Source organism: Saccostrea cucullata, unplaced genomic scaffold (genome assembly GCF_032062105.1).
Source record: "Saccostrea cucullata isolate Sc308-1 unplaced genomic scaffold, CSIRO_AGI_Scuc_v1 ctg257, whole genome shotgun sequence".
In the NCBI taxonomy this organism is placed as follows: domain Eukaryota; kingdom Metazoa; phylum Mollusca; class Bivalvia; order Ostreida; family Ostreidae; genus Saccostrea; species Saccostrea cuccullata.
Window position 1 is genome coordinate 213,410 of NW_026933663.1, and position 72,089 is coordinate 285,498.

The 72,089-nt window shown below is 32.8% G+C and overlaps 3 protein-coding genes and 1 pseudogene across 6 annotated transcripts; 2 read left to right on the forward strand and 2 right to left on the reverse strand.

The window, feature by feature from the left end:
- Positions 1-4,906: 4,906 nt before the first annotated feature.
- Positions 4,907-6,788, reverse strand: LOC134238817 (uncharacterized; annotated as a pseudogene).
- A 15,612-nt stretch (positions 6,789-22,400) lies between these two features.
- On the forward strand, positions 22,401-47,046 carry LOC134238839 (aplysianin-A-like). 2 transcript variants are annotated; one of them, XM_062720951.1, is made up of 6 exons: positions 22,401-22,532; positions 27,448-27,508; positions 28,960-29,353; positions 29,542-29,643; positions 31,753-31,995; positions 46,056-47,046. In XM_062720951.1, the coding sequence occupies exons 2-6, from the start codon at positions 27,454-27,456 to the stop codon at positions 46,852-46,854; spliced, it is 1,593 nt and encodes a 530-aa protein (XP_062576935.1). In that variant the 5' UTR covers positions 22,401-22,532; positions 27,448-27,453; the 3' UTR covers positions 46,855-47,046. The 2 variants fall into 2 exon arrangements, with proteins under 2 accessions (XP_062576935.1, XP_062576936.1); XM_062720952.1 differs by having other exon boundaries at positions 22,416-22,532; positions 27,452-27,508.
- LOC134238827 (uncharacterized) lies at positions 38,445-39,870 on the reverse strand. The gene is made up of 2 exons (XM_062720935.1): positions 39,743-39,870; positions 38,445-38,877 (listed from the first exon to the last, which is right to left on the reverse strand). Exons 1-2 carry the CDS (start codon positions 39,856-39,858, stop codon positions 38,487-38,489), a joined length of 507 nt encoding a protein of 168 aa, XP_062576919.1. The 5' UTR covers positions 39,859-39,870; the 3' UTR covers positions 38,445-38,486.
- Positions 47,047-54,742: 7,696 nt separating the features above from the next.
- Positions 54,743-59,899, forward strand: LOC134238828 (uncharacterized). 3 transcript variants are annotated; one of them, XM_062720937.1, is made up of 4 exons: positions 54,743-55,181; positions 55,524-55,816; positions 56,574-56,763; positions 57,110-59,899. In XM_062720937.1, exons 1-4 carry the CDS (start codon positions 55,081-55,083, stop codon positions 59,121-59,123), a joined length of 2,598 nt encoding a protein of 865 aa, XP_062576921.1. In that variant the 5' UTR covers positions 54,743-55,080; the 3' UTR covers positions 59,124-59,899. The 3 variants fall into 3 exon arrangements, with proteins under 3 accessions (XP_062576921.1, XP_062576920.1, XP_062576922.1); XM_062720936.1 differs by having other exon boundaries at positions 54,743-55,816; XM_062720938.1 differs by lacking the exon at positions 54,743-55,181 and having other exon boundaries at positions 55,685-55,816; positions 56,062-56,763.
- The last annotated feature ends 12,190 nt before the right edge of the window (positions 59,900-72,089 follow it).

Sequence of the window (72,089 nt, forward strand, 5' to 3'; positions counted from 1 at the left end):
AACCATGAGACTATAGGACTTTGAAACTGATAAATTGAAAACACATGAAAATAACCATTTCCTATAATTTCAAAAGACTGTACGAAAAAGGAAACATGGGTTGAACAATGTCGAATAAGCGTTTCACAACAAAAAACACAGAGCATTTTAAACTAGATAAAGCAGGTGTATATAATATCCTTTAAAATTAATCTAACAGAAGCCACAGTTCAATCAAAATTTTGATTTTTTGATAAAAATACGTATTTGTGCCGAAGGTTATGAAACAAAACACCATAGAGTCTTTGATGCTCTATACTTTAAAATCGCTTTTGTGACAGTTTAATTTTTATGGTTTTCAAGTTATGAAGAGTTCCAACAATCTATTTCCACCATTTAATGCATTTTTTTCAATTATTATTGTATTACTATTCAAGAATGCTTTGTTCAAGAAATTAAATCCCAAAGAACCCAAGAAAATTTGACCGCACGAACATTTCTGATTATTTTTTGTATGAAATATAGGAAATAAAAAAAAACAGTATTCGACCACAAGATTTCATAAAACAATACTAAATAGGAATAGAGCAAACATGGGCCTCTATTCTTCACTTGTCAATGAAAAGAATACTTGGACGAGCGAGTTGTCTTCCGATTTTTACAGAACTTAAGCAACAGTTGATTGATTGCGGTGTAGAGAAAGAAAACACTTTTGTGGTCCTTCAGAATGTATGTCCAATGTACCGTTTACACTGTAGGAAGATTGACAATTTTGGTGCAATGCATGCTGTAAGTGCCAAGCGTCCATTGCTCGTAATGTTCAGTCTAACTGAATTGGAATGGGAAGCCTTTTCGACATTCTACAAAAATAACGCTAAGGGCATCCTTACACGAAATGAAATAGACATTCACAAACCCCGGATTGGAAAAAAATACGGCCACGCAGTCGTCCTCACGAGCACCGACTGTTGAAGCTCGTATGATGATCATTAGTGCGCTGTTCATTAATCCATACTTTCAATATATCTAACGCCTCTTGAACACTAAATATTGACGAATGAATGCTAACGACACGCAGTAAATAAGGTATTGCCTGCGTAAAAACCTTTTTTTATTCTATCTCCATTTGCGGGACTAAGTACGTCTTTCACTGATGTAGTTCTCTCAGAAATTTGTTTATTTCTTGTAGAGGATAAAAGTTCTGAAACTAAACCGTGTGGTTTAAAATCCCTACATGCTGGAGGTAGATAATCATTCACAAATGCCATGCTAAAATCACTGTCAGATTTAAGTTCATCTAAAAGTGTTGAAACCAAGTTTCTAGGGACTGATTCTTTCACGATTTCTTTTCTAGCCCAATTCCTAACCGATGTCGCCCCGTTATCCTTCAAATATCCAAGCATACGATCAATAATGTTATCAAAGGAAAAATGAGATTCGTTACTGGAATCCATGTGTTGATTGAGATTTAATGTATTTAATATGTCAAAAATTTCTTTTCTTTGTTTCTGCCCACCAATGCCGACAGTAAAGATGGCAATGTTCTTGGTGACATTGATATTTGCAAGGTCGTAAATAACACGAAGAATAGAATGAAACCACTCTCCTTCTTTTTCGTTCACACCGTCGTCAAAGTTTGATTTCATGGAAGAAGAAACATCAACAAGAACACATATCAAAGAAGAAGTGCCCACAGCCATTCTGTAAAAATATGAAAGTTATATTTGAGAAAAAAAGATTGATTATTTTGTTTGTTATTTTATGTCCCTCTGGACAATATTTTAATTAAATGGAGACACCACCACTTCCCAGTGAAGAATTACAACTTTTGACATATATTCGACACCCAGGGCCTCTTATCAGTTAATGAATGATTTGTGTAGAAGCACCTGGGTTTAAACTATCTTATCAGAAAACCGTTCTCAGTCTGCTGTGAGATTCGAATCGACATAAATTCCTCTTTGCTTCGCTACCCTAGAGCAGATACCCAAAAATTGCGCCACGCATGCGACAATGAATTTTCATATTATATATTTAGTTGAATAAAATTGAGGGGGAAAAAACAATGATTAATCATTTATTTTTTAGAAAACTTACAGAAGACACTACCTTATAATACATTTTGATGCGTTCTCAAGATCGATGAAAAGAATGTCTTTTGTCATACTCTTATCATACACTTTAAAGCAATTAACGTATATAATCGTAATACTTACGCTAAAAAGTTCGTGTTTTGTATTCCACATGTACTAGGTAGCATAATACGTCAATAAATGATAAAGGAAAAAACAGAGATAAACTTTAATGTCCAAAAATCAATAAATATAAAATCTGATAACAGGGCTCAATAAAGGGATTCTTAAAATGTCAGAGGTGGAATAAGATGTCTCAGAAGGGTGTCTGATTTATTGTGATTCCTTTAAAATATGCTGTGTACATTAAGTAAGAGACACATGAAATACAACTTAAGCAAATATCATCATTGCTTCATTATTTGTGTATCAAGATATCCTTCCTTATTTTTTTTTTTTATGAAAAATGTCTTCTTGTGTAAAACATTTTATTTGTATATATTTATTACATGATAGTGTGGGAACCATGAAAAATAACAATTCCCCGATGGCAAATTCAAAGTGAATTGTAATGAAATCTTCATTTCTCTCAAACATACATGTACATGTAAAGTAGATTGTTGAGTATACTGAATCAAACACAATACAGGAATTATAATTAAAGAAGATCCAACAAATAAAGTAACAATTACATAAAGCCGACATCAAAGAAATATAAAATACTCAATAAGCTGCACTTTGTTTAAAAAAAAATAACTATAAGAGGTCTGCATTATTTTACTCATATATAAAACACCACAATATACAAGTGATGGGTTCGAATTCCAGGCCTTTATTCGGCACATTGAGCAGGTAGGAATTTTTATCGTACAAACACCTGTCGTAGTGACGCGGGTTTTTGGTCTCTAAGATCTAATCTGAGCGCAGAAACAGTTTCAACCAATTTAGTCGACTACGGCGTGCTATATTTAACTCCACGAACTTCCGATCATGAGGCTGATATACCGTAAAGGTTAGAATATTTGAACACTAGGATAGCAAACAATATTGTTTTCATTGATTGAAATAAATGTAAAACTGACTATGGACTTTAAAAATTAAAACTACAATTTATCAAATTTTAAAATATTCAAAATTGTTATCAAATCTTGTAGATGCGTTGTGTTGAAATTGAACATTACAAAATAAAACTTATGGAAATAACAAAAGGTATTCATGATCAGAAGTTTATAGAACAATACAAAAAAGGAGCAGAACAAACACAGACCCCAAAAACACCAGAGGTTGGATCAGGTGCCATGGAGAAGTTAGCATCCCCTGCCGAACGAACGATCACATCCGTCATGTGCTCCCGTCATAATCGGGAAATGACGGAAAAATTCGTCGTTAATTATGTGTATCAATAATGGACTATTAGTATGAAAAACGTGTGTCAGCATTTTATTAAATGATAAATTGTATTTGCTGACAAGGTCATTGTATCGACTATAGAACTTACGAATTGATGACATCAAACAATAGAAAAATGTACATTGAATGTTTTTTGTATATTGTTAAACGTTCCTCTCAAGAATTTTAACTCATATTGAGAGGCCACCACTTGCTGGTGTACAGCTGCAAATTTTGTCCAACACGTTGCTCTTAGGAACATTAGGATCAGTTAGGGATCTTTTTCTTGCCGGCACCTACTGCAACACGGGATCTAGGGTTATGCAGTCTATCCAAAGAACCGTCTCCTCGTCCCACAGTTGGATTCGAACCGGCAATGTAAGAATTGGCTTCTTACGCCGCGACTCTAGAGAAAAACGTTCGTACATTTGACAATACAGAAACTATTATTTGTAAATAAATTTCAACAGATAAAAATACTCTGTCGATGAAATTATGTTCACTGTCTTTCATTCCTTAATATAAATAATAAATCTAAACAAACTTTGTATGAATAATGTGACACATGAAGATAACCTTTAAACTATTTACAGATATAAAGATATCTTTCGAAGCTACAACTAAAACATCGACTGATAACTGATCACGAGGTTGTTCTAGTTTATTTGAGTTCAGGGTTAAGAATATAGTGAACAACTACTACACATTTTTTTTTTTTTGTATTTGTATGACATCAATAAAACTTTTTGCCTTTTTATGTCTTGTATAGATATAAATGCAAATTAAGCAACGTTATATTTAAAAAAAGAATTAAAATTACATATTGCGCTGAGATAAACACAGAAGTTAAAGCGCAAAATATACTAGTAATCAAATATATGTATTTATTTGATAAACACAGAATATAATCAAATATATGTATTTATTGGATTGTTGTATTGTGCGTCATTAAGATAACGCAAAAGACAACAATGCATAATGTGTCGTGTAACAGAATGTTAAGGGTTATATTATTACATTTTTGTCGACACTATTCAAATAGAATCATGTTATATTGTGATTTTCTGTCTTTCAGAATGTTTGAAATGAGTGTGTATCGGTCAGTACAATAAGCCACCCAAAAGTACAATACTCACATCGAGCTTTCATGCTTGTTGATATCATAAACCTCATATTAGATCTTTCAACTTATTTTTCAAGCTGCACATAATATAATGGTTAAACATTTCATATATAGAATTTCAGGTACATATTATATATATATATATATATATATATATATATATATATATATATATATATATATATATATATATATATATATATATATATATATATATATTTTTCAAACCTCTAATTAAATTATTAAAAAGTTTAAATTTTAATAAATGACCTGTAGGACAGGTAACGTAATTGAGCAACAAATTGCTGATTAACAAGTTATCGTTCATAGGAATGACATATAGTCACTCGATCTCGGTGTTAACCGACGGACAGTAACACATCAAGATCTCAAGGAGGAAGTGGGTCGTCGACCATGCATCTGCCATGTACTCCTCCCAGGCCTTCTCGATCCGCTTCTCCATAGCCGAATATCTTCTACGGGTATCCCTCTCGAGATCGCCACCTCGGATGAACGTCTACAACCTCTCTTTCGTGTAGCAGCTGTAGGATGTGTCTGTAGAAAGGCACGCCCCCAAACCTGAACAACTCATTTATATAGCTTATTTTTCCAGGTTGTCATACCGCTTGAACACCATGTTCAAGCGGTTATGCCAACCTGGAAAAATACGCTATATAAATGAGTTGTTAAATTTTAAATTTAAATTATTTTTTTATATTTTTAATTTATTTTTCTATTTCAATTTGTAATTGTATCTAAATTTTTTTTATGATATGAAAGACCTTATTAATAATTGTTGTAAAAACATTTTTATACATTATCATAATCAAAATATAAGAGCAAAAAAGTAACCTTCGATGTCGTTGTTGGTACGGATGGTGCGTTGGAACACAGACCTGCACCCGGAAAACTCGGTGATGAAACCACTGGCGGTTGATGTAGTCGACAAGCTCTTGTAGTTGGAGTTTGTTGGCTCTGTCCCTAAGATGCGGGAAGGTGGCAATGAATGCTGGGCAGGCAGAAAGGGTAGCGCAAGTAATTGGCGGATGTACTTATGGACTGCTTCCTGCTCCCGGTACGGCCTCACCAAACCACAGGACTGTACATGCCTCCAGACCGCTTGCGTCCAGTGGAAGACACACCCCTTGATAGCCACTGCAGGAAAGACACGGCGGACGCTAACCAGGCACCTGAATAAGAAATAAATACGATAAATATAATTGTGATACCAAAGTACACTTATAGTCAATAATCATACAGAATTTCCTAACAAACATGTTTTCAAATATTTTTCCTCATATAATATTGCATTATCAGTACTAACATGTTTTAACAAATTTAAATATAAATAATCAAATGACTTCAAAATCCACCATGAACTCTTCAACACTCGTCTCCTGGATGGCCTCCACAATTGCAACATAGTCTTCTCCGTCTTACGGGACATCAAAGCAAACGCTAGGGGAAACTGCTAGTCTTGATGAAATGTTGTATTCAAAAGGAAGTTGGTGTTCAAATGGCGCAAAATGTGTATTAAAATATCTCATCTTTGCAATTACACAATGTTTATATACATTTACAGATGATATCTATGTTTCGCATATATTCCAAACTCTCTGAATCATATGATCAAGTACATAACAGCATATAGACTTTAGTTATTATATACATGTCAATACACTTCGACTTAATTGTGAATTGCATTAACAATTAGAAGTAATTTTCTTTAAAATAACAATAGTGCTGAATTCAAAACAGCTAAGACAATTTCCGTCCATCACTCTGTTCTTCTATCAGTCAATTTATCCAACTTGTTTTTGCATTTTTCCTCTATATAGTTACGCTTGCAAATATTCAGCGGAATTTGGTATTTACCCTGAGAAGTTACAGATCAAGATAACATTCTGTTCCGCGTCCCTGTTTTTTTTTACGGATGAATGAAATAATTTTTTTGGTAGTTGGAATTACGATCGAGTTCGCGATGCATAAAATTTATGTTCCAAACTAGTTATACTTATGTGCGACCGTAGTTGTCGTGTGCAAAATTTAGGGCGTGATTTGTTGGCATAAATAGCAACTCGCGAAGTTGGGCGTTTATCTAAGCTCGCTCGGTTCTTGGATTATCAAGTTAGGTAGTAAGGTACATGTACTGTGTATAAGAACATTTTGTGTAAAAATGGACGATATACAATTGGAATTTTCTGTAGATGATTTGGAATTGTCATGTGGTTTGAGGTTTAAATGTATATATTAAAAATAAAGAGCTAGCGAGCAGCATTCTGTTTACGACAGGTGTTTGTGGATTATTTAGCACTTAATAGGTTTATATTCGGACGATCGAAGTGGAGGAGAATATAAACTGGTATTTCCTGTCTAGTTCAAAACGAGCTTGTGTTCTTGACTTGTGCTTATGTAATACGGGGTACCATCAGAATGCTTGTTATATCTACAAATCACTAACTTTAGATTTGCTTACTACCCGTACGAAACTCTTTACCGTTTTCCTGCCGGAGTCCGCTTGGACTGAGACGGATTCCGGTTAAGTGCTATGAAGACCAAGCTGTACCTAAGGCGGACATGGAAAACATCTAAGCTTTAACCGTTTTCCGCTTCATATCTTAGGTGGATTCCACTTTAAATCCTAGGCGTATGTTTGTTGGACGTTTTCCGGCTTAGCTCTTAGACGGAATCTGCATTAATCCTAGGATTGTGAACAGTTTAAATTATGACCACAAATTGTTTTATTCCTCTAGATTGATTGATTGATTATATTTTGTTTAACGTCCCTCTCGAGAATTTTTCACTCATATGGAGACGCCACCACTTGCCGGTGGAGGGGCTACAAATTTTGTCCTATGCACGGCACTCACGGCCTTTGAGCAGTGAGGGATCTTTTTCGTGCCAGCACCTACTGCGACACGGGGCCTCGGTTTATTCGGTCTCATCCGAAGGACCGCTCTCCACGTCCCACAGTGGGATTCGAACCCGCGACGCAAGGATTGACTCCTTACTTCGCGACTCTAGAGCAGACGCTCTAACCACTGCGCCACGCGGGAGACTTTATTCCTCTAGATGACCTTGTTTTCTTAAGGCACGAATGGGGGAGATATTCGTAAAAAATAGTCAAACATAACTTTTAATCCATTTATTTGACTTCGAGTTTTATGCTTTATATAACATTGAATATTGCGTTTCCTAGATGAGTAAGTTTTTTTAGCTGCCATATTGTATACCAGATATACGCTTCCAGTTCTTGACCCCCTCTACAGGGGCGGAAGTTTTAGGCAGAGCCTCTTTTTGGATGCACTGGTCAGTTTGAATGCAGATTTTGAAAGTGGTGACTGTTGTCAATTTGTTTGATGAATCTCTATATTTCATTCAGTTAAAAAGGAACTTAGGCAAGATGTATGCCTGTAAATAATTATTGAGAAGATGATTGTTCATTTGTTATGTGTTTTTGGGAAAAAAAGAGTGACAACTTTTAGTGTTATTCTACTGAGCTTTGAAGTGAAGCAAATTATACTGGGCAGTGAACATCATGTGCTAAATGGACAGGGAAAGACCTCGGTACAGGAATAACCGTGGAAAACAAAGGTAAGTTAAATTTTAAGCCGTGTTTTTTGTTTTTCTTTTTCACTTTTTCTCTCTCTCTTTTTATTTCGTACAGCCAAAATTTGGACTCCACCATTACTCTGTTAATTAATTCCAATAGCACTGAGGTCCCGTATATTCACAATACACTTTACACTAACCCAGATCTTTAAAAAAAATGCGCATAAAATTTCAGGCGTCATTTCTTATTGCCAAATTTAGGGTAGCCTCAACCCCCGACCCCCACCCCGACCCCCACCTGCAAATTTATTTAATATTATGAGTGTTTCCCTTTTGGAGTTAAAAAGTACAGAGATAAAAGATAGGAAAGAAACTAAATTAATTCATTGGTCAATTATTAAGTCACATGTCCTTTTCTTATTTTAATGTGTTTTCCGAAAATATGATTTCCCTTTAAAATTAACGACCGTCACTTACTTCGAGTTTTAAAATCACGGTTGGAAATTTTGTTATGATTTTTGTCTAAGCACTGTTTTAAGTGGTTAGTGTAATTGTTACACATATGCCCTTTTAAAAGTGTAGTTCGCTGCTTAGTTTGGAACAGGAGTCAGGTTTGAGATCTGTAAGTCACCATTTACATTCCAAAACATACATGGAGTACTATTATTCGTATATTATATCTTAGATCTACATATTCCATGAGCAGCTATTTATTATCATTTGATTATACATGTTAATTAAAAATATATTTGTAGAAAGGGGTCTTATGTTAGTACCTTTTTCAAATGTTTGAAAATTATGAAATAATTGAATAAGAGATTAAAACCTCTTTAATATTGAAATTGCAAATATTAGAATTTTCTGCAGTGCACTGAGTGCAGTGTTATACATTTCAGCACTTTGAGCTGTAGAAGTCCTCAGCGATTATGGCTGATAAAGGTAAAATGAGGATAGCGGCAACTACAGCAAGTCCGGATGAAGGCCAGAAGCCACCGTCCATCCACCCTTACCAGTAAACAGGCAATTCTGCTCTTCTCATTTGAGAGCTTGCTGAAGATTCATGGGAAAAAGAAATGCAATCTAACATATGTGATTCAATCAAATGTAGTGGGAAGTAACGGGAACCAGTTTTTCTATGGACGTAACCGGCTGACCACCACAGCTGGTTATGAGAGGTAAGAATACATGAAGACATCAGACAACTGATAGATATATATGAAAAAAATTATTCTTATATTATGTTAGTTTTAGTGTTGATAAACATCACACAAGAATGTTTGCATCCTAGCTGATCTGTAATACAGAATATAATTCATAAAAGAGTCATTTTTATTGAAAAATGATGATTTTTTTTAAATGACAAATTCATCTCATTTTGTATTTTCTTTACAGACTTCATCATGTGTTGTGTGAAGAATGACAAAGGAAAGCTGGAATCATGGAAAAGATAGCTAGGTTATACCACTGATAACTTAGGAAGGAGAACAATAAAAATGACACAGTATTTCCTTACAGACAGAAAGAATTTTGTGAAAATATTCAAGCAGTTGTAAATTAACAGCTAATTGTTAAATCAAGTTTTGGTACAATGTTTTTATCATTAATTTTATGTAAAGGCAAGGCAGGACATTTTCAAGTTATGTAAACATGTTTTGTAGTCATTGAATTTTAAGGAACTAAAAAATAAATGATATATAATATGTATAATTTAATTTTTTTTTAATTGTTAAATTTGTAAAAGTCTGAAACAACAATATCTGATACACTGTGATAAGTACATGTAGATTATGTGAACATTAATGCAAAATCCCTCTAACCATTAGACGGAATACCCCTTGCTAGTAAGGCGGAATACGCCTACCTGAAGTTAGGCGGAATACGCTTTACAGATTAGGCGGAATACGCCTATTGTAAGTAAGGCGGAATACGCATTGCAGGTCAGGTGGAATACGCCTTGCAGGTTAGGCGGAATACGCCTTAACTCATTTTAATATTTCGAGCCCTTTTACGCCCTGACTCCACCCGGACTCCGTCTAATAGTCTTATTAAGTTTTTTTTATAGATGATAGGCGGATTCCGTCTTCTGAATTCCGCCTGGAGTCAGGGCGTAAAGGAGTATATATGATAAGAGCCAATTTTGGCCCCCTAAAAATCAACATTTTAGAATGACATTAAGATATGTTTTACTTATATTTATTTTGAAGAAGAGATTATATTAGAAATATTTCCAATATATTTTTCACATTTATATGCACTGACTGGCTGTAAATGACATGAGAAATAATGCTATTTTTGCTATCTAACAAAAAAGCAAAAAATATTCCTTTTTCTTGATGTTTTTTCCTATGGGAAACATAGAGCGCAGTGTAAAACATACATGGTTTTTCTGTTACTAATTAGTATTGAATAGATACATCTTTGGTAAAAATATAAATCTTATTCTAGGCTGCGCTCTATATTTTCTGAAAGAAAAACTGCTTGAAAATAAGCAGTTTTATACAAAATATGCTAAAATGGCTGGAAATCGTGATTTTTATGATGTCATATTTCTAAAATAACGGCATTTTGATCAAAATGAAAATGACCAATAAAGGTTTCATACATAGCTGTACAAATTAAAGCTAGATATAAAGTAACATTAAGATATCCATTTTAAGGGGCCAATTGCGACACTTACCAAATATCGCTCTTTTCGTACAGGTTGTCTAAAAAAATAGTTTTCTTTTTCAGTGTATATTAAGTAGAACATATTCATTTTGATACGCTCCCCTGAACTAGTCCACAATGCATGATCATGTTTTGTGCACAAAGTACAAGAGTTCAAAATCTAAATAAAATGATAGTTTGCTAATTGATAAGCGAATACTTCAGCATCGAGGCAAGCACGTAAGTTCAGTTTTTATGTTGAGTGTTAGGCTACTCATTCGTTAAAACTTCGTTTTGCATCTGTTTTATACATAGTTATGTGTCTCTAATTTTGTTTCTTACATTGAATGTAAATTTTGATAAAACATGAAAATTTTACGAGATGATGGTATCAACTCATGTTATATGACTTGTAAGTGATTCCCCGATGTATCAAAACTAATATTTTCGTTTGGACATTTTTCGTAATGGTTTTTGTTTAATATAGCTTATTTACAATATTTATAATCTTCAGAATTAAAACATTTTTCCTGATATGCTTTAAAGTGTTTACGAATTTAAATATCTATTTTTTTTATTTCATTGGAATTTTTGTCTATCCCACAGAGAAAATCGTGTAAGGCGCAAGCAGTCAAAAATATATACGCAGTTATTTGAAAAAAGATTTTGGAAAAAAAATTCATAAAATAGAACATTGTACGTATTAGGTTAGTTTTACAAGATTGATGTGTTAGTGGTATATAAATAAACTCATCCTTGCGCTAATCCAGTATGCTGATGATCAGTGCAATTCTCTTGAGTAAACTAGTCATGAATCCTTTAACACATAAGACGCTACCTATTTTTGTAAACAAAGCGAGAAACACGTAGTAAAGCAATCTCTTTACCAGATTTATCGTTCGCTTCGCTACAACACAATCTCTACCCAGAGTTATCGTTCGCTTCGCTATAACACCTCTGTCAACGTCTTAACATTTTAAACAACTTTGGAAAAAAAATACGTTACTTCGCTTCCGTACTACTTTTTAGACGTTGACAGAGGTATAAGTGGAACTCTGGGTAAAGATTGGCAGTATAGAACGTCAACGTAAATCAAATATTTATCTTAAAGGGAAGAAATGAGCTAAATTATCTGCATTTGGTTCAATGAAAAATTGTATTTGCTGACAAGGTCATTGTATCACCCATAGGCTTACGGAATGATGACGAAATGATGACTTTAACGAGACTGTTGATATTCTTGTTTCATCAACTTTTTTGTCAATAATTTACCTCCTTTTAGAAATTGTTCATACGTAGAGCATGCTCTTGCGTTTCGAATCAGTTGAGATATATACACTCTGTATGCAGGTGATTAAGTAAAATATTACATATAAAAATAATGATATTATATTTAAGAATGTTATAATCTTTGTTATTGAGCCAACAGTAAGACGGAAGCTGTTCTACGCGTGTATCTCAGAGCACATATCTTTCATAAAATCAACGATCAAGATTTTTTTTTTGGTTATTCATTATATTTATATACATTCTACATGTTAATATAATAACAACATGTCATTTTATTTTTTGTTGAAAATATTGCAATATTTATCGCAATAAAGTTTATGATATTGCAATATATTGCAATACGAACTCTCCGGCCTTACCCAGTCCTAAAAAAGTGTTTTATTTCACAAAAAAATTGCGCTGTTTCCCCATTTGAATTAAATTTTACTTATAGCATATTTTCAACTTATTCTTTAAGAATTTCCGCATTTTTTATTTGTTGTAACTAGGTCTCATGTGCCTGAAATTGAGATGGTCAACAAGTTTGACTGAAAAATCATTTGTGCAATATTGCGAAGACGCAAAAACGAATATGTGATAGTGCGATAAAAATGAAGCAAGAATATTAAGTTTACAATTTTCAAGAATTTTACGCCCTGACTCCATGCAAAATTCAGAAGACGGAATCCGCCTATCATCTATTAGGAACTAAATGAGACTATTAGACGGACTCCGGGTGGAGTCAGGGCGAAATATGGCTCGAAATATTTAAATGAGTTTAAGGCGTATTCCGCCTTTCCTAATATGGATCACCTGCAAGGCATATTCCGCCTAACCTGCAAGACGTTTTTCGCCTTACTTACAATAGGCGTATTCCGCCTTACTAGCTAGGGGTATTCCGCCTAATGGTTAGAGGAAATTCACATTAATGTTTACATAATCTACATGCACTTATCACAGTGTATCAGCTATACAGATTTGTACATAGAATTAAAAAAATGAAATTATACAAATTATATATCATTTATTTTTAAGTTCTTTAAAATTCAATGACTACAAAAATAACATTTGAAAATTCCATGCCTTGCCTTCACATGAAATTAAAGGATAAAAAATATTGTATCAAAACTTGATTACAATTAGCTGTTAATTTACAACTTGATGAATATTTTTACAAAATTCTTTCTGTCTGTAAAGAAATAGTGTGTCATTTTTATTGTTCTCCTTCCTAAGTTATCTGGTATAACCTAGCTATCTTTTCCATGATTCCAGCTTTCCTTTGCCATTCTTCACACTCCATGATGAAGTCTGTGAAGAAAATACAAAACTGAGATGAATCTGTCATTTTAAAACAACTTTTCAACATTTTTTCAATAAAATGACTCTTTTGTGAATTCTGTTCTGTATAACATATCAGCTAGGATGCAAACATTCTTGTGTTATTATTCTCAAAAGTAAAAGTTGCATAATATAAGAATAATATACAATTATTACTGGTTTTTGAGGTCAATACAATGATTTAGCCATCTGAGGAGTACAATATTCACCGAGCCCGAATGATGACTTTAACGAGACTGTTGATATTCTTGTTTCATCTACTTTTTTGTCAATAATTTACCTCCTTTTAAAAAATGTTCATACGTAGAGCATGTTCTTGCGGATCGAATCAATTGAGATATATACACTTTGTATGCAGGTGATGAAGTAAAATATTAAATAAAAAAATAATGATATTATATATAAAAATGTTATAATGTTTGTTATTGAGCCAACAGTACGACAGAAGCTGTTCTACGGGTGTATTTCAGAGCATATATATTTCCTAAAATCAACAATCAAGATTTTTTTGGTTATTCATCATATTTATATACATTCTACATGTTAATATAATAACAAAATCTCAATTTAATTTTTGTTGAAAATATTGCAATATTTATCGCAATGAAGTTTACAATATTGCAATATATTGCAATACGAACTCTCCGGCCTTACCCAGCCCTAAAAAAGTGTATATTTATTTCACACAAAAAAAATTGCGCTGTTTCACTATTTAAATTAAATTTTACTTATAGTGTATTTTCAACTTATTCTTTAAGAATTTCCGCATTTTATATTTGTTGTAACTAGGTCTCATGTGCCTGAAATTGAGATGGTCAACAAGTTTGACTGAAAAATCATTTGTGCAATATTGCGAAGACGCAAAAACGAATATGTAATGGTGCGATAAAAATGAGCAAGAATATTAAGTTGGTACAATCTTGTACGAAAATTTACGCCCTGACTCCATGCAAAATTCAGAAGACGGAATCCGCCTATCATATATAAGGAACTAAATAATACTATTAGACGGACTCCGGGTTGAGTCAGGGCGTAATTGGGCTCGAAATATTTAAATGAGTTAAGGCGTATTCCGCATTTCCTAATATGGATCACCTGCAAGGCGTATTCCGCCTAACCTGTAAGACGTATTTCGCCTTACTTACAATCGGCGTATTCCGCCTAACTTCAGATAGGCGTATTCCGCCTTACTAGCTAGGGGTATTCTGCCTAATGGTTAGAGGGAATTCACATTAATGTTTACATAATCTACATGTACTTATCACAGTGTATCAGCTATACAGACTTGTACATACAATAAAAAAATGAAATTATACAAATTATATATCATTTATTTTTGTTTTAAAATTCAATGACTACAAAAATAACATTTGAAAATTCCATGCCTTGCCTTCACATGAAATTAAAGGTGTATCAAAACTTGATTACAATTAGCTGTTAATTTACAACTTGATGAATATTTTTACAATAAAAAAAGTGTGATTTTTATTATCTGGTATAATACAAATTATATATCATTTATTTTCACACTCCATGATTCTGTAAAGAAAATTATATGAATACAAAAAACTTTTCAACATTTTTTGAAAATGACTCTTTTGTGAATTCTGTTCTGTATAACATATCAGCTTGCAAACATTCTTGTGTTATTATTCTCAAAAGTAAAAAATATAAGAATAATATACAATTATTACTGGTTTTTGAGGTCAATACAATTTAACAATTAGCGAAGGGTTATATTTAAAATCATTGTATTGACCGAAAAAAACAGCAATAATTGTTTTATATATGATTCACTGATAAAATGATACAGCTCATTACTTGTTTGCATTTTATTAAGTCCTAGCCAAATACAAGAGAGTAGCAGAATTAAAATTTGAATAAACCTTACCAGTCGTATCAATTTGAATTTTTTTTTAAATTCAATTTTAGTAGCCATGAGAAAAATATATAATGTTAATCTTTTTTATAGGATAGATTTTGAAAGGAAGGAGTATTATCAGGGAAAACTGACTGCCAAAAAGTCAAAAAAAAAGTTGTTGTTCAGAAAAAGTGTTGGAGGGGGGGGGGTACCTACATTCCCTCTTACCACCCTCACCTAAAATATATATTCGCTAATGTTTTGGTCACATGAAAATAAAAATCATAGTCGTTTAAATAGCTTTCTAAAACAATTTGCATCAATTTGGAATTTCCCAATCTATTTTTAGATCAGTGTAGAGGAAATAAATCCTTGTATTGACCTGGAACGTCACGTGCAGGTCAATACAACGTAATATTTTTCCAACATAGTTGGATCTCAGCCAATCAGAGAGATGGAAATTATTCAATCATATAATAATTTTTCATATATGTATCTATCAGTTGTCTGATGTCTTCATGTATTCTTACCTCTCATAACCTCAACTAATTTGAATGAAGCATGTTTTAGATTACATTCCTTTTTCCCATGAATCTTCAGCAAGCTCTCAGAAGTGCAGAATTGCCCGTTTACTGGTAAGAGTGGATGGACAGTGGCTTCTGGCCTTCAACCTGACTTTCTGCAGTTGCCACTGTCCTCATTTTACATTTATCAGCCATAATTGCTGAGGACTTGAACAGCTTGAAGTTCTGAAATATATATTACTGCACTCAATGCACTGAATTCTTATATTTACAAATTCAATATCAAATAGGTTTCAATCTCTTATTCAATTACTTTTCATAATTTTCATACATTTGAAAAAGGTAATTACATAAGACCCCTTTCTACAAATATTTTTTTTTAATTTACATGTATAATCAAATGATAATAAATAGATACTCATGGAATATGTAGATCTAACTTAAGTATGTTTTAGAATGATAATGGTGACTTACAGATCTCAAAACCTGACTCCTGATCCCAACTAAGCAGTGAACTACACTTTAAAAAGGGTGTTTGTGTCACAATTCCACTAACCACTGGATAAAACAGTGCTTAGACACAAATCATAACAAATTTTCCAATCCTGATTTTAAAACTGGAAGTAAGTGACAGTCCCTAATCATATTTCCCTGAAACACTTAGGTAATGTAAAAATAAAAGTACATGTTACTTAAATTAATAATTAACGAATGAATGAATTAATTTTTTTTTCTATCCTTTATCTCTGTACTTTTATACATTTTACTCCAAAGGGGATGTTGAGGCTGCCATACATTTGGCAAAAAAAAAAAATGGCGCCTGAATTTTTAAGCGCAATCTTTTTTTTTTTTAAATATTTGGGTTAGTGTAGAGTGTATTGTGAATGTATTGGGCCTCAATGTTATTGGAATTAATTAACAGAGCAATGGTTGAGTTCAAATTTTGGCTGCACGAAATTTAAAAAAAAAAAGAGAGAGAAAAGGAAGAAAAATACAGCTTAAAATTTAAACCTTTGTTTTCCACAGTTATTCCTGTACCGAGGTCCTTCCCTGTCCATTTAGTACATGATGTTCACTGCCGAACATAATTTGCTTCACTCCAAAGCTCAGTAGAATAACACTAAAAGTTGTCACTCTTTTTTTTCCAAAAACACAAATAATTTACAGACATACACATTGCCTAAGTTCCTTTTTAAACTGAATGAAATATAAATATTCGTCAACCAAATTGACAACAGTCATCACTTTCAAAATCTGCATTCAAACTGACCAATGCATGCCAAGAGAGGCTCTGCCTGAAAAACTGATATATCCAGGCCCCTGTAGAGGGCCAAAAGGAGGCAAAGCCGCCTTGAGGCCCCCAGTGGGTCCAGGGCAAAGGTGCGCACTGGAAACGACATATATATCTGATATATACAATATGGCAGCAAAAACTTTCTCATCTAGGAAAAGCTTTTTCAATGATATAAAAAGCATAATATTCGAAGTCAAATAAATTGATTAAAAGTTATGTTTGCCTATTTTTTACGAGTATCTCCCCCATTAGTGCCTTTAGAAAACAAGGTCATCTAGAGGAATTAAACATGTGGTCATAATTTTAACTGTTCACAATCCTAAGATTAATTAACAAAAATGCAGGATGGAATCCACCGATATGAAGAGAAAACGATTAACAGCGTTTTCCATGTCCGAAGACTTGGTCCTCCTAGCACTTAAAAATACGCGGAAAACGGTTAGGAACGTTTTAAGTCCGTGGAATCCTCCCAGCACTTAACCGGAATCTGTCTCAGTCCGCCCGGACTCCGGTCGGAAAACGGTTTAGAGTTTCGTACGGGATACTAGGAAGCAATTTTTAAAGTGGGTAACATATTACAATATTGAAGTTATATCAATAACAATTGTATAGCTCGTCTTGTACCTTCCATGATGATTTATTGGTGTAAAGCTTACATATTGCATATGTAAATAATTAATCTGCTAGTTATCTTGTTGAAAGATAAGAAATTTCAGATGTTTAAGGCATTCCGGAGGAAACCAAATTTAAATCTGAAATGCACAAAGAAGAAAAAACCATTGCATTGCATTGACAACAATTAATAACAAAAAATAGCAGTTGTGTTAGGAGGCATAACATGCATAATGTATGTTCCTATTTACGAGGGCCGTTCAAAAATTACGCGGACTGTGCTATTATGTACTCTTACATACGTCATATAGTTATGAAATTTCTCAGGAATATGTATCTTAAAGATTCCAATAAATTTGGGGCAAAATTTCTGTATTTTAAAAAAGTCTACTAAATTTATCGGTATTTTGATATCGCCGATGGAGAGGTACGGAGCACGATAAAAAATTTGAAGAAAAAGCATGCGGAAACAAAAATTAAACTCAGTAATTTTCTATCATTCGCGATATTTTTCGACAATTTTCTCAAATGTATTTTTAAATTGTTCTATTATTATGTATTTAGATTTCTGTCGTGATATTTGAAGTACTAACAGACTTATATAGTGATTTTTCTCTGATGCGATTCCGGTGAAAACTACTGTGAAAATGACGTCTCCTGAATCAGCGCACCACACTTTTGTTAAATTATGCCATAATAAATAAATTGCTAGATTCTCATCCGAATTTTTTTTAAAAATCGATGTGTCTTTTTTATATATATTTTTTATTTTTTCCATTTTGCAGATTTTTTGTTGACCTGGTAAATCGGTGAAATTTTATCCACTATACCCGAATAAATGTCATAGTAAAGGTTCAGTTATCTCTTACTTCATATCATCACTAATCTTTTTCAACGAATGACCCTTGTTTAAAATATATACGCATGTATTACAGCAATTTTCATCTTTTCAGCTGTCAAAATCATGTCGACTTTCGCGGGATTTAAAACGAAAGTATAATGGTAGATGAATATCGATCCCGATCAGAATTAAGACGAAGAAAAACCGAAATAAAAAAATCGAGGTGGGGTATAAAATCGGGGCGGGCGGGGATGAGAATCTATGAATATTTTAATTATGGCCTTATGTGTAATGCTCGAGATATCGCCAACATACATCTGTAGATCCAATATATCCATAATAAAACATGTAGTAAACTAGGGTATTCTTGACATTCGTCCACAAATAGCAAATAGAAATTTTAGACCATAAAACCTCTGTAAAAAGGCTATACGGGAGGACGGGAAGAAGATTATCGACGAAAACTTTATCTGGACTGTAAAGAACGTGATTGAGAGTCACCATTATCACACTATATCTCATAAGTACCTGCAGTGTTTGGTTTTAAAACAAAATAGAATATTCTTTACTTGTTTAATAGATTTTAAGCTTGACAAGAAATGGTGTTTGGATGTTGAGTGGGTAAGGTAACACAAACTGTACAGGTACTCTTGGGAAAATGTTGAGAAAATGAAAGTGCAATCATATTTTTTTATAATGCCCATGACGTCGAAGATTTTGCTTCTCCGTGTCTTAATAATATGTCCTGAAAAATCACTCAAAATTGATACTAATTTACAACATTTTAATGTGAAATTTTGCAGACCATATAGATAAAGATTCCTTATATAATGTGTGACATTTTGCCAGATTTTGTCGTAAAATATTTTTTTCTGTGCAACAAGTCCGCGTAATTTTTGAAAGGCCCTTGTATTTATTTTGTAGCATCTCTGATTTATGCTTGGTCATTCAAATTCAAATACTGGTAAAATTCCATTTAACCTTTTATTGCGAGACAAATTCATTGTCAAATGTGCGGTGTTAACTTTAAAATAAATAAATAAAAAATGACAATTGCTTTAACATTTAATTGCCCACGGATTTTTTCATTGAGATGTATAGATGTTGTCTGTATATTAATCCTTCTCCAATAGAATTTGTGTGTTCCTAAAAAACTGTATCACTTGAAAATTCTTCATACTTTTCAAAGCTATTCTCCTCTTGCTAGTTCGGTGAATGCCTTCAAAATGAATCAAATCAATTTTTTTTTTATAAAACACGGTTAAAATGCTGCTTAATAGAAAGATATGGGTACAATCCTTTTATTTTGAAAGATACATAATATTGACATGGAATTCCATTTGTTTAAATCTTCCTTTTATTTAAATTGTTAATTTCTAAAGTAACTTTAAAATGCATAACATAAAAAATTTGAGAAACAGAATTAACAAAATAAAATGCCTTCAAAAATAGATAAAACAAGTTTTGTCTTTTGCTGTCACGCATACCATGGATCCCTATTCAATTATAATTTGAAACGCATAATTTGAATATGAAGCGTGCATGCAAATACTTAAATGTTTTTAATTGTCTGTTCCCTCTCTTTTTTCTAACCTACCAATAAAGCCTCTACCGTAAAATGAATAGTAATTGAATCATTATTTTTAAACGGTAATGTCTTATGACTTACAACAGGACGAACCTGAAGACAAATGTTTAAGTTATCTTTAAGATATGAAAAGTTCTGTTGAAATCTGCTTCCGGGATATAGGATAAAAGGTCAGTATTTTCTTACATTGCTACATTAATATATACTGTATAACTCGCCGCTTTATGCCTGTAATTGTTTTGTTTATATAAATTAATTATTGTTTCATTATTCCTCATTATACTTTACATAATTCATATCTTCGCATGTGTGTTCAGGAAGCATTCAAATCCTATATCGTGAAATTTTGACTTTCTTTTAAGATAATAGAGTTTGATAATTTATAAAAGTCGCTAATAAACTTAAACTACGAGGTTTGTTCGAAAAGTTCGTGGACGATGTCCATATAAAAATAATATAATATGTAAAAATATTTGTTTTGTTGATGTGTGAAGTTTCATACCATTCGATTTAACAGAAATCAATTTACTTCATTTTAAAATCAACATGTTTTGTACGGAGCACACTTAAAGGAATGTAACGTCAAAACATTGCGTCAAAAATTTCTAAAAAATACTATCCCTATACATTTCACAGTATACAGTAATCCAATACCCACTCAATGAATCCTTTTTCTTATACTTGACTTTCATTTTTAAGAATTTCCTTTGTTCATGTTTTAATTTATTTTATTACTTAACTCTGCTTTCACATGATACACAACTCTGAAGCGTCTATGTCTTTCCTTGTTTTGTTCAGATTTTTACAGTTAAATTTTACCTTCACCGATTGTTCTCATCCGATATAGAGTCTCAGTCACTGAAATACTGCCTGTACTATTTGTACACACATGCACTACTCGCTCGTCACATATGTTCTTGATTCCTCCAACATTTTTAGAGTTTATTTACGGATTTTTCTGAGTAACACACCAAATTGCATCGTTATCTGCTGCTCCGTAACGTTTTTGTCGATTTCAATAAGGACTACCCTTTTCTTCTCAAGTTGATTTCTTTTTCTTTTCAACAAAGCAAAATATAAAGCCATTATTTGGTATACGAATCGATGTAATAATTCTTAATTTGAATTTCTAGGTTGTTTTTTGTTTTTGCTCCATTTTACAGAGAATACGACTACAGACATCATATTGTGCATTGTATGTAACTGACTAAATTTTGACCTGCTACGCGATCCGATTTTTGCATTTTTGAAATCTGGATAACTTTTGAATAAATCGTAATATTTTGGAAAGAAAAATATAAACCAAATGGATTTATTGTCAAAATACAACTACCAAATTTGGATAATATATGACGTCAAATAAAAAAAGAATGTTAAGAGGGGTGTCCAGGAACTTTTCGAACAACCTTCGTACTAATAATTATTCCATTAAATCATCAGAGAGTCCTAGGCAAAGAAGTGCAATATCTTAACGTCATCATTTGACTGCTTTTGATAGAAAAATAATCCCTAATAAAAAACTTTACAAAACAACAGTACCGGTGTTTGATAATACCTTTGAGTAAATATTTTGGTTTAAATATCATGTACGCGGAAAGGATGATGCTAACATCCCATAGTTTGGTCTAGAAATATGAATAATCCACATTTGCCAGAAACCTCGCCCTTTGTTTTGCATTTCATACACATAACACGATATATTCAAACCAAGTTTACAGGATTCTAACAACACTTTCCAAGTATTATAGAGTGAAACATAAGGAGATAATGAACTGTATTCAAGATAGATTGTCCAGAAAACAATGCAAAATAGAAGCAGAGCAACACGGAACCACCCCCTCTCCAAAAAAAAAAAATCAAGGAGTGAACACCCCCTGCCGACCGGTAACACCTGCCGTGTGCTCCTTGAGTTTATTAATAATGGACTAACAATTAGTATGAAAAATGAGAGTCAGCATTTGACTTATGCAAGCTTACGATATGGAAAAATATTATGTTTAAACTAAAGTTCTTAGTGTTGTTCTTTTATCTCATTGTTTTCACGAATGACAGAGGAAAGTCAAATGGGATACGTAAATGGTAGCTTTCAATAGAAGTAAAAATCGATGACAATGAATTAGAATTCCGTTAAATAATCTTCACATGAATCATACACAGTATTTGCTTCTAACCCCCTTTCTCTTATATTTTACATGTCCTTAATTCTTTTTACGAAAAGTTCCTGGACAATATCAAATTTTAAAAAAAAAATCTTATTGGACCTCTTTTATACTTATAACCTAGAGAAAACTATCACGTGGACTGGAAGTACCCGCCTTTCTGTAAACTGATCCGGAGAGTGCAATTGTAGTTCACAGTAAATTCAGATATCAAGGTATCTTCTTTTTGCTGGCGTTTTCATGGTTGAAATATGAAAATAGAAATTAAACGGATCAAACATTAAGGTGGGTATAAATATACAAATGCTTTAGCCAAAGTTAAAGAAACTATTGATAATTAAAAACAAAATAACATTTTTTTCGTCATAAGTCGTGTCATGATAAAAAAAAATGTTAATATGCATGGTAATATATGCTAAGTATCGTCCTAAATTTTTATAGGTTACAAATGTTACCTCTTAATATGGAAAAGTAAATGAATTTTATCGGAATGGACTGTTATTCGATGTTTTTTTCAGTAGCAATTCCCAGCAAGGAATCAGTAAAACATAGAAATATTCTTAAGCGACATTGCAATTCTTCAAATTGAAGAAAATGAGGATAAAAATGTACATGTAATTGATTAAGATTTTTGTCAACAAAATTATGTATAATCTTAAAAGTAGGGTTTTGCCAACCTTTTCGTATCGTGATAAATCAAGATTTTTTTCCAAAAATATTATGATTTATTGCAAACAATTTTTACAATGAATTTAAATAAAAAAAATCCCATTTTTTCCTTAAAATATGCGGGAAAACATAAGTTCACTTTTATTTTTATTTACATTCATGTACTTAATATAAAGTATGTTTGAATGCTAGATTACATTCCATTGTGCAGTCTTATCACAATTTCAGTTATGCTGTCTTAATACAATTCAGATATGCATACCCTGACATAATTAAAGTTTGTCTTATATTTAGTCAACAAATAGAAAAGGATTTCCAAAATTAAACTTGATTTGGAGTCTAAAATATTAAACCGAAAGGTCTCATGCATATTGGAAACACAGTGAAAAATATTTTAAAATATTTTAAAGTTTCCCTCCTTTTGATTATAAAAATATACTGGATATGCATATAAAGTAGGTCAATAGGCACCTCTAAGCAAAGAAACATCTTTTTTCCATTTATGGCTGGACAAAAATAGTATCTCATAGAAACAACGGGTTTGGCTGGAAAAAAAGTGACTGTGAAAATAATTTTTTGCATTTTATATGTCCAAGTAAATAAAAACAAAACAGATGTTTAGTATTAGTTATATTTTCTTTTCCTTTTGATGTTATCAGTCAATCAGAACAAATGTGGTCCACTTCAGGGTAATATTTTATAAATATTGACTGGGATTGAGGGTACATAGTTTATGTTAGCGTCCAAGTGATGAAATATTGCCCGATACGGTGAGGGCAATATTTTAATTCTGAGGAGGTTAACATAATGTATGTTACTCGAAAACACATATTTTTTGGTTATATCTTGACTGTAGACCTAGAGCTAGCGAGTCTTGTATTACTTGGTTTTTCTATTGTGATGTTATGTTTATTTGGAAGTTGCGACGGTATCATTATGTCACAATGAATCAATCTTCTAATCAGAATCAAAATCAATTAATTTGTGGGAAAACTTTTTTTCGGTAAATAGTGAAATATTAATTAAATGACCGTCAATATTTTTTGGAGGAGCTTGTATCAATTATTATGACTGTTTCTCTTAATAGAGAATATAGGGACTTTTCTTTACTGAATATAACTATTTAAAATATTGAAATCTTGTGACTTAGTTATACTGAAATTACGTAATCTTGATTTTTTTTTTACTTTGCATGTCATCTTTTGGTAGGAAAACCTTGCCTCCAAGTATGCATTCTTTTCGTTTTCGTTTTTTTTTTTTTGGCACTGCTTAATTGATATTTCAAGACTAAACGAGAACATACATGTATTTTATCACTCTCCTTTCATAAATGAAAACAATAACAATTGAAAAAAAAACCAAACGTAAACATAAATGTTCTAAAGAGTACAAGATACCACATATGATATACCCGGTTAAGCCTTTAGTGACAAGTCTTTTATATATGTGGTGACTGTTTTCTTTGTCAGCCATGTAACATAGAACATGTAACGTTGAATGAGGTTTAATTTAATAGCCATTCTCTGTAACCACTTAAACTTCGTTGCCACGCATGGTCATCGATTTTGATGAAACTTCACCCATGCTTAGTACTTGACACCAGAAACAAATATCAAACAAAATTTCGTTGCTATGTGTCTCGGTTGCTATGGCAACAGCTGGAAAAGTTTGAAAAATCGAGATTTTCAGCCACTTTAAATCTTGACTGTGGCTTAATAAAAACTAGAAAAAGGAAACAAACCATTCTCACAAAAACATGACACCTTGATGTCACTTATACTCAAAAGAAACTTTTTAGAATATATCTCTAAGTAAGTGGTAACCAAGGGTACATTTGGAATACATTTAAAATGCTGAAATATGCTGAAAAACACTCCGTATTCACTAATGGTAGGTGTTATATGCTCAAACTCAATCAACGACTCAAGAAAAACAATGAAAATATTTGACCTTAAGTATATAGGTTTAAGCAATATTATTCTATAAATAACTTTTATGGTTGCCATGGTAACACAGTGTAACCATGCAAAACTAGTAACTAAGATTGGGTTAATGCTACTGTCTTGAGGAAAAACATGAAAATTCAAGACTGGCAAATATGCATCCTTAGGACCTTGCAACACCAAAACCATAAGAAAAATTGGGTATAATTACTACTTTGCAGTGTTACCATGGAAACAAAGTACCAGTGCTTAAAAGTGAATTATTTTTCTCTGCATTAAGAATTAAACTGCCATTTAATCAAGAAAAAAATTAAAGGACTCAGCTTGAGTAGTACTTATCTGTTAGAACTGAAGTTGAATATCATATATTGATAAAATTTGATGAAGAAAACAACACTGTTGCTATGGTTACCAAGAAGGGAAAATGTTCGATTTTCTGAACTTTATATCAATATTAAACCCTGTGTGCCAACTTCTTGCATCCATTTAGAGATTGGTGATAGTCAAAATTAAAAGTCAGGTAAGCTGTTAATAAATATCAGTCATAAAAGTTTTGGGAATCTACATTTAAGGGTACGTATCCAAGGAAAGAAAATATTTTTAAGGTTTTTAAGCATATATTTTCTGCTTATTTCCATAGCAACGCTCTAGTTAAAGAATCTAATCTGAATTTTTTCAAATGGGAAAACTAGGAGCACACAAACATCTTTAAAAATTGATCATTAGTTATGAGGAAATGTGCTTTTTTAAAAGATAGGATCAGATTTAAACATACAGAATGTTACTTTGAAGGCTCTCTGTGGTGTAAAAACCTTGGCAACCATTGCCAACCAAAATGAAATATCATATTTTGTTCTTGGTATATGTTTCAAGGTCTTTTTTCTGTTATTTGGTCACATTTCATCCTATAATTGCTTTTTATTTTTACGTGTATGACTTCATAAAATTCAATGAATATTTTTTTTTACTTTTGAATACTTTGTTTCCATAGTAACGTATGTAATAGTTGATTTACCAAACATGTTTATCATGCATTTGAGACATCTGACCTTCTAATTTTGGAAACAGTCATCGCCAATAGTTTGCTTTGCCGCAAATGTTAACTATGGGGCTCTAAACATGTTAAAAAATGTCATTTTTCGAACTTTAAGACATGTTGCCATGGTAACTATAAAGCATAGCAACCAATTTTTGCCTGATTTCAGTTTAGGGTATCAATGACTTTTATCATAGAGAGTTTGGAGAAATTCTGAGACTATGCGTGCCACAGCTCCTATATAAAATTTCAAGTCATTACAGAGAATGGCTCTTAATACGTATGCTTTCGTGCGCCGACGTACACTTATGTGCGTTCTTTATTTATTCGTTATTTTCCTGTTAAATGCACTATTATCATGCAACTTGAAAATCTTGACCATTAATTGAATAGAAAAGAAATTTAATTTAGCAAAAAGAAACACAATTGTTTTCTCTGTCTACGACTTTTTTGGAAAACCCTCGAATAACAGATTTTGTGATTTTTTTTTAATGTGAAACATAGTGGACAAGATTTGGAAAGTAGAATTAACCGTGATAAGGGGTAAAGATTGCAATACTAGCAACTATCATTACCTACATGTGTCACCCCTCGGTCAAAAAATAACCCATATAAGCATGTTCAATCAGTATTATAAAATTCATTGATAAACTGCTATAATCAGCGTTTTTATCTGGATTGTCAATATCATTATTGGCGTTTTATCATTTTTCGTTTCGCACATTTTTTGTTCAGGAGTCCGGTCCTTAATGTTATGTGTTTTAAAAAATAATGATTATATTTCAGTACTGTCCTGTGTGCATTATATGCGTCTTAAGCATCTTATTAATTCATTTAAACTGACACACTTTTGCTCATATCCTTTTACTTTGCCTAGCTGCGAGTTCTGAAGGGTCTGATTTGTACGCCAGTAGGTCATTTTTATCCGGATACGTAAATTTGTTCCTCAATATCAAAATGACAATACTGTTTATTGGTAAAAGAAAGAAAATTGAAGTAGAAAACCACAAAGTTACAAACAGTAACATTTTAAGCTGGAGATTAAAGTTCATACGCATGCGTCAAAAAATGTTTTTATCTATATAAATGAATTTTTGTGATCTAAATACATTCAAGATTGTGTTATTTAAATTTATCACTATTTTGTGTGAATACATGAGTCATCATACATTTGTCAAATCTTCTGCAAATGTGCTTCAAGTTCATATGAACTGAATTAATTTCATTATTTTATTATTATTTTTCATTAGTTTCAGTATTTTAGAGCACATTACAAAAAATTATCTGCTTAAACCTAGGTATATTAAGATATAAAATTTGTTATTGATCGGCATCTTTTAAGAGAGAAAAGAAGAAGGTGAGAACATTTTTTAAAAAAAAATATGTCATATTTTTCTATCTTAAAAAGAATACTACATAAATTCAAAGGAATTGTTGGAAGAACCGAAAATTGCATTAAAAAATCATTTAATGCACAATGCTTTCTCTTAAATATAAAAAATGTATGCAATAGACTTAATAAAGAGTTCACTATCATTTCTTTAAATTACAGAAAGATATGAGTTTTGTGACGGTGTGTTTCTGCATTCTTGTTGCCTTAGGGCAATCTGAAGGTAAGTTTTTTTTCTTCTTTTTTCAATAACTGAAATTATAAGATGAAAGATAGGTGGTAATCAAGTGATGAGAATACCCACCATTTTACGTTTTTGCAACATAAGAAATGTGAAAATGATTTAATCTAGAATAAAGTATTTATTACAAATTTTAAATTTACTACCGTCAATTCGTTATTTTATCTCTAGTCTGCATTCTTTAAAGAAAGGTGATAGGTATTAAAGATAGAATAAATAAATTAATTATAATAATTTACATGTTTTCACGAAATTTGACAGGGATATTTTTCATTTACTTTATCATGAAATGTAAAGATAATATTGATTTCATTATCAAAATTCGAATCATACATTATGCAAATTGAGAGCAGACCCCAAAAATGAACCACAGAAAACATTGTTTACACCGAAAGAATTTACCCTTGTCGACAGGTCATAGGTTGAGTAAGTGATGGGTTGTCTTGCTCGGTTACACAGAGTAATCTGAAATAAATCTAATATGAAAGAATGGCTTAACAGTTTGTATTAAATTGTCAGTCGTCATTCGACACAAGGAAAGGTTGTATTTGCAAGTCATTGTAAAAACCATAGAGTTTGCGAAATGTTTATTTGAATTGATTGCTGATACGATTGTTAAATTTACTAATTTGTTAAAAAAATGTTGAGAATATAGCAATGTTAAACACCTCAGTATCGTATTGTATAGTGTTTATTTGAAACCCCTGCTGTTGTATTTATAAATAAGCAGCAACCTCTATGTTGTCATAGCTTTATGACTTTATCCTTCAGTTACATAAACATGATTATATTAGAGAAGTATTCATATCTATATTTCACAACATTCTCCGGCCCACCAAAGTGTCCATATTTTACAACATTCTCCGCCCCACTTCACCAACAACCGATACACAGAATTATGTATTTATCTGTAGTCTACTTGTGTGCCAAGTTATATTGAAATCAGATTAAAACTGTAGGAGGAGTAGCATTTTGAATGATTTTCACAAAAATTTCTATTTTTATTAACAACGGCAACACCGTTCATCGAAATTAAAAACCGATACACAGAATTATGTATCTTCGTGTAGTCTACTTGTGTGCCAAGTTATATTGAAATCAGTCCAAAACTGTAGGAGGAGTAGCATTTTGAAAAATTGTTTACAGACGGACAGACAGACAGACGGACGGACGACGGACATATTACTATCGCATAAGCTCTTCTGGTCTCTGACCAGAAGAGCTTAAAAACAAAGTATTTTTGTCTTTCAAAATAAGTTTTCCGCCTATCAGATTTAAGTCCAAAGACATTCTTTTTTCCGCCTGTCCAAGTAATTCTAAGTGTAGATCTTTATTTCAATTTCGAGACTCTAAAAGTCATTGAGGAAAGCGGTTGGATCATTGTCATATGTACATGTATAATTTGTTTGATGGCTTTGTTTGTCCTTTCAAAGGAGAAGATGTTGAGGATGTTACCATTATTGGAGCCGGTATTGGTGGGACCTACACAGGATGGAGACTAAGGAACAAAGGCCTCCGGATTGGTATCTACGAATACTCCAATCGTGTTGGAGGAAGGATGTACACGAAGACTTTTCCAGATGCCCCTGATGTTCCCATTGAATTGGGTGCCATGAGGATAAAATCTAAAGAACAATTGAGAATGATTAAAGCCGGTAGAGAATTAGGATTAAAATTTATACATTTTACTGAGGAAATGGGACGGATTCCAAATCATACACTTCTTTATCTGCGAGACACACGCTTGTCTATCCCAGAGCTTGAGACCTCAAAAAATCCGTACAGACTCAGATCTGGGGAGAGAAAAAATCCCACTTACTTAAAAAAGTGAGTATATCTTTTATTTTTATGATTTTTGATTAATGTTTTTAACAACATTTGCAATTGTACAGGGAGTTCCAACACAACTTTTAATCATACGTTAGTTTGTAATGTACTTAGGTGTATAAAGGACATTTCAATTCTGAATTATTCTATACATGATAAATATCTTTCTTAATTCTTTTACATTGTAGAACACTCTCTGAATTATTCACCAACTATAATGGCTCTGTTCCAAGAACTGAACTTTTTACTGCTTTCACTCTCAGTGATGGGATGCCTTTATATTTACAAAGGTTTGTATCTTTGTATCTATTGATTTGTCTGAAAACAAGCTTTCTCTTTCAAAACAGGAATTTTTTAATCTGTTTACTTTACCTCAAGTGTTATTGTGTTATACAAAGATACTGTTTGTGATTTAAAATATAAAATGACATGTAGTTTCACATTTTGCTTAAAAATGGCCCTGTAGGTATACCAATTTATAAGATAGAGACTTTGTGCTTTCTTTTTCTTTTAAAAACGTTTCCTATGAAAGACCTAGTATTGGATAACAAGTATTGTGAATAGAAATTTTATAGAAAAAGGGGGCATTTGAGTACTTATATCAAAGACTGAAAAAAACGACGGCAGTCCTCGATCTAAAAAAAATGTTTTGTAATCCCCAGAAAGAGTTCTATGATTAAATATTTCCATATTTTGTATCAGAGGCTGCGCTATTACAAAATATTTAAAAAAGATACTGCATATTTGCCGTAATTTTTTTTTTTTTTTAGACTTTTCGGAAAATGGATGATAAGTAGATAAGTATTCACCAAGGGTATAAATGATTTCTAATGCAGTTTTCACTAAAACTAAGCTGTTTCACTTTTTCCGAAATTCAAAGGGTAAAACAGGCCTTAAAATAACATTGTCATTTATATACCTTTCCTATGTTTACTATCTGTGACTTAAATCTAAAATGAAATTGAATAACTGTAAATACTGTATCTGAACTGTTCCATTAACATTTGTATTAGCATTTCAATGCAATTTACAAATTTTAAATTTAACAATTTTAAATGCTCCAAAGCAAATTGGAATTCCCATGGATTTACCTATTAAAATATTATTTATTATACATGTAGTTTCTTAAAGATGATGATAAGTGCATATATATATTGGATTCCGAAACTTCATAAGAATCCTTACAAACAAAGATACATTGCGGGTTCCAGTAAATGTTCAACCAAGCCTATTTCTTTACTCCTCACTAACATATTGACAGTAGTGAAAGAAAAACTTTTTTGTATTCAAAAATATGATGCAGATTTTACCAAAATTTTTGAAAAATCTTATGCCAAAATTATTTTGTTAAAACATATTTCGATGCACACAAAAGATTTTCGTTGAAAAAAAAAACTTTCTGTGGACTTCAACTCAATATTTAGATATAAAGACTACGTATTGTCAATTATCAATGGTAACTTCCATTCCTATGTCGATACGATATATCCTGTTGAGCTTGAGATAAAAGATTCTACAGAGTCTGACACGTCGGCTTCACACTTGGATATTCCGCATAACAAAGACGTTAAAGGTAATCTAACAACCAAGCTCTATGATAAACGTAATGACTTTAACTTTTCTATTGTCAACTTTCCTTACTTATGCAGCTATATACCTTCATCACCTGCATACGGCGTTTATATATCTCAGTTGATTCGATACGCAAGAGCAAGAGTATGCTCTACGTATGAACAATTTCTGAAACGAAGTAAATTATTGACAAACAAGTTGATGAAACAAGAATATCAGCAGACTCTTTTAAAGTCATCATTTTTTAAGATCTATGGTCGATACAATGACCTTGTTAACAAATAAAATTTATGATTGAGTCAAATGCTGACTGACGTTTTTCATACTAGTTGTTAGTCCATTATTTATACGCCGAATTGACGACGGATTTTTCCGTTGTTTCCCGATCACGACAAGAAGCACACCGCGGGTGCATGTGACCGGTCAGCAGGGGATGCTCACTCATCTATGACACCTGATCCCACCTCTGGTATTTTAGAGGTCCGTGTTTGCTCTGCATCTTTTTTCTATTGTTTTATGGACTTTGATATTGAATTCTGTTCGTTATCTCCATATCCTTCATGATTCTAGAGATGACCTATATTATTGATAGTTTTACATGCCTATGAAATATTATAGAAAAGACATCTAATGTATAAAAAAAAATGTTTAAAAAATGTAAAATGAAAACTCAATTTCAAAAGAAGATATATATATATATATATATATATATATATATATATATATATATATATATATATATATATATATATATATATATATATATATATATATATATATATATATATATATAGACATATATATTATCATTATGGAATTATTTACAGCTATAGCGAAGTCATTCGAAAAACTGGAATAAGCAATGAGGCATACAATTATATCTTTTACAACGAATTACATCATGGCGGGTTTGGAAATGGCCAAAGCATTGAGCGTATCCCTAAAACACGACAAGGATATGAAAGGAACAAGTATTCCACTGGACTTCCACCCGTTGTGACTGTTCCCACAGGAATGGCTTCATACCCAAAAGGATTTATGAGCCATTTCTTAGCACATAACCCCAAAAGGTATAATGGTATACTGTACATAGGGAAATTTTCGCCCCCGTTTTATTTTCGCCCCTTTCGCCCTAGCCTCAATTGGGCGAATTTAAAACGAAGCAAATTCATATAATACAGTATAAGTACTTAAACAAAACTTTAACAGGGCGAACTTAAAACGGGGTAAAATTGTTCACAAGTGTGAAAGGGCGAAAATAACCCTGTATACAGTATTAACGATAGAATATGTAATATCAATAGTTTATTTTTTTTATATTAAACTATATATTACGAACTTAAATTTGGAATACCATGGGATGTTGCGTATCTGTACCATAAATTAATCAATCACAGTTCTTGACAAAATTTTGTTTTGAGAATTTGAATTATAGTCTGTCCCACGACCGGAACGTCACTACTTTTTGCAAAATATCTCAAATTTAATAAATACCTTGGCTTTCAACCTATGTCCGATTGGTAGATTGAATTTTTTCCAAACTTCCTGCATTTATCCGAACCCTCGAGGTCAACCGGTGTAAACACACGGCGGCAAATTCAAAGTCTACGGGGATTTAACATGGTAAACTCGTCCATTAACGTCTAGGTTACGGGGCCGGGAACCAGTTTACGAAGGGAGTTGTCGTTCTTTCCGAAGGGAAAATTCAAAAAATGTATTAAAATAGAAAGAAATGAAATAAACGTGTTTTTAGTAAAAATATGAGAAATACACAATATTCATCAATATTTCAACGAGTTTTATCGTGATAAATGAGTGAATAGTCCGAATATATAACGTTAGGCCTAATGGCGGGCTGAAGAATCATCCATGGTTCAGAAAGGTAAGTTTTTTAAATGTTGTTTTTTGTTATATACTGCTGTACAAACGTTTATTGAAGATATATATCAATTTTTATGATAGAGTATGCAAAGATGTATTGTTCACACCCGTCCCTATTAGCTATAGACAGCGGAAATACAGTGACCTACATTATAGACGACATGATTGACGTACACATACAGCTGTAGATCTATAACGTCTCACGGACTAACATATTGATTTAGATTAATGAACTGATTTTACTATACAAGTCGGATTAAAGAGCTTCACAGGAAAAGGGATAAAATTAAAAAATAAAGCAATACTGACTTTCTCTATTTCGGTTAGAAAATGGTAAATTTCATTAACCCTATGACTGTGGAGAACAAGTCTACTTTCGCTTTTAACACTACCGTAAATAGTTAAGATATATAAACTATTTATGCCTAATAAATACCCGAAGTATCCAATATGCTATTTTCTATATTACCAATATTTTGGCACTCATATTTCTTTCCTGATTTCTTATAAAAATTATTTGTTTATTGTGGTTTTTTTTTCTTATATGGTGTATAGAGAAAATTTGTGATATAATTAAATGTTTGAAAGCAAAACATACAGTATATTGTCAGTCCACTCCGTGCAGTTGTATTGAGCAGACTTTAACAATTGAACACACCTGGTGAATCATGAAACTTAACAATAACAGAGCTTGTGCCCTGTTTACAAAAACTGTGTATACATTTCACAGGTATATGTTCAATTTGCTAAACTCTGTACACAACACTAAGCGTGGAATGACAAAAGGGATTTTGCTTTTGAACATTTCTACTCTGAAAATAATTATTTTTCTGGATTTAAGTTTTTAAAACATTTCTTTAATACACAACAAGTTTAACGGGGCTTAATGATGCTACATGTACCTCTTTTTACTGTGAGAATGGGTTTAATTTACATTTATAGTACTGTATACAGGGTTATTTTCACCCCGTGTTATTTTTGCCCTTTTGCACTTGCAAATAATTCTGTCCCGTTTTAAATTCACCCAGTCATATATATAGTTCTGTTCAAAAAATTATGCTGGGTAATTTTGATTCACCCCATTTTAAATTCGCCCAATCGAGAAAAGGGCAAAAATTAAACAGGGGCCAAAATTTCCCTGTATACAGTATTAAATGTGTAAAATTGCATATTGATTGATTTGATTGGTTTACTGCTATATAGAGCATACATATTTTTAGCCTCATATAATCCAAGTTCAGCTTTGTCATATTTACAGCTGAGGAGACTTCTACAGGTGCCAAGCCTTTGATGTCAGGATAAACTTTCACTTTGTTTGAAGGTATCTTTTCTTACCCATGCATACTTTTCATATATGTCATACAACAAGTCACTGTATGTAAATGACTTTTCATTATAATGCATTATTCAGAATATTGTCTAATGATATGAGATTACTTACTTCAATTTTAAATCTTCATATATCTTTGAAAGGAAAACAATGTACTTATGGAATGCAACAAAACATTTATTTCACAAATTTGAGAAAATCTGCATCATAACATGTACATGTATTATATAAGATGAACAGTCAATAACTCATATTGCAATTAATTCTTTTCAACATCTGTAAAGCACAATGTTGTTGGTATCATATGGTTTGGAATAATCACTTATCACAAAATGTATATTTATAAAAAGATCATTGCAGAATTTTATTTTTTTCTTAACTATACATGCTACGTACAGTTTGAGGATTTTTATCAATGAAAAATTTCCGAAATTTTTTAGTGATCAAAGTTTGTATACTATATGTGTCATCCCATAAAAAACAACAACAATGATTTACTGCATGAATACAACACATATTATGCTCATCAAAGAAATCAATACAAATAGTTGAGACAAACATTTCAAATTTTCCTGTAGTATTTTAATCACAGACACTACTTGCTTTATAATGTAAATTAAATATGATATTAAGATATTTGGGGAATTTCTGAAATACCTTGCCCTGTATGTAAGCATTTAGGTAAATTGTCACAAAGACGGAAGTTTACAGACATCTCTGTCGTGCCAGTGACTCCATATCATGTATACCAACAATGAAATGTGTACTGAATAAAATAACCACTGTATTCAACTATTCATATGCCATTCATGGGTCCATGTAAAAATGCTCAGCATTTAATTGTATGTAAAAGTATAACTCATTGTAGTCTAATATATTATTAGTATTTGCAGTAAGTTACTGCTGTGCTTGACTACAATCTTAATAGCTAGTTCATTATTATTTCTTTTTTGACTAGCTTAATGTAGTGCATTTCAAACCAACACCTTTGTTGTACACATTCAATGTTTGGTTGAAAGAACCTTAAGTAATACATGATATATCCTTAATGCAAACATACAGTCATAATTAATGGTTTAAGGTGTAATTTGGACACAAAAGCAATGAACAAGCAAGTTATGTCTCTGTATGAAACTATTGCAACTATAGCATTAGAGTCAGTCTATAAGTAGCAGTAAGCCTAATATGGTAAATTTGAAGAAAGAAAGATAATTAGAAAAAAGAGGGTGTATAACATCAACATTGTTTTCACAGAACATGGAAGATAAAAATACAGTATATTTATGTAAAAAAAAAATGATACAGAGAACACAAATATGCATCTTTCAGATTTAGGACAATCGCTGATTCAGAGAGTGGTACACTAAGTTTTTGAGTACATGTATTAAATTATTAATAATTAAGTTAAAATAATAATCACAACAAAGTTTTTATCATGTACAGTACTGAAGTGCAGAAAAAGTAGAGTGAAAATACAAAATATTGAAGAACAAATGTAAATAATCAAGTAATTACAATTCATATGTTTCAATGTACTACATATTTAGTTATCGGTAAACAATATGAATAACATTTATCACAGCAGATTTTATCACAGTAAACTGAATAGAAATACAGTACGACTCTTATGTTAAAGCTTAAATATAATAAACAGTATGACATGATTAAAAAACATGTACACACATGAATTAAAATCATTGAAATAAAATTTTTTTACTTGCAATTGATTATGTACATAATAAGTAAAAAAAAAAAAGAATACAGAGTATATCACAGTAGGTTTAATCACAGTAAATAGGTCATGTAAAAGGAAAATTTGAAATCAGTATATAGGGTTTTCATAAATATGCACAAATTTGTATCATTGATTCAATATATCCCATGAATGAAAACCACTTTTCTTGCAATTAATTTTACAAACTGTATGTAAGAAATGAAAAAAAATATTGATTAAGCAAGTCCCAATTGTAGAGGAGAAGTGGATCACAATAAGGAACTGAGACTAAATGCTGGCCTGTGAAAAGTTAACATGCAGGAGATACAGAGGAGGGGAAGTAGCTTCACTCATCCAAAGTCAGGTTTGTTGGTTCGGTAGGGGGCATTGTGTGTAACTAATCAGATAATCAGGCAGTATATGTGTTCACATAATTATGAAGAACTCTATTTGAACCTTAAAATGTCTTAATGACCATAAAATACAGCTACAGGTAAAAGCAAATTTATTAGGGATCAGAATAAATTAGTTGACAATGAGTGTATTTTTGATTTTAAATGCAGTGAAATTCTGACTTGTTTATTAAAATTCATTTACCATTATGCTGTTTACTATAACTGGATATGGTTACCTCTGTATCTATATATATACCAGCAGGGTAAAATGAAATTATGTGCATAAAGTCTTTAATAGATTTAAGTTTGCAAGGATCTACAATAGGGATTCAAATCTGTAATGATCTTCTTTATTTTCAGTTATAGCTGATCCATACTGATGAAATTTTGACCAAATGACGAGAAAGTGATTACAGCAATATAAGGTAAAATCTCAAGAATGTAGGCAAGAAACAGTAAAAAAGATTAGTTACACACAGTCCCACCTTTTGAAAGACAAATTAATCATTAAACAATGCATGTATCATAGATTAACCAAAGATTTAAGTTTTCATTGTCTTAGGAGACTTTCAACATTTTCAATTATGAACAGTTTGATTCAGGTCATTAAGCGGTATTTGATTAATGGATAAAAAAATACTTTATATCAATTAAATTAGGTTCCCTTTGTCCGAAAGACTTACATCAAAGAAATAAATCAATCCGCCTGACATTACATATAAATTTTGATCAGTTTGAAGGTACTTTCAAGGCAGTCAACTTTTTTTTAACAATAAATGAAAGAAAAATTAAATTGTAAGGAATGAATTTAATAGGTTCCGATTTCAAATGTATAAACAGTTTACATATATAAAGTGGGTGTCTATTAAATTTGTTCCTTACTTATTTAGTAATCATATATTTAATATCCTATTGCGTAATTAAATTTTATCAGCTGAAATATCAAATTGAAGATGTGTCACACATTGAAACCAGAAGTATCTGATGAGACTGTAGCTCTACTTGTTTGTTCTGATAAACAGAGAAATAGAAAAGTAGCCCATGGGTTTGAAACATTGCAACAGCAATAAATATAATTATTCATCTTAGTGTAGTCTGTTTCTTTGCCAAGTTATTTCGAAATTAGACCAAAACTAGTAAAAATAGCTACTCCATTCATTGAAATCAAAAACTTATGCTCAGAATTATGTATTTTAGTGTAGTCTACTTGTGAACCAAGTTATATTTAAATCAATGCACTCTCCTCTATTTATGAGCATTCCAACAATGTCAAAATTTTAGAGTGAAATTTTACTGAATTCATAGCGTTTACTGCAATGGCTTATTTTTCTCAAATAGCTAAATCTATGATCAAACACTAAGTGATACATGCATCAATGAATGATAAATAATCTTTCTTTTACCTTTAAAGAGGAACAGTTCACCAATCATCAGAGGAAGGCTCATGAAGAAAGCGGATTCAGTCCGTACAAACTGTTCCAACATCGGAGGCACTTACCTGACTTTAGAGAGGGTTTGGTGCATATGCGGTGACTCCACCTCTTACACAACTCACACTCCACCCACGCAATCTTTCGTGACCGTCCAGGAGCATTATAGTCACCACATATGCAACAAGTGACTTCATCATCAGATTCCTCGACGGAGTTCATGGAAACGTCAGAGTCAGCGTCACTTTCGTCATCACCAAAATCTGAGTCTAAGTCACTGTCACTGTCCTCGGAGTCCGTCAAGTCAATGATCACCGGAGCGACCTCGTCATCCTGAACTCCGTCAAGTTTCCACAGTTTTGTCTCCACCTCATTTATCACGTGGCTCTCGACCCTCCTCCACTTCTCCACATCGTAAGCTGATCTTGCTTGATTGAATAGCTCCATCACTTTATCTTTCTTAAATGTGGCGTTGCTCCTGGCGACGAAGCTTTTCAATTCAGCCCAAACCAGCTCGATGGGATTCAGCTCACAGTGATAAGGAGGTAGACGCAAAACTGTGTGACCTGCCTGTGAAGCCAAATCGTCAATCACATACTTAGGACGAGGCTTGTGCTGCTTCACCAACGTGAGTAATTCAGCCTTGATCATTGCCGGGGTGTAATGGATACCCTTTCTATCAAGCCAAGACTGGATCTCGGCCTTTCGCGCCGACGATGTCGGACACTTAGACTCAGGATCCAGATGACTGTGATAGGAAGCATTATCCATCACAATGACTGAATTACCCGGTAGGTTAGGGAGCAACTGCTCAGTGAACCACCTCGTGAAATTTTCCCGAGTTCATCTCATCATGATAATCCTGAGTGCCAGTTTTTGACTCGAAAACTAGGCTTGATCCCGGGATCATGCCTACAGCCGAAGAACCAGCATCCACAATTATCAGACGAGACCCCTTCCCAGGTGGGACGAAGCGCCCATGACCTTCACGGTGTGACTCAAAGGCAGAGGTAGATGTCCTAGGACAGTGCACCCAATCTCCCCTCGCTACATGATTGGTGTTCAACCAAGTCTCATCCAAGTACACAATAGGACGACCCGCCTCTCTAAAGTTTCGGATGGACCTCAGGTAAGTATGGCGCATACTGACAATGTCATTACGCTCACCAATAAACCTCCGATCTGAACCAGACTTGTAGAATCTGAAAGAAAAAGAAAAATATTTCTTACAAAGGTTCAAAGGTGATAAAGTTAAGTGAGCTTTTCTGATCACATTTGTTCTGAAGTCCTGTCCATCTGTCTGTCTGTAAATCTGCAAAATTCAATTACACTTGCCTCAAAGCATCCTTGGGTGAAAAAGATTGTTTGTTCAAATGAAGGGAAATACCCTCTTTAAGGGGGAGATAATTTAGAAATTGTGAAGAATTACTGGATCAGGAAAGATGAAACTAAAGTAGAAGCATCCTCGGGTAGTGAAGATTAAAGTTTATTCAAATCCTGACCCTGGGGGAAGGGTGGGGCCAAAATGAAAGTTCAAGTTTTAGGGAGAAAAAGCCACATTATGTCAAAGAAATATGTGAGCATTCTTAGTTTGTGTAGATTTAAGGTATTAATTCAAATCATATCCCCCTCCTTATTATTGGGATATGCATTTAAGCTTTTCAATAGTGAATTGACTTTTGCTTTTTTTCCCAGTCACACTGCTAAGGTGAGTGATGTTGCCCATAGGCCTCTTGTTAAGCATGCAAACAATGCTTATTTTTATACTTTAAAATTTCTTCTTACATAAAACTATATCAAAATAAGTTTATTTTTTCCTTTATTTACTGAGCAGTAATGTAAAATCAATGTTTGATTGTGGAGCAAGAAATTGGACAATATATATATAATGAAAGTTACAATTTTGTATTGACTGAATTCGAAAGTGAAATGCTTTTTTTCACCCTGTAGGTCCAACAAATTGTATGCTGGCATTGAATCCAGTCAATAAGTGTATTTAATATATACGTGTTATTTTTATAATTATATGCTTTATTTGTAGGTTATATTTTTCCAATTGATTCCTACCTGAATCCAAGTTTCTTCACGAGTCTTGCCAATGATGATTTGGTGATCCTGATTCCCCTTTCTACCAACACATCTGACAGTCGATGGAGAGAAACATACTCGCGCCTCAACTGCATCTCATGGATGGTCCTTTTCACCAGGTCCTCATCGAAGTCATCGAGCCCCTTATTGGAGTGGATCTTCTGCTGTACAGGAGGGACTTGCAAATCCTCAACCACAGTTTTCACTGGATCAGACAGGAGATTTGCCTTCAGAGTTCTTTCAGATATTCCTATAGTAAAATATATTAAAAGATTTATGTACTTCATGTATCAGAGGATACAATGCACAAACTATGTTTTCATTTTTTTTTAAATATAAAATGACTTACTGCGTAAGCAGTAAACTGAAGTTTGATAATCTCACAATATGTTTTATTGTAATAAAAGTAAGAAAATATAAGCTCACTATAGTCAATGGCTTAAATAAGCTTTTTTGATTAAAATGGGTCTGTCATTTTCATTGTTGTCAGCATTATACATCATAAACTTTTCACTATTGAATATTTTTCTCTAGAAACATTGTGTCAATTAACTCAATTTCAACTCAACTTGAGGATCCTTAGGGTAGGATGGGATAACATATGTACAAATCTATAAATATACTTGTCAATTCAGAACTAAATCTTGCTTTATCTATATAGAATGCTCATGTGAGCAATATGGCCCATGGACCTCTTGTTTAAGTTAAATAACTAAAGATTTTCTTTTTTCACAATTAATGTAATAGATTTTTTTTGGTCTTATATGCCGGATAATTTGTGAAAAGGTCCATTATTACAGATATCTTTCTGTATCAGTAGCAGAGTATTTGTGTGATATTTCATACCTGTTGCTGTGGAAAGTCTCTTCAGAGGGTCAGAAATGTTTTTCACCCTTCCCTGTGTTCTCTCTTGTTCGAATGCCTGGTACACTTTTTTAAGAATGTCAAGAACCTGTGCATTACAAATAATATTAAATTATATTACAGTACATGTAGTTTTAGTTTTAGTTACTGTTTTTGTTCACTCTTTTGAGCTTTAAGATATTTAGAACACCTTTGTAATCCATTTCAAAGATTCTCAATTGATACAGATGAGCTTAATTGAATTTAGTTTTTATTGTCTCCCCTTATCTCTTCCTATGAAGAACAGCTTTCGCCCATAAAAAACTTTTGCTGTATCAACTTGACTGCCTCATTAAGTATTATAAGATCCTAAAAGCCTCTGGAGACCCCAATTTTCATTCTAAACACATTAGATTTATCATTTATCTTATCCACTAAATATTGTTAGCAATTGTTTTGAAAATATGCAATATTTCCTGTGTTATTACTATAGATGTATTATCTAACTTGAAATCAAAGAAAATCATAAAATTCTTAACTCAGTTATGTATAAAATGAATGCTATAACCCTCATAGCTGTAAGAGCCAGGGGATGGGGTGCCCCCCCCCCCCCCTTTAATGATTTCACTGATGTACAGAAATTACAGCAGCAGCTGCTACTACTACTATCTGCTTGTTCCCCATCAATAATTTTTAGGTCACCTGAGTAAACTCAGGTGATCTATTGCCATCTGTTTTCGTTGTGTGTTAACATTTGAACATTTTCAGCTTATTCTCTGCAACCGCTGAACCAATTACAACCAAATTTGGCACAAAGCATTTATGGGTGAAGGGGAACAAAAATTATGAATTTCAGGATCCCTGCCTCCTTGGGGCCTGGGGTTGGGACCAAAACCACTAAAATTAATGTAATCTTTAAAAATCTTCTTGTGAATTTTATGGCCTCAGGGTCAGGGGTTCTTGTGTATTAGGGCTGGGCTCTATTGATTATATAGAGAAAATACATTAATTCTTTGAAAATCTTCTTCTTTGCTCCTGGGTATTACATAAACAAATTAAGTGCATAGTTATGATGAACAAGAGTGCCTCTACCAAAATTGTGAATATTATGGCCCCAGGGTCAGGGGTTCTGGTGTTAGGGTGGGGCTCTATTGATTATATAGTGAAAATAGATGAATTCTTTGAAAATCTTTTCTGCTCTTAGATTTTATATTAAACTAACTAAGTGCATACATTAGTTATGATGAGCAAGAGTGCCTCTACCAAAATTGTGAATATTATGACCCCAGGGTCAGGGGTCCTGGTGTTAGGGGGGGGGCTATATTGAGTATACATGTATAGTGAAAAAACATTAAATCTTTGAATATTTTCTTCTTTGCACCTAGTAGGTTTTAAGCAGATGAACTACCTATATAGTTATGAGCAAGGGCCCTAATCTTCAAGAATTGTGAATTTCAAGACCCCATGGTCAGTTGTACCATGGAGGGGGGGGGTGTATTTATATACTGAAAATGAATAAATTGTTTGAAATGTGTTCCTTTGTATTAATCAAATATTTTTGAAAAGCATGAATGCCTTTCCAAAAATTATACAATGTGTGGATCTAGGCCTAAGAGTCTAGGGTTCATGTGTGGTAGCGGCACTACTCATTATTGCTGATTATTACTGATTTGTTGAAATGCATTTTTTGTTCCCCTATCCTGCCTATGGGTATTAAGTAACCATACTAAGGAACTGCTAAGTGTAATGATGACCAAATTGTAAATGCTATAGCATCTGGCTTAAAACATGGGTCAAATTCAATCATTGGAAAGTTGTTGAATAATGCTCAGGTGACCTATAAGGCCCATGGGCCTCTTGTTATTATCTTTTTGTTTGTCAAGGACTTATTCAATTTAGTAGTTGATAGCTATAGTGCCCCTCTAGCTGAAAATGCATAGCTGCACCCCCCCCCCCCATTTTTTTTCATTTGAATTTCACGACAATATGTGAGGTTTTGTGATGCACTCATATTTTTTAAATTTTGTCCAATCACAACTTCTTGTATGTATTTCAAAGAAAGCTACTTTCTGATTTTAATTATATACATTTATACATGTGAATTACAATAAAAGTTAAATTCCATCTAGAAGTTGTGAAAGGCTCATATTCTTGATGTATACAAAAAACTTACACATATTATAACAATTAATGAAAATAGACAGCTTATGCATATAGGTTTGCAACTCATGGAATCACTATATTCATATTTTCTATATTCATCTATTATATTTTTAAGATTTTGCTTCTGTGAAAATAAAGGTTTTATAATTTGTTGTCCTTATTGTGAACAATGAAACACCAAGTTTGTCTCAGTTTATTTTTGCTTTAGGGGTTAACTTGTGTGGGAGGTAACTCTTGCCAGCATATTAAGATACTAATTATTACTCAGTATCTAGGAGTTATCTTTCTTGTTCATATATATAAATAAGACGTGTTTTTGGACTTTGAATAATTTCTATAATTTATTAAAATGTGAAAGAAAAGACACGGTCATGTATGAAACCATAAACAGTGTATACTGAATGTAAACTTCTCTATCACTACTTACGTGTGTAAAATTACAACTCGGGTAAGAATAACATGGGTGTGAATAGACCTTTCACCACAATATAAAGGGCAAGGTCGCTTCCTGACGTCATTCTTATCCGAGGAATAGCAGACAACAGCAGGAACTTTCAAAATTGTTTGACCGAATATGGAGTTTTTTTGCGTGTGTAGAATGTTTTGAACATGAATGCAATTGAATTATAGTGTTCCAGTTATGGCTGATGTGAAAATATAGTGGTTATAACAAGATTGTGCGTGATATAGCCCGACATGTTTACGTTGTTTATGTGTACACATGTGTGCAATGTGTAACGGATTGGAGATGCCGAACTTCTGAAGAATTACATGCTTAATATCCTGCCTTCTATGTTGGATTAAATACTGGGCTATGCTCACATCAGGTAAAGTCATATTTTTATACAGAAATACTTGTTATAGGGATTTATAGACATCCCAGAATATAGTACTGTAGGTTCATGGTTGCAAACATAGCTGCATAGCTGCAAACATAGTTGTATAGACTATAGTTCAAAGTTGTCATTATGGGTGTATATGTTACCATGCTATAATACCTGTAGAGATTTTACAGCTTGTCTGGTCTTCTTCTGTCGTGGCATTCTGCTGTAGTACTTAAAAATTATATGTTCAAGGCCTTGATGGTAAATGGCAAAAACACGTTATTTTGTAACGCATGCGTAAATAGATACAACGTGCGCAGCGTTGAAACATACATGACGTCACTTACGGAAAATTCCGAAGAAAAAAAAATAATTTAGGATCCCCTTCCGAAGTGGCAGCCATTTTGGCAATGTTAAATCCCCGTAGACTTTGAATTTGCCGCCGTGTGTTTACACCGGTTGACCTCGAGGGTTCGGATAAAAGCAGAAAGTTTGGAAAAAATTCAATCTACCAATCGGACACAGGTTGAAAGCCAAGGTATTTATTTATTTTGGGATATTTTGCAAAAAGTAGTGACGTTCCGGTCGTGGGACAGACTATAAACATTTCCATGTAAAACTTCCATTGTGGCTAAACCCTACTACAGAAACCCTAATTTGAACAATCTTTGAATTTAAATTTTCTGATCGTGCTTTCATATTTATTTTAGTAAACCTTTACTGGTTTTATCCTATACCCTGGGCCATGATTTGAATAAAAACTAGATTTACACTTTATCAGAATCTAACACATTAGTTTCATGCTTCATCGCCAAATGGTGTTTGGTAAAAAAAATCAATGCACACACTCCGTGTATTGATTATTTTCTGAAGATTTTTAATGAGGATCACCTACTGTATTTAAAAAAAAACATAACACATTTGTGCCGTTTACCAAGTTTGGCTAAAATTGGTTCAGTGTTTCTGAAAAAAAAAAAAACAAGTAAAAAATGAGAACAGTTAACAGAAAGACAAGCTTACAGTCAAATAGTTACACGGACGGACAATGGACGATCTTCGAACAGAGAAGCTTATTTCAGCCATTGGCCCATGTGACATATTTGTTTTATCGATTTGCAAAATTGGAGACTCAACTTGGAAAATATCACCCCAAAAGAGAATCATGCTCAACAGCACAATAATTTTTTGATTGAGAAAACAGGAAAGAAATTGAATTTGATTAGCTAATTTGTTTTAATTGGCCCGAAAAGAAACCTTTAATTAGAATGACTACTATATATATGGTAAATAATTAATACATGATATTCTTTCTCCTCCAATATATCTGATCCCACCTCTGGTGCTCCAAGTGTTTAATCATTTTATTATATTGCTATTTGAAAAGCATTAAGAGATTGATCTCTATTTTCTTCATCTGTTTCACCTTGCTTATGAGAAAATATGAACAAAACGAACACTTCGATTTTCTTATGTATTTACAAATTTGTTCTATTCAAAATGTAATCATATTCCTCTATATTTATCTACAGAATCAGCCTCCTTTTTGTATTTATATGAAGCAGAATTTGTTCAAAATATTATTCATGAAATGAAGAAAACACTTGCTATCGCCTTCAATTCGACTTTGAGATATATCGACGACGTATTCTCAATTAGCAATCTTTTTTTTTCCATTTTTATGTTAACAAGAAATACCCCGGTGAGCTTGAAATAAAAGATACCACTGAGTCGAACAGATCTGTTTCATATTTAAAAATGTTATTAGAAAAGATGTTAATGGTGATCTAACAACAAAGCTTTATGATAAAACTTCCTTTACTTATCTATCGATAAACCCTTTTCACCTGCACACAGAGTTTATGTCTCTCAGTTGATTCGATACGCAAGAGTATGATATACGTATAAACAATTTTTAAAACGTGGTAAAGAGTAAAAGTTATTGGCAAAAAAGTTAATAAAACAAGAATATTAGCAATCTCGCATAAAGTCATAATTTCGTAAGTTCTATGGTCGATACAATAGTGTTGTCAGCAAATAGAATCTACAATTAAGTAATTGATGACTGACATTTCTCATATCAATTGTTAGGCCATTAGCTCACACACAGAATTGTCGACAGAATTTTCTGCTATTTCCTGATCATGTCGAGGAACACACGGTGGGTGTGACTGGTGAGCAGGGGATGCTCACTCCTCCATGGCACCTGATCCCATTTCTGATGTTTAAGAGGTCCGTGTTTGCTCTGTTCCTGATGAGTATTGATGAATGAACTATTGAGTTTGAATGCTGTCCGTTATCTCCATATATTCCATCTAGCAAAGGTCGATTTGTCTTACTTCGTAATAACAGGAATTGAGTGAAATAAACAGCAACCTTGACAGTTTTATATATTTTGTTTTCTTTATCTTGAAATGATCCCCATTTTCTATTATAATGACAAATATTGTTAAATCTTATTGCAGGCACCACTATCATCCAAATAATCAACTGATGAAAATATCCAAAACAAAAGGAGGACTATACCTTCTCATATTTAGGAGAACAATAACTATCAATGGCAAAACCATTCCTACAGCGAAATATTTTGAAGTTATAACACGTAATGTAATACTAGCCTTACCAAAGGTACCAATACAGCAGATTCAGATGCCAAACTCAAACAGTTCTGTTTTCCAATCGGCACTAAATTCCATAAAAGATGTGCAAGCTTCAAAAATTTTCCTTGTGTACGATTACCCTTGGTGGCTCGAGAAGCGCTTCAATTTTACATTCACCCAAGCCGATCTTCCGTACAGACAATCATTCCACTGGGGACTATCCCGTAATGGCAAAGGTGTTTTTCTCCTGTCATATGCTGACGATGAAGATGCTGTGTTTTGGGGTCTTCTTCAACAAAGGGGAAACGTTATCAGCAAAAGAAATGACGATACTCGGATAACAGATGAGGTTATCAGACACGCACACGATCAGATTTCGAAAGTTTACAAGATAGACTACAGAAATATTCCTGCTCCTGTTGACGGCATGATGCATGTTTGGAACAAATATCCTTTCAATGGAGGATGGGTGACTTGGAAACCCGGATCTAGATGGTATGACATCAAAAACTACCTGACATCACCATTTCCTCAAGACAAGATATTTATAGTCCACGGTTACTGGGGAGCTGAACATAATGGATGGGCTGAGAGTTCCTTGGAGGCTGCAGATGATGTTTTGACCCACTTTGGTGTACCGTCTTATCTTTCTTTCAACGTATAAAAGAGCATGAACAAAAACAGTCACAAAATATACATTATAGCTGAAAGTCCGATTCAATAAGTATGCGTGTGTAATTTTTGAATAACCTTACGTATTTTTGAAATGATCATCTCATCTTGACGTTTTAGGTCGAAGTCAATGACAGATTAAATTTGTTTTCTAGGTAAAAAGTTGACTTTCATCATTAAACTAAAAAAAGTGCCAAGAGAATTAAAATCAATTTTAACAATATACTTTAAGACAATGTATGAAATTTTGAATTTCTTGTTGCAAGTGTCATTCTGCAGTTCGGTCAGCCATAGTGTTTCCAGGGATGCCGATATGACTCGGAATCCAAAAAAAAACCTGTTTAACCTTGTTAAGTGAAATGATACATGAATAAAAATGTTTCAAATATATGGTTCATCAATATTCTTATTTAGTATGGATTGTAAAAAAGAGAGCGAGTCCTGAAATATTGTAAATATGTTTTCACTAAAAGATTTCTATATTCAAATGACAGCTGTATGACCTTTGCCTCTAATGTGCAAATTGTTGCTTTATTTGGAATCTGTGTAAGAATAGTACTATCTTTTATCTCTGCTGCTGATGCAACTTTATTTCCATTTTTTGAACCACCTGTATAAATCTCGACTGTAGAACCTTCAGTTAAAGATATGTATATACTTGGTTTTCTTAATTTCCATGTCGATATTTCGGATAAATTTATGATGTTTTATAATGTCCAAAGTTAGACAAATAATCTTGAATTTATCATCCAAAGTCAGTTGCCCCAAAAAGTATCAAAAAACGGCTGAGGATTTTCTGCTGATACAAAGGAAATGCAACTTTATTTTTATTTTTTAAAAAAGAAAAATTATTATTACGAAAGCATTCAAAATGGTGTTTCAAGTAGTCGTATTTGATAGAGATAAAATAACTATCTAATTAAAAACCATAGTGCAATTAAAAATTTTCAATATGTTAAAAATTATTCCATATTTACATTTAATTAATCTATGAAAAGAAGAATATGGATTTTGAGAATATGGCATCTTATTTTTTCTTTGATATTTCGGATAAATTCAAATTAACAAAAAGGTTTGTTTGTACTTGCAAAGTATACCAAATATGACTCTCAAGTTTTTGACTTTGAAAGTCAATGTAAACGTTTATTTTGAGACAGAAACAAACTGTCTTCTTTGTTTTTTCAAAAAAATTGTTATTTGTTAAACAATGCTTTGTTACAAATTAGAATACAGAAAATGATTATTAATATTGCAATATCTTTGCAATAGATATCATAATTATATATATCTAAATTGTTATCATTGTAAAACATCAAATAAAGTCATATTTCACACACCTTGTTACATGTCAGATGAAATAAAAAGCTGTATATTCCGAAAGTGCAAAATAACTACTTATTACAGATAATCTAAACATTATATCTACACAATTTATGGCATCTCACTTAAGTCTGGTGGGATTAAGCATTAAATTACATTTCAAAATCAATATGTAAATAAAACAAACAATGTAACGTAATTCACATACCAGACTGTAAGTATCAACACAGGATATAAGTGTGTTCTATGTAGTTCTTTAAATAAATTATTAATAATATTGAGTTTTTAACTTTTTCTTACACGTTAGACCTCTTTTTCCAGGTAAGTTTATTTGAGGCTCAGCATTACTTATTCTATATCAAATACGTTACACTGTTGTGGATAACGTTATTTATTAAAATTTATGATATCAGTAGAACATGTTTTAATGTTTCAAAAGTGAAAGTCCAATAGCAGCTATAACGATGAATTAGTTTTATTCGTTTAAAAGTCAAATTTTCAGTTTTAAAATAAATTTTAACACCACTGCATTAGTCAAAACCGTTCCCACCTGTTAACTTCCTTTCTACTAGTTCCCATATGATAAGCAATGACATTGAATTAAGATTCATGGTAATTTTGAACCTAGTTAGGATTTTTTTTACACCAAAAAGAAAATTGATTATAACGTAATTCACTGTAACGTAGTTCACGGACTTTACCTTTATTTCAAATATGAAACTGATTACGACGGTTTAAGGTAATGTCTATGTGTAATTTATAATGGGCATAAGTTTGTATCTCAGCCAGGATATTTGAAGTTCTTAGCATTTAGGAACTGTGCGCAAGATCGCGGAACGTAATTCACAATTAAATGCACAAATTGAAAGTTTTGAAAATTCGTGAATTTTTTGACACAAATGTTATCATTTGCCTGTAAATCATTATTCTTTTTTTAATTTTGATAACTTGATGATCAATTTTATCCATGTAACATAACTGTTTCTTTCAATTACAATTTCGTTAAAGCTGTGAGAAAATCGTAACGTAATCCACTGCATTGAATGGGACATTCATATTTCGCAGAGCAAAAATTTTTTTTCGGCTATCGCAGAGAAATTGTAAGTAAATATGAGTTGTTCATCCCTTTGTTGTTATGAAATACAATATTTAGCCTACTTTATTGGTATTAGTGAATTATTTTTTCGAACCTGAATACAACCACCCTTGTTTGTGACATCCTGTTTTGATCAAATTAGGGTTAGAAATCCTTTACTTTTGAAAAGTAAACTGGTTCAATGCATCGTAATATCAATATTTTCAAATCAATCATCACTTTACATAACATTAAACCCCCCAAACAACTAAAGATGTGCGGTTATGTCTTCAAAAATCGTTTGTGAGGTAACTGACTTTGGATGTTATACCTGTTCTTCTTTTATCTTTCTAAGCGTAATAATATTTGTTTTTAATCAAGTGTATTTGATTCTATATCAAATAGTAATTTATTAATTTAGGACAGGGTTTTAATGTTTGGTAAGTCGGGATGAAGTGTACACAATTTATTAAATCACAGGAATATACAAAGATGTATTACGAGTAAAACTACGTACGAGTTAATCGTAACAGTGCACCGGAAGTTTACCCCCTTTTCAAACTAGCAAATTATTCAATTAAACGCTTTTTAAGACAGAAAAAATTAAGCACGATCGTCGTCCCCAGGAATGAAATTATGCCACCAGTGAGAACTGAAGAGACCAAAGAAGGATCCAGGGAGTGGAGGGAGGTGAGGTTCTTGGAATCCCAGCGAGAGGCAGAGGGCAACGGGAGAAATGCAAACAACTCACTAGTGCTACAACCTCGCCACCACGCCGGGTCCCGGCCGAACCAACAGATGGAATCCCATCAGAAGCCCCACCGCCAACACCCGTGATAATTCAACCAACTTTGTCACCAATAATAACAAAGAAAAAAATAAAATCAGCTTCATGGTGTATTAGAATACTTTTTGAAAGCAAAAAATGTCACCCTGAGAGAATTGCACTCACTTATTGGCTTATTAAACTTTGCGTGCAAGGTTGTTGCCCCTGGTGCATGGGGCTTTCTGTCGCCGCCTTATATATTCAACAATAGGCGTTACTTAACAGTATCACAGAATTAAGGTAACAAAGAACATAAAAGCTGAGGTCACAGTATGGACAAACATTTTTGCAATCTTATAATGGCATATCCGTTATATATTCCCAGTCGTGGATTCACAACAACACAATTCAACTATTCACAGATAGCTCGGGGGGAACTAATGGGAGATTTGGCATTTATTTTAGGGGCAAATGGGCTTATGGGTCCTGGCCAAGCCTTTGGGCTGAACATGGTATTACCAGGGATGTGACTTTCCTGTAACTTTTCCTGGTCGTGGCCGCTATTATATTATGGCAGAGCTACTTTGCAAATTCTAGACTTGTTTTCCACATATTGACAACATGTCAGTCGTCCATGTCATCAACAACTCAACATCAAAATCTGATAGGGTCATGAATCTTGTCCGAAAGCTCGTGTTAATATGCCCAAAATCAATTATCTGCAGTAAGCAGTTATGTTTCCCCACAAAACAAAACGTCATTGCCGACTCCTTATTTCGATTTCAGTGGGGCAGATTCAGGCGACTGGCACAGCAGGCAGACCCATGGCCCACCCCACTACCACGCCACATCTTGGAAATATAAAGCTTGAAGCCGATCGAGGACACAACAAAATGTTTCATAGTTGAGTCCTCACTGGAAGGGCTACGTAGATCAATAGGTACAAAGAAAGACACGAGAATCCCCATTTCATTCGAACTGTTTCACAAAATTATCCATTCCCTGCCCAACGTTTGCAATTCTTGATACGAGTCTGGACTCTTTTCAGCAGCATTTACTCTAACATTTTACGGCTTGTTACGAGTAAGTGAAACACTGGCACATATTTTCTCAGATATCATAATTAAGCATCAAAATATTTGCCAGATCACTATTCAAAGGTCTAAAACCCACCAAATCGGCCAATCTGTCATAAAAAATATCACCACTCATATGGAATCTATTATCAGCCCAATCACAATCTTAAATAATTTTCTGCTCCAAAGGGAGGGTTAAAAAGAAATGACAGGTTCTTTACACATTTAAACTCTAAGCCTCTTACAAAGTACCAATTTCAAGCCATTTTACAAAAAGCATTACAATTCATTGGGGTCACAGGTCACTCTAGGTCACATAGTTTTATAATCGGCATGGCAACCGAGCTAGCCAAACAAGGTCTCTCAGATACTGAAATAAAAGTAAAAGGAAATTGGCGATCAACTTCTTATTTAACTTACATTAGAAGACAGTATAGTTGTTCCCCGTTATTATAGCGCCTACTAACTCTACCAAAGATTTTTCAGGTACCCCGACCATTTGGATAGTTGGATAATCAATTCCTTTCTAGGCAGGCCACCATGGTGCATCCTACCGACCAGGGGAAAGTAAACTAAATTTACCTGCAACAATTACTTGGTTAGGGCGTAGGGGTATGCATTGGGATCACTTGGACAAGGCAGTTTCTGGCCATTAAATTCATTCACAAAATACACTGCAGCCTGCATCGCAATAACGCACTTCTCCTTAGTACCACTTTAATCTTTTCCTCAATGTTGCCTATGCTCTTTTGACATGGTGCCCCTCCCGCAGCAGGTGCAAAAATAAAAAAAAAAACAAAACAGGGGTCAAGGTTAACAAGTCTATCAATAAGTTTTTAACCACTGAAGTAAATGGCTGTTATATAAACAATGACTCAACAATTATAGAATCTCGGAAATACAATTGTTCAGGCTTGATGGTACCCATTTGTCAAAAAAAAATGGTCTTCAGGTTTACCTTGATAACCTGCAGGCTGGTCTTCACATGTTTTTAAACAAGATTACCAATCCTCCGAATTAACTCAATGTTTTATTACAAATACTTACTATTTGTGGGTGGACATTGTGTCTATGTCCTGTGGCGGGGACTGGGGGATACTTTTGTGTATATTGGGATCAAGTGGCCCCATAACCTGGTTGTCTTTGCACCCTGCCTCAAAGCAGGGGGCGCGTTTTGGTAACTATGTAATACATAAGTACATGTAGCACATAAGTTGTCTAAAGTAACATTATATGGTAACATCCGTGGTTCATGGCCTGTTATGGCTGGTTGCACCTCCACCTCGCACAGTTGGGGGGAGGCCTCAGTCTTGTAAAGCAAATGGGTACACCAGGTGGCGCTGGGGACAGGTAGAAAGGCAGTCCCGCATACACTGGTCCAGAACGTGTTGACCGCTCGGATCGGGCTTACACTCGCCCCCCCCCCCCCTTTGTGCCCGATGTTATTTTGGTACATTTGTAGGTATCCCCCCCACCAAAAATTGCAGCTTTCTTATCTCCAATTATGTTGATTGTAACAAATGTGTTTTTGTGCTCAAAGTGTCAATAATAAAGCGATGAAACTTAATACAGGTGCTATCATTACAGGTGTTTACATGATAGGATAGCTCTGATCTGAGTTGTCTCTATGTCTGCTATCTTAGTAGGGGATGGACTCCGAAGCAAAGCGCTTGTGCTGCAAGTGCATTGTAGGAGGGTAGTACACTAAGCGGAAAATTGTGTAAAGGGATCATAATCCCTGTATCTTTAATTAATTAGATATCACCTGTGCACAGAAAAGTGTTACGAAACTTATAACAATCTATCTAATAATTTTAGTTTTTAAGCACAAAGCTAGTGAATTGTTGATTCATATTTTAAACAGGCTTTCCAAAATTTTAACAAACAACACTAGTGTATATTATATATTAACATTTTAAAGCTTTGTCTAAACTTCTTAAGATATTTATTTTAAATAAAGATTTCAAATATTAATTGAAATTATTTTGACTTAATATTATTATTTGAAATAAAATAAATTATCAGTTAAAGCATATTGCTAACACAGCTCAAATACAATTTAAGTTTTTCTGATTATGAAAAAAATAAATTAACAATTAAAGCATATTGCTTTCACAGCTCACAAAAAAAAAAAAAAAAAAAACGCATAGTAGAATTTTAGTGACACATTAATCATAAATATTATTTAGTAAAATGATGCATTGAAAAAGCACAAATGTAATAAGCAATAGGAATAACAGCCGACCAGTTGAAAAAATAGGACTTTAAATAAAAGAAGGAAGAGTTATTTGAAGTGTACACTTTATATCATCTAACTGTAAGCGCCAAAACATTGGAGATGTTTGTCAAAATTTATAATATTTGTCAAAATTTTACCTCATTCTAGAAATTGCTCATACGTTGAGCAAGCTCTTGCGTACATGAAAGAGTTAAAATGAGTGATCAAACATGATTAATCTAAAATAAATATATTCAATAAATGGCAGTGAATACAACGCTTTTGTTCTTGTTCCTTTATATGTTGAAAGAAAGATAAGATTGTACACCAATTTGAAACAAAACATAATCTGCGGCCTCCAACGAACTCTCAGCCCAACCATTATGTTCAGCTCCCCAGTAACCGTGGACGATAAATATCTTGTCTTGAGGAAATGGTGATGTCAGGTAGTTTTTGATGTCATACCATCTAGATCCGGGTTTCCAGATCAGCAGCCTACACGGAAAGGATACTATGTAAAACTTGGATTCAATGTTGTGGCCCCGCCCTACCCCCAGGGGTCATGATTTGAACAAACAAAGCACAAAGTATCCTTAGGTGAAGGTGAAGTACTAATATTAGTACATACAAATAGTACATACAAACACGCTTCATTAGTATTCACAAAGGAATGCTAATTCAAGGATAAAAAGAAATTTATTCACATCAAAGCAAAGGATTTTTACAAGCAATCTGAAATATAATCCACGAAAAATATACAGATAACACTACTTCATTATTAATATGTTTCGTGTTGGATTTTGTTGAGATGTCATTAATGCTTTATTTTAAGGGAGCTATTTGATGAAATTTAGCAAATATAATTATATATATTTCTAAATGTTAAACGTCATGTGTGCTTATTGTTTTATTCCTAAGAAAACAGTACAGTACATACAATGCCTTTATTTTTTGCAGTAAATGCAATATTTAATTATTTGAGGAAAAAACGTGATTTTGTAGGTACCCAATTTATTTAAATATTTTGCTACATGTACATATATTTGCTATTTTTGTAAATGATGGACTGCATTGTTCAAAGTTAAATTCTGAGTAAACTATATTTATCTAGAAATTGCTCAATTGTTTGCTTTAAGTAATTTATGAATTCGTTTTGTTTGTTTATGTTACGATCTTTTAATAGAAAAGCCGTACGTATTCAACTTTATCCGGTCTCAATATAAATGTAAATAGAAAACATGTAAATTGTTAAATGCAGTAATATGGTATACACGTTCATGTTATATGGAAACTCGGTAAATGTGTCAAATCTGGTAATCAGAAAGGCATTTAAATATTCGAAAATTACCCAGGGTCGTGTTAAAGATCATCAGATTTTATATAGCGTGAAGGACAGAGTTTGTAATACAAGAGACGTTTGCGGGAGTTTTTTGTGCGCATCTTTCTGCGCAATCGAAGCTCTTCAATCGAAGGAGTCTGGTAAAATGGGAAGGAATGTTGGTAAAATCAGGTGGCAAATGCTGGCCGGGCCAAAGGACAATTATAATTTATGAAAGGCATATCATTTTCTTTGTTTTTATAAAAAAAGAATAAGATAATAAAATTTTAATTTATCTGAAAATTTCAGTTCAATTATATAGGTATTTTGTAAGAAATTTGAAAAAAAATAAAATGTGCCCGGTTGTAAAAAGGTGCCTCATTTTACCAGGACACACAAAGATGGCGCCGTAGAGATCTGACATCGTCTGTCAAGCGGTCGAAACATGTTGAAAATGACTGATCGCGATCGAGTTGGGGGGAGATTTGTGAAAAAGGGTACAATGAATAGAAGATTAAACATGATGAAGATACGTGAGGCTACTGTGTAAGTATACATTGATATAATAATTACACATTTTTTGTCCTTTCATATCGATTACTTTATCAGCGTTTTTATCAGCAACAGTGATGCATTTGATCTTTTGTCTTACAAAATGAGGCTATTGAGTAGCTATTGACATTTGACAGTATGTGAATTAGATTACTAATCACAGTAATTCGCAGACCTGGTTCAAAATTTGCATCTGGGTCGAACTTGCAGACTAAATATAAAGCTTATGTTTTTGATATTCAGCAGTAAACAAAACACAACTTGGGTATTTATACAAATATTGATTTATAAATTTATAAATTTTATTACTAAGACTAGGTTGTTGTTTACTTTCAGGACTCAAAATGTTGCACAAACAGAAGGGCACACATGTGAATCGAATGATGAATCATGGAGAAAAGGGAGGCGAATCGTTGAGTTGGATCATATGGCGAAACAAATGAACTGTTGGGATTGTGGGCACACACTGACTTTAAATAACATCGTAAATGAAAGGCGTCAAGGGTTTGCTTCAAACCTGACTATTACCTGTGAGTGCGGTGTTCTGAATGAAGTAACAACTGGCAAGTCACACAGAGTTAATAAACGCGGACCTGCTGTGTTTGACATAAACACAAAGGCAGCTTTAGGTATTGATAGTTTATATACCATTATAGTCAATATTTAAATATAAAAATAACAATAAAAATTTTATGTGATAAAATTGAATACGTTGATTGACAGACATTTAGCAACAATTGATCATTATAGTAGAGGGTGGGGCACTGTCATGATTAGCAACTGAAAATATGGGCAAACTTTATCTTGCTAAGAAGAATTTACTTGTTTATTTATTATTCTGTTTTACCTTTTTCTTGTATGTACCTTATTGCAGCTGAAGTAAGTAAAACCGTAAGCTTGTAGTAGTTCTACCACTATTTATAGTAGTGCTAACCATACATCTATCTGTTGTAAAATTACCGGTATACTGGGTAATAGCTACTTAGACAAGAATGTCACGCTTTATACCCTCCTTTTGTGGTGCTTGGTACTAACAATTTTGTAACCCTTTGCACTCCTTCTGTGCTACATGTAAAACCTATATTTCATTGATATATTTCTAACAGCTTGCCTACTAGATTAGAATAATGACTCTTTTATCACTTTTATAAATGTAGCTTTGATAGAAACAATTATTTAAAAGCTATATTGAATTTAATTGTTTGATTTGAAAATATGTAATTGCTTTCCTATCATAAGAAAACTTTAATATTCCTTTATATCATTATCAGCCATAATTTCTACCAGTAATTTGTTGTTTTTGATTTTTTAACATTCTTCATATGTGTTGTTATTAGACTGACATACGATTAGATATATATAAAGTGACCTTAAATTATTATACAGGTATGCTTCATAGTGGATCCGGGCACACACAGGTCACCAACTTTATGTCTTCCATAGAGATAGAGGGTATGCACCATAGAACTATGAAAGCCCGTGAGTGTGAAGTGGAGCCACATATCCAATCTGTTGCCCAGCAGTCATGCAGTGAGGCCTTATTGGAGGAAATACAGGGCAATGTATCAGCAAGAAGGTACATGCTATATGGTTTTTATATACCCAAAAGATCATGTTATGCCAAAGTGTCCATCATCTCCATCCTCTATAACACACTGAAATGACAGGTTTCCATACTGTTTCAAGTTCTGTAGGTCAAAGATCAACTTCACACTGATAGGTCCAAATTGGGGCTGGTTTATATATAACCCTTAGGCCAGATTTGATTACATGCTAAAGTGAGCTAGGATAAGCACAATTTATAAAAAAAAAGGAAGTGCTGTTATGAATAATTGATGACTCACTCTTATACTTTTGCTATAAAATATATACCGGTATACATTATTTCTTACGAGTCTTAAAATGAGTTTTCTTGTTTCCAGTGTAAATGAATCCAATGACGGTCAGCAGGCTCGCAGCTCTGGGGAGTTTAAGTACGACATGGGATGGCAGAAGCGTGGGTCAGGAAGGGCCTATAACAGTAAATCTGGAGTGGGAACATTAATCGGCAACAAGTCCGGGAAAATATGTGGCTTTGGTGTTCGATCAAAGGATTGTCGCAAATGTTCCTTTCATACAAATATGGGGAAAACTCCTCCAGAACATAAGTGCTGTAAAAATTGGGAGGGCTCGTCAAAAGCAATGGAGAGTAACGTTGCAGTTGAATTAGTGAACAAAATTGAAAAAGAAAATGTTGAAGTATCAGTGTTAGTTATGGATGACGACTGCACAACAATGGCACGAATCAATGAAGAAATTCCACATCCGGTGATCAAATGGAGTGACATTAGTCACACTAAAAAGCATCTTGGTAACAGTTTATACCAACTACAAAAGAAACACAAGAATTTCAACAACAATTGTGTCAAGTATTTTCAAAAATGCTTCTCTTACGCTATTGTACAAAATAAAAATGATACAGAAGCATTAAAGAAAAACCTAAAGCAAATAGTGCCACATGCTTTTGGAGAGCATGACCAGTGTGACTCAAAATGGTGTACTTATAAAACTAATCCTGAAGAGTTCCGCCACAAGTCCCTTCCATCTGGAAAAGATCTACAGGGTGATGAATTAAAAAATGACCTGAACATTATATTTGAAACATTTATCAATAATGCTCACAAGATTTCCCCTGCTGCATCTACTAGAGATGTTGAATCATTCAATAATTCAATTGCTGCAAAAGCCCCCAAAAGACTGCACTATTCTTCATCATCTAGTTTGCAAAATAGAGTTAGTTGTGCAGTAGCAGAGAAAAACATGGGCTCAACATACGTCAACAAAGTTAACGAACTGGTGGGTGTTTCGCCTGGACGAGTTTTTCAAAAACTTGCAGAAAAAAAAGACAAAACGCGCAAACGCAGACTCGCGTATGAAAATACAAGAGAATTCAAAAAAAGAAAACTTGAAAGAAAATTAAAAAACAGTACCATGAATTCCGCTTCTCAAATTCGGGAAGGAGTAACTTATCAGTCATCTGTTGATTTGACACAATCTGACGGCGAGTTTGTCAAAGAAATACCTGCTCCAAGCATTGTACCAACTGTCACTCCATGTATATTACCAAAGAAATATACCTTTGTGTATTGTGACATCGAAACAACATCTCTTAATAAAACGTGTGATATCATTCAGATTGCGGCTGTTTCAGAAAATGGCAAGTTTTCGAAATACATCTTACCTAGTCAACGAATTTCAACAGCAGCTTCTCAAGTCACTGGACTGACTGTTCATGGAAATGTTTTGCATTTGAATGGTACTCCTGTAACATCCGTTTCATTGCAACTTGCATTGGCATCATTTCTGGCATGGTTAGATGATCAAAAGCCTTGTATTTTTGTAGGACATAATTTCTTGAGGTTTGATTTACCTAGGGTCTTACGAAATTTTGAAATTTGTCATTTTCTTCATGCTTTAGAACCAGTTGTATTAGGTGTAGTAGACACACTACTTCTGTTTAGAGAAGTTTATCCTGGTCTGGAAAAATATTCACAAGAGTTTCTTGTTACATATTTTTTAAATGAAAACTATGCAGCTCACAATGCTGAGGATGATGTTCTTGTTCTTCAAAAACTTGTTCAACATGTAAAACCGTGCACTGAAGTTCTTGTACGCCACAGTTCAAGTATGCATACCTTGGTTGAGAAGTACCTTTTTGACAAAATTGTAGATAAAAACTTAAACACCTTGTTAGTTTTATGCAATGATAAGATACTTTCAAAGCAAATGTGTAAAAAGATTGCTGAAAGTGGATTAAACTTAGGTCATCTAAAACTTGCTCACACCAGAGGTGGTTTAAAAACACTCTTGTCTGAAAAATTCGATGGGAAACCTCGAGTAACATCAAAAAAATGTTTACTTGAAAAAGTAAATAAGTATTTTGAAGACAAACAGTAAGGCAAAACAAATTTTAGCTGAATGTAACAATAGACATTAGACGTTTAATTGGCTGTATTTGTACATGTATAGTTTTTTTGCATCTTAGTTTTACAAGCTCTGTATAGCTGTAAACATTTGAATGTATATATGGCCATACCAATTAGAAAAGTAAATAATATTTCTGTAGTTTTTTAATTTCAGCATTTAAGGGACATTATCCCTCTGCTAAGAAGGATAACTTCTTTTTTAAATTTTTCACAAATTCATCATAGATCTAATGTAAATTTGTAAATAAGAAAAACAAAACCCTGTATGTAACCTGCATTATACCACGTTGTATAAGGTTTTGTATTTGGTTTTAAAGTCATTGTTGTGTTCATGAAAATCAATATTAGAAATTTAAAATTTCCATAGTGAAATTTAGAGGAGAGGGTCAGGACCCCTTAAAGAGGAATTTCAGATGTAATATGTTGCATTGGGGTTTTTTTGTAATTGAAATCAAAATCTAAGAAAAAATGTATGTTTTTCTTATGTTGATGCATATTTTACAACCTCTGACATTGAAAAACGTCTAACATCGTGCTAGCAAATGTTGTTTTATTTACTAAATGAATATGATGACCCCCATTTTTCTTTATATCATTATTATCAGTATACTTAAATGTACAATATGTATGAATTTAAAAAAAAATAAATTCGTCAAACTTTTTTTATTGACTTTTTAATGCGTAAATTGTATAAATTATGCGAAAACAATGTACATTTGGTTAGATAAATGATAATTTGAAAAATGATATTCTGTTTGTGTTTTTTCTTATATTCAATCAATATCTGAATTCAACATCTTGTTTGTAGTGTATACTGACTTGTATGATAAAATGAAAAAGTTAGAACTCTGATAAATATATAAAAAGTAGTATATTTTTAAGATAGTGTGTAATTGAAAAATGGTCAGAATTTCACTCAATAATTGATTAACGGTCAGTTTTAAAAATTCTTCACAACAAAAAAACTAATCTGATAACCATACCTTTTCTTTTTATATTTGCATAAAGCATACTCTAAGGAAGGAAATATGTAAAAAAGAAAAAAAAATAAATTCGGAAAAAAAATTATAGAAATCGTCTTTAGGACAGGCAATAAATCGTCGAGTTTTTTATCATTCTTTCGAAAGCCAGAAATAATAGTTATCTACCAGAGATATAAATTTATAATTTTATTAAATTTAAGAAATGCATGGGTTTTTTTCATAATGCTTCATTTTCGCTAACTTTGTGCTATTTTGACGGAAAAAAGTAGAGAGATGATCAAACTAAAAAAATTACGACAAGTATGAATGACAGAGAAATTTGTTAGATGTCTCATTTAATTTCTTGAAATATTTTTTAATTGAAAATCATATTAGGCCTGTAGGAAGTCAAGATGAATTTAAAAGTATAATTAAAAAAAATCCCGAGCAGGTAGGAATTCAATGGCATCTTTTCCCTTGTATTATGAGATATGTTTGAACATATTTCAAATAATTTGATAAAAGTCCCGATATAAATATACATGTATATATCATGTTCCTAATTTTAAGGTCTCTTATTAATTTTTCACACTTATTTTTAAATGCCTCTATTTGATTTTATCAAGTTATCTTACGACAAGAAATATAGAGTTCTTTTGCACAATGCGAGAACGACAATGCTTAATGGTTTCGTAGAATTACAAGAATAACTCTTTGTCATGTTAATTAAAATTCCTTTCAGATAAGTACATTGTGTGTAATTCATTTGTGAAATTTATGTGGAAATTGAAAAATCCTTTAAAAATCATTTGTTCCCTAAATGTGATTCCTGGTAGTTTTAAATTTGGCAATTCCAGGTAATACATACAAAAGATATAATTTCTAAATCCACACAATATTCATAAACCGCTTACCAGAAGAAACCGAACAACATGTTGCATCCTTCTCCGTTGATTTACATCTTATCTTGCGTCGAAATTGAAAGTGAGTATATTGTTTCAAGATAAAATCTTATTTTTCATTAGGCTTGTCTTAAATCAGCTTTTAAATAATTATTGAGCATACAGTACATTGCAAATTTGAAATGATAGCAACTACCCTTTTCTGTTAAGTATTATATACAATGTATGTGAGAACCAGAAATGCAATTATATATCTTTGTTTAATTTATCAGCAAAGATACATGTACGGGATCTGTCGATGGCTCTCGATTAGTCTACAAGGTTAACGTAACAATAACAAGTTACTTTTCCCACATAAATTAGGCCTGGTAAACTTATATAGCTGCATTATGAAGATACATGATTTTTGGAATACATGTACATCAGTACTTTTCATATGATTTAAAAAGAAATTCCATGCGTTCCGAATAGACGAGTATCCGTTCATGATCATTGAACTGATACACTTTCTGCAGTGAATTAGTTTTTATTGTGATTTTCAAGGTAACAGGAAAATATATCAACTTAATCTGTTTTGGTGAAAAATCAGTTGAGGTATAATACATACTGTTCATCTGCATCTTGACCGTTCAAAGTAGCTCAGTCGGTAGAGCGCTCGCTCCGAGTTCGGGAGGTCGTGAGTTCGTATCTCGGCCGCGACTGACCCAGTCGATAAAATGGGTAGCAACTTTTCCTTCGCCATGGGCTCGGCACTTTAAAGTAAAAGTTGCGGGTCTTTCGGATGATACCTTAAAAACCGAGGCCCCGTGTCAGCGGCATGCATTGGCACGATAAAGATCCCTCACTGCTCAATGGCCCTGAGTGCCGAGTAAATGTCAAAATTTGAAGCCCTTTATCGGCATACGGTGACGTCTCCATATGAGTGAAAAATTCTCGAGAGGGACGTTGAACAATATACAATCAATCAATCAATCATCTGCATCTTGCTCATGTAAACATGCTAAATAAATATGTTAACATGAAAGTTACTTGTCTTAGTAGAAAACATGATTTAAAGAATGTTTTATTTACTTGCTCACATGAGGCCATTATCTAAAAGCATACATGCAAATGCAAGATAATTATGTTGACACGCGGCTTATTTATGTCAACATGCAAGATAATTATGTAGACATGCAGCTTTTTTGTCAACATGCAAGATAATAATGCTGACATATCACTTATTTTAGTCAGCATACAAAATAAATATGTAGACATGCGACATTTTTTATGACAACATGTAAGATGATAATGATAACATACGAGTTAATTATGTTAACATGCAAGCTATGTATGGTGGCATACAACTTATTATCTTGCATGTTGACGGAATGTTTTGCATGTTACAGTTAAACCCAGTGAAAGCGAAGTCTTGGGACCTGTGAATTTAATTAGCTATATCCATAATTCGTTATGTCCATATAACAATTTTGTATAACCATATATAGCGAATTTGCAATATGCACGTTTTCCTTCAAGTATTACTTTCAAATATGTTAGGGAAGCAAATTTTACAAAACATACTTTCGATAACTAAAGTTTTATTATGAATTGAATTTTATATGCAAATGCTTAAAGAAAATAAAATCAGTTCAATGTATCAAATTTTGAGATCATTGAAAGTTAGTTATAAATGATGTTACTTTCATTATATTCAACCTCAACAGTAATCAAGATCAGTTCACTATATCCGTAAATTCGTTATATCAGAGTTAGTTATAACCGTAAAAGTTTACAAACATTTATTTAGGATTTGCCGGGGACCCAGAAAAACTTCTTTCTAACCGTGAATTCGCTATATCCGTGTAAGCACTAAATGAATTTTACTGAAACATAAATAATTTGCATGTCTACATAATCGTCTTGCATTTCAACATAATTATGTTGTATCTGCCATGAAAATCTCAGATAATCGCGTAATAAGTAAATGTACCCATACTAAAATACTTTCTCTGATTTGATTGGTAACTAGCATTCTCACATAATTTTCGTGCATTTTGACGATTTTTTCTTGCATATTAACATAATCTATTTTGCACATAGGGATCAGTCATATAATTATACATGTTCAATTATTGTCGATAAACTTTTTGAAGTTAATTATCTGCTCTTTCGAGTTTAAATAAATCTTATTTCAAGGAACATCCTCTTCTTTGAGTTATACTCCTGCGAATAACCCCATAAATATGGACAATATTTCACATTCCGTACACCTGTGTGCGTTTAATTGTTTGACATTCTTAGAAAGCCTTTATATGCTAGTTCCAGAAAATATATATTTAGTATTTGCATTATTCTCCAGAAGGCATTGTACCAGTACAGTTTTTTTTACTGAGAGTACACACACTGAGTTTTGCAAGTTATGACTGAAACGTCCTATTCAATCATTGGATTTATTTATACAAAGTATACACATTTAAGTTATTTTCCTCTCATCTTCTTTTCAACAATGATTCATGATAGAGATGTATTTTTCATAAAACTGATGCTACATATGTATCAGCTGATTCAAGGATGAAACAAATAACTGTTCTCTGTTTATGAGAGGAGGTATCACTACAATATAAAAATATTTCTTCCCGTACTAAGGTATTATCTGTGAAATTGAGCATATTGTATTTGTAATTTGATTTATTTCATATGAAATTTATTGTGAACTGCGTTCGTCCTTTTGCATATCAAGAATTTGAAAATGTATTCAAAAATGAATATTTTTAAGTAACGTGAAGGAAAAGTGAACAATTGACTGAGACAATTTTGAAGTTATTCAGATCATTTGTAATGGTGTCTTTTTTCAAATATGAATCCTGTAAAACTTAAATGTTCTACCAATGCATATATGCAAAATATAATGTATTTAAACATTGTCTTTAGATGCTCATAGATAAAAACATTTCAATTAAACACCGAAATACTTGAAAAACTTCATCGTTCAGGGTCTTTCGGGAGTTTGACAAACATTGCATTAGACAGATTTTTCGAATAGTTTAACATAACATTTATAGAGCCCCCATGGAATACCTAAGTTTAGAAGACCTTGAATCTACTCTGTTAACCATTTGTGAGAAGCTAAAAAAATCATTTAAGAAAGGAAATGACCCTAGGATGCACTTCGCTCAATATTCGTTTACATTGTAGATACCCAGTAGCAGAGAAGTTAAAGAGAATCTTAAGTTGATGTCAAAACCTCTTCGGCCAAAATTAACAGGAATCTCAAGTATTATAATCTGCATATGAAGTGTACAACAGGATACAAATAAGTCATTTGAGTGGAAAACACCATGTTTACTCCTACAGTAAGATCCCTTTGATGGAATGAATTTATTTATCTTAATAACACAAAAATCTTTAATAACTGAATACAAAGTAGTCTTTTATCCGGTAAAATGCTTTGTTGTTATCTCACTAAATCACACTAACAATTTTTGTAAACATTTGAAATTACTATCACGATATAATTGTTTCCTGACTAGCATAATATTTTCAAAAACGAGCAAAGACTAAGCTCTGATTTGTTTCTGCAGCGATTAACGTGCAAATAGAGATTGTAATGAAAATTTGAAAATGTGAACTCTTAATAGAGCTTTATAATTTTTAATTATGCAAATTATAATTTACAATTTATCATTTAAAGAATTCCCTAGACAATAAACTTCCAAAACCTTTTGATAAACTGAAAGTGAAAGAGGAAGAAGAAATTTTGATAGAAAGATACGGTGGAAAAGGTAAATATTTTTTTAAAAAAATAATCTTATTTTTTACCATCCAGAAAATTGCGTTAAAAGATTTAGGGCACTTATGTAAATGTTCAGTTCAAATTCCTGATTAAAATTGTTAATAGCACGATTTGTGCATAAATCTTAAAAAAAAAATAAAATATCTTTTTTTAATATAAGCAGTTGTTTATGCATTTTTTTTCAAATAATATTTCAATTGCATACGATCTAAGACTATGTGTTCTAAAAGACGTAATCCTGCATTTCTATTTGTTTGTTGGTACCAACATCCTTAACTCTTTACAACTTACTGAACTGTTATGCAACAAACATGTAATGTTCACGTCATAGAAAATGAAATTTACCATTTCCCCGCAATCACCTTATAGCGTGGTACACGTTTCTCTTAAATTTAGCGTAGATAATATTATGACGTACAATTTTAATACAAATATAACTTTTCTTACTTTATGAGATTTTTGCAAGTATAAAAAAGAATGAAATTGGCATTAAATTAAATATTAAAAGAACTTTTTAAAGTGCGTGAAAATGCGTGATTGCGGGGAAACGATATATGCGTGAGTTTGCGTTAGAAATAGGAAATGGTATATGCGTTAAAATGCGTAACTGCGGGGAAGGGGGTTAAGCAAGCAAAATCTTCAATAAAAAAAAATAGTATGTGTATATGCAGCAAAACAAATTGAACATATATAGACAGAAGACCTTTTAGAACCTTAAAAGATATCTGACCATGCTTTGTGTTGTTTTATGTATGTTCCTATTCAAAAAATACTTCTGCGCATTCATACTACCATTTCATAACTACATCAAGTTTGATATTACACTAATTGATAGAAATGCAATTTTCTTTTTAAAAAAAAAGAATCTTTGAGTCCAGGGACAAGGGTAGTCAAAGGCCCAGGCTATGACCAAAGCAAAATAAATGCTGTAGAAGGCAACTATATTGGTACTATTTTGCGTGTTGAACTCGAGAAGAAAGTACAAACTATTGCAAATATAAAGGAGAATGCCGCGAAAGAAAGTGAAAATACCACATCTGAAACTGAGGAAGCAAAGGCTAAGGCTGAAAAGACTGATGGTATCAATGCAAGTGATAGTGAAAATCCGACCAACATTGAAAATGTTGAAGAGACAGCCTTACTGAGGGAAAACAAAGATGATGAAAGTAATTCATTTTCTTTATTGATTAGAAACTGTGATAAATGTGAATAAAACTATTAATTTTTCAAAATTTGTGCACGGTACTTGATATTTTTTTATTATTTTTTTTTGATGGTCTATAAATTTCATTTATATAATTTGTTTTATTATCCAGAATTGGAAAGCAACCGAGAACAAGAGGACGTAGTCAAAAAATCTGTAGAAATTCACTGGGATAATGGAAAAAGAGAACCTTGTACTATAGGACCAGAACTTCAGTTATATGAAAGAAGTAACCGTATGTATCCCTTTCTTTCAGTATATTTAAGGTCTTCCGTCTCCAACGGAAGACCTTATTGTTTTCGTTCGGTTTCTTTTTCCCTATTATTATTCTTTTTTTTTCTTACCGATTTTTGTGCACGCGAGTTCTCGGAAACGGCTTGGTCGATTTTCACGAAACTTTCAGATCTGATAGATATTGGTCTGAACCTTATTGGAAATTTTTTATAAGTACGTCGTCACTTCCGGTCGTGAGATATGGACGATTTACTGATTTTAAGAGGGTCAGCTTGTCCGGGCAATCACTAAAAAACCGTTGAAGATATTGACTTAAGATTTTCAGTGAAGGTAGAGGAAGGATTGCTTAATTGCTTTTTTGAGTCTATATCTTTCCAGCGCAAAAGGCGTTGAAGCTCGCCTGAGCTCGTTATAATTATTATTTTTCTGACCATCAAATTTTGTGCACGTGATTTCTCGAAGACTACTGGATGGATTTTTATGAAATTTGCAGGAACAATGTGTTGCTATCTGAAGATATTATATCCTGGAGAATTTTTGACAATATTTTTCTGGTGCCAAGTTAGGGACAATTTTCTGATTTTAAATTGACATTTTGTTCGCGGATAATCTAAAGAACGGTAAAAGATATCACCGTGAACCTTTCAGGGATTATAGATCGTGATAAGTACTATCCAATACGCGATCTTTTGTACGTCGTCTCTACTTCCTGTCGTAACGGCATGCAAAGAAAAAAAGTCAAATTTTTAAACTTTTTTGTTTTTCAATATTTTCAAATTATATAAGTATGGTTGATAGAAACATTTCTCATTAGGTTGAGTATATAATTTGTTTGTAAATTGATGAATTTGAACTCGAGATATTAACATTCAAAATTCTGAAGCGGGACCTTCATGGCGGCTGTCTCTGTCAATTCCGACATTTCGCAATAGGGGTTTACAGAGGCAGCTGAGCGTTTGCTTGAACGAAAGTAACATAAGGAGCAATGAAATGTGTAGGGATACTTGGATTGTCACGTCGTAGGTTCGTTGCAATTCGGTTTCAAACTACATTTATTATCCAAGGTCTACTTACAAGTCTTCTTTAATTGGTTATGGTTGTTTCTCAAAGTAGAAATAGAAAAGAATTAATGTGCAAATGAAGTACAATATATATTTCTTTTGTTTAGCATCACAGTAACACATAGCTTAAATCATAGTTATAATTAATAGTTTTTCAAGAATGTAGAAAGTAAAAAACGTGACCAGTTTTCCCATGCACACTTGTGTCATATTAAATCAATAGCAAGGACAACTGTTACAATAAGAAAATATTTTATTTTTAAAATTAACAATTTTTCAAAGACCGTTTAATTGACCTATATAAACATTTTATTTTCTCAATGCAAGTTATTGAACATAATGGAATCTTATTCCTTGACCCTCGTTGGGCGATCGAGGCATTTTTTGTCGGTGAAACATACCACCTTTTTCATGAAAGTGTAAGTAATCGGAATAGTCAACTTTCGTGATTGAAAATTGAAAAATTAACCATTCATAGCTGTTTCACGGCTTTAGTGTTATTTGCCTTTATACGATATGTTACATGCATGTGTTAAATATACTTTCCACACCTCAAAATTTAGGCAATAAGAACGCTCTTTTGTTATTTGATTGAAGCTTTCTCGCCTATTCAAATGAACATTCCAAGAGAAATCCGCTAAGATTTACTCGTTGTGTTTGGCGCGAAATTATGAATAGTGACCCTTCTTTCATAATTCCAAGACAGATTAACTGTTGCAGAATTATATGTACATACAAGTGAAGTAAGAGTAGTTGTTCAAAAGCGTAATCGATAAGCGTATTGGATTTTCACCCTAGTGACCCGTTTCAATTACCAGTGTGTCCAAAATATGTTCAGTTCATTTTCAGCTCGATTTTATGGGTTATTTTTCGGATTCGGACGGAAGACCTACTCGTTGCTCGCAACGAGATCGTTTCTAGTTTTTTTTTCTTTTTCTGATACACCTTAGAAGAGGTTTACCTACTGGAAACTATATACCTAGTTCGTTCTCTTTGGGTCGTATTCGGAATTTTAATTTCACATTCTATCTACATCTTAGTATTAAAAAAAATATTTTTCCCAGTTAAATCAAGCCAGGAAACTCAAGAAAAAAAGGAAATAAAAACTCAAAATAATGTATCTCTACTCCCGAAGGATGGGTGGGGTCACAATAGGAAATCCAATTTTCACATTGATATATAAAAGGGAAAAATCTATTAAAATCTTCTGATGAAGAATTACTTGGCCAAAAAAAGCTAAAACTTGTAGGAAGCATATTGGGGTGGTGCAAATTCGAAATTATTGAAATAATGACCCCTCTGGGTAGGACAGGGTCATCAAAGGTATAACAAGACAGAGATCTGGTGAAGATCAGCGGGATCACAGTAACTCAGGTGAGGACCCACCGGCGTCTTGTTAAGTAACGTCCATTAAATATCCAATCTGGGTAATGATGATGTCTAGACATTGCGCAAAATCTTACACCTAAAGATAGTGGTGCATTTTTCGGTAGTTATTTTTTTGCTTTCTTAGACATACTTTTTATTTCAAGACTGTTTGACTGTTTGAACACCAAATTTTATGTAAACGCTCCCCAAATCCACTTGATTCAAAATCAATAATTTGCCTCCTGTCAATCATTTAAAAAAAGCTTCTTGTTTGATTGACAGTCCACTTACCTGTGATACCTGATAGTCTGATTTTGTATATCTTGGAGACAATTGCCTGGTCACACTTTCATTAACCCGCCTTTTATACACTCGGGCTAAAAAAAATAATCTAATACTGTTGGTTATTTTATTTTTAAAAGATAATTTAATTGAGAGTAGCTTAATAAAACATTAACTTTATAAAATTCTGGTTTTCAATCTTCATGACTGTTTGGTGCTGGTAAGCGATATGTCGGTCAAGAAAACTGTAGAATTTAGTCCACAGAAACTCTATTTGACGTAATTGGAAGTTTGAATAAAAACACATGGTATATATTAAATTAAAAAAGATATTCAGCATTAACGGCATGGTTTACGACACTTTTTTTCATCTTTGTATTATGGATGCATTCTACTCGAAATTATAAAGAAATGGAATAATTATTTCTCGAATTTCCTCTATCGTCTTTATGTATTCGTAATGAAAAGGTGAAGTTAACGAACAATGATCGATCATAACCAAGATCTTTCAAACAATAATATACAATTATGGACTTCAGTGTAGGTCGATATGTGGTTATAAGGACTCATGGCCATTGATATTGACCAAAGACACAGAAAGTGATTAAGACCGAGCCTGAGATGTCGATATCATTTTCCGTGTCTGAGGTCAATATCAATTGCCATGAGTCCTTATAACCACATATTGACCGTTCACTGAAGTCCATAATAGATATAATATATAATCACTCAAAGTGAATGCACTGACACAGCCCTAACTAAACAGACTTGCTGTCATTACGTCACAATGGTTAAATTCACGCTTCTTATATATGATGACGTCACATACTACTTAACTTTAGTGCAACCGAATGGTGTGTCGTGCGATTTCCCACGGACGCGCTTTCGCATCGATATCACAAAAGGAGGAATATCAGGTGACGTAATTTCAGCCAATGAAAACTACGAAAATAATCTTCTTATATAATATATTCTGGTAACACACAAATATTCGGTAATATTGAATATTTTGGGCAATATTGTTGGTCAAAAAATAAAAAGAAATTCCGATTCCGATCCACATGACTGATAAATTGACAATTCTTATTTTCTATTTTAATATTCACTATGTTCACATTTAATTTCATGGTGATTTCTTTTATTAAAGATCAAATAAAAAAAACATATAAAGAGATTTGATTCCTTTGTAGTCTTTACTAAAAAAATCATATTCACAAAAATAGTTAACGAGTGTAGACACGAAACCCGTTAGGTGACCCCGATTATGAAACAGAGACTCCCTGTGTAATGCTATGTGTATATAGAATTTTAAAACCTTGAGTATTGGTGGTCTCCAGGTAAATAACACCATCGATACTTAGACCACTCCCTCTCCTCAGGAAATCTACGGTAAAAATAATTCGGTCTCTAAACAAAGAATGAATTTAATGCAATCACATTGATGTTTAACTTTTAAAATGAATGTTACATATAAATACTCATATCATTCCAGTTATTAGAGAGGAAGATATCCAGTGTGATGGATGTAAAGACTATCCTCTCCAAGGAATCCGTTGGACTTGTATCACTTGCAACACAACAAATCTGTGTACGCCATGTTATATGGCTGACAAAGAAAACAGTCATCACATATATAAAAGACTTGTCACTAAAGGCTCAACAGGGTGTGTCATATTTGTTTGTACTCGTAAAAGCATTTACATTGTGTGCTTATGTTATTCTTTAATCGATATTGTTTTCGTTTGTGGAATGAAAGTGCTAAAATATGGTTTTCGTTTAGTCTTGAAATGCCAAGTAGATCACAAAGTGCAAAAAAGGGAAAGCGAAAAGAAGTTCGAGGTATCACACTTGGAAGCAAGGTTTCCCTACCAAAAGACAACATGCAAGGTACAAAATTAAGATGCGTAACTTAAGCAGACATTTAACTAAATCACAAGATTTCCATAGTTTAAGATATTACCCTGTAATGAACCATTTTGTTATAATTACTGATAATTTCAAAAGCAAAAAAAAAAAAAAAAAAAAAAAAAGAGACATGACAAATCAAGAGGACCTGCTTTATACTTTGACCGATAAAATACATTAACTTACGTTGTTGTCCAGTTGAACCCTTTGTTTCTAAAAAATAATATTTCTTCTCCAGTCATAAAATAAAAGTTCCTTTGTATAGAATTGCCTATTTACTCGTTTCAACCTTATTCACATATATATTTTTAAAAGCAGGGAACCTGCTTGTTGAAAAGATACATAAGACTAGAAATCCAGTTTAAGATTGGAAGTTCAAAATGAATACCCATATTGCATTTGTTAATCTCGGCTATGTATAAATTGGACAGAGAAACATTAATGTTGTTTGTTTCCTTAGTACAAGAGAGGCATAAAATTATTTAGGGTATGCATAATTAAATTGTTGCAAAACTGCAGGCCTGAATTGCTAACAAAAGAAAAAAAACAATGCATTTTCTTAGATGTGAAACTAATTTTCAAATATGTTTCATCAATTTAGGCACAGTTTTGAGATTTGTAAAGGAAAATGTATGCAGATACATGTTTCAAGATAACGATATGAACGTTATTGATCCCAAGACAATTCAGAGAAGATATGATGATGCCAAAAAATTAGAAATTCCTCTTCCGGAAGCTCTACTGCCTAAACTCACCAGAGGTAAGGACAAGCTCGTTAAAGAAATGATACTAAAAGAAGTATTGCTGGAAAATGAATATAATTTACAATAAAATATGCACATAACAAAACAATATATATGAATACAAGTTTATTATAATACTTCAATTACAACTGTAAAACGTCTGCCAGCATTTGACTTAATAATTTTAAATTTTAAAGGTTAATTGCTTATAAATTATAATATCATTCTACCAATTTATTTTTGTCTCTATAGAAATGGTCGAAAACTTACAAGAAATAAGGGTAGTCATGCCTCTTAAAGACAAGGCGTATGTAGCTGGAACCGTGGTGTCATACAAGGAAACAGACGAGGATGTAAAATATTATTTCTTATAAAACTCGTATCATAATTAAAATTATTAATGCAGCATTTCACTTTTTTCTCCCTTTGAAGGAATTAAAAAACAAAATTATAGATACTTATTTAAATTCTATTCCTAACCCAATATATGTACATGAAATA

Bases quoted from the DNA above. Each gene is read 5' to 3' on its own strand.
- LOC134238828 (XM_062720936.1), top strand. From the start codon at position 55,414: ATGTTTTTGATATTCAGCAGTAAACAAAACACAACTTGGGTATTTATA. The intron at 55,817-56,573 runs GTATTGATAGTT...ATTATTATACAG, and splicing joins AAACACAAAGGCAGCTTTAG to GTATGCTTCATAGTGGATCC. The intron at 56,764-57,109 runs GTACATGCTATA...TCTTGTTTCCAG, and splicing joins GGCAATGTATCAGCAAGAAG to TGTAAATGAATCCAATGACG.
- LOC134238827 (XM_062720935.1), bottom strand. From the start codon at position 39,858: ATGCAGTTGAGGCGCGAGTATGTTTCTCTCCATCGACTGTCAGATGTG. The intron at 38,878-39,742 runs GTAGGAATCAAT...TTTTTCTTTCAG, and splicing joins GTGAAGAAACTTGGATTCAG to ATTCTACAAGTCTGGTTCAG.
- LOC134238839 (XM_062720951.1), top strand. From the start codon at position 27,454: ATGAGTTTTGTGACGGTGTGTTTCTGCATTCTTGTTGCCTTAGGGCAA. The intron at 29,354-29,541 runs GTGAGTATATCT...TTTACATTGTAG, and splicing joins AATCCCACTTACTTAAAAAA to AACACTCTCTGAATTATTCA. The intron at 31,996-46,055 runs GTATAATGGTAT...ATCTTATTGCAG, and splicing joins TTAGCACATAACCCCAAAAG to GCACCACTATCATCCAAATA.